The 72,089-nt window shown below is 36.9% G+C and overlaps 1 long non-coding RNA gene across 1 annotated transcript; it reads right to left on the bottom strand.

Annotated features, from left to right (window-relative positions):
- Window positions 1-18,921: 18,921 nt before the first annotated feature.
- Window positions 18,922-49,320, bottom strand: LOC110743287. The gene is made up of 3 exons (XR_002522096.2): window positions 45,739-49,320; window positions 25,797-25,879; window positions 18,922-24,537 (listed from the first exon to the last, which is right to left on the bottom strand). It is a non-coding gene; the product is annotated as an uncharacterized LOC110743287 (long non-coding RNA).
- Window positions 49,321-72,089: the final 22,769 nt, after the last annotated feature.

The raw sequence follows: 72,089 nt of genomic DNA, 5'->3' as shown, positions 1-72,089 counted from the left end.
TCTCTGAAGGAAATCAACCAGCTCCAGTCAGGGGCTTACGGACAGAGCTCTTATCTCCCTGGGACAGAGCACCTGGGGGTAGGGGTGGCTATGGTCTCAGGTTCAGCAGACTTAATCTTTCTTGCCTGCCGCCTACGAAGATAGAGGTTGATCCTGACAAGGGGGATTCTGCCAGCACAGCATACCAGCTTTGCAGCTGATCCTGACAAGGGGAATTTTCCCAGTACAGCACACCAGCTCTGTTAAGGGACAGGCTGCCTCCTCAAGTGGGTCCCTGACCCCATGCTTCCTGTTTGGGTAAGATCTCCCAACAAGTGTCGACAGACACCTCATACAAAAGAGCTCTGGCTAGCATCAGGCAGGTGCCCCTCTGGGATGAAGCTTTTGGAGGAAGAAGCAGACAGCACTCTTTGCTGTTCTGCAGACTTCACTGATGATACCAGGCAAAGAAGGTCTGGAGTGGGCCCGAAGCAAACTGCAGCAGACCTATAGAAGAGGGACCTGACTGTTAGAAGAAAAAGTAACAAACAGAAAGCAACAAAAACAATAACAACAACAAAAAAGACATCCCCCCCCACCAACAAACCCCATCCAAAGATCATCAGCCTCAAAGATCAAAGGTAGATAAATCCATGAAGATGAGGAAAAACCAATGCAAAAATTCTCAAAATTCCAAAAGCCAGAATGCCTCTTCTCCTCCAAATGATCACAACACTTCTCCAGCAAGGACACAGAATGGAACTAAAGCTGAGATGAATGAACTGACAGAAGTAGGCTTTAGAAAGTGAGTAGAATGAATTTTGCTGAGCTAAAGGATTATGTTCTAACCCAATGCAAAGAAGCTAAGAACCATGATAAAAGATTATAGGAGTTGTTAACTAGAATAACCAGTTTAGAGAGGAACATAAATTACCTGATGGAGCTGAAAAACACAGCACAAGAACTTCATCATGCAAACACAAGTATCAATAGCTGAATCGACCAAGCGGAAGAGAGAATATCAAAGCTTAAAGACTATCTTGCTGAAATAAGGCAAGCAGACAAGATTAGAGAAAAAAGAATAAAAAGGAACAAACAAAACCTCCAGGAACTATGGGACTGTGTAAAAATTCTGAAACTATGACTAATTGGAGTACCTGAAAGAGATGGGGAGAACGGAACCAGGTGGAAAGCCTACTGCAGATGTCATCCAGGAGACCTTCCCTAACCTAGCAAGACAGGCCAATATTCAAATTCAGGAAATCCAGAGAACCCCAATAAGATACTCCATAAAAACATCTACCCAAGACATATAATCATCAGATTCTCCAGGGTTGAAATGAAGGAGAAAATGTTAAGGGCACCCAGAGAAAAATGCGAGGTCACCTACAAAGGGAAGCCCATCAGACTAACAGTGGACCTCTCAGTGGAAACCCTATAAGCCAGAAGAGATAGGGGCTAATATTCAACATTCTTAAAGAAAAGAAATTCCAACCCAGAATTTTATATCTGGCCAAACTAAGCTTTATAGGTGAAAGAGAAATAAGATCTTTTTAAGACAAGCAAATGCTGAGGAATTTTGTCACCACCAGGCCTGCCTTGCAAGAGATCCTGAAAGAAGCACTAAATGTGGAAAGGACAAACCATTACCAACCACCACAAAAACACACTGAAATACACAGACCAATGACACTATGAAGCAACTACATTAACACGTCTGAAAAATTAACCAGCCAGCATCATCATGACAGGATCAAATTCACACATAACAATATTAACCTTAAATGTAAATGGGCTAAATGTCCCAATTAAAAGACACAGAATGGCAAACTGGATACAAAGACAAATCTCATTGGTGTGCTGTATTCAAGAGACACATCTCATGTGCAAAGACACACATAGACTCAAAGTAAAGGGATGGAGGAAAATTTACCAAGTAAATGGAAAGCAGAAAAAAGCAGGGTTTGCAATCCTAGTTTCTGACAAAATAGACTTTAAACCAACAAAGATCAAAAAAGACAAAGAAGCACAATCCATAATGTTAAAGGGTTCAATTCAACAAGAAGAGCTAGCTATCCATATGTATGCACCCAATACAGGAGCACCCAGATTTATAAAACAAGTTCTTAGATACCTACAAAGAGACTTAGGCCCCCACGCAGTAATAGTGGGAGATTTCAATACCCCACTGTCAGTATTAGATAGGTCATTGAGACAGAAGATTAACAAAGATATTCAGGAATTAAACTCAGCTCTAGACAAAGTGGACCTGATAAATATCTGTAGAACCTCTATCCAAAAACAACAGAATATACTTTATTTTTGGTGCCACATAGCACTTACTCTAAAATTGATCACACAATTGAAAGTAAAGCACTCCTCAGCAAATGCAAAAGAACTGAAATCATAACAGTCTCTGAGACTACAGTGCAATCAAATTAGAACTCAAGATTATTGGGAGGCCAAGACAGGTGGATCACTTAAGGTCAGGAGTTCGAGACCAGCCTGGCCAACATGGTGAAACCCATCTCTGCTAAAAATACAAAAATTAGCCAGGTGTGGTGGCTCATGCCTTTAGTCCCAGCTACTCAGGAGGCTGAGGCAGGAGAATCGCTTGAACCTGGGAGGCAGAGGTTGCAGTGAGTTGAGATCATGCCACTGCAGTTCATCCTGGACAAAAGAGCGAGACTCTGCCTCCAAAAAAAAAAACCTCAAGATTAAAAAGCCCACTCAAAACCACACAACTACATAGAAATTGAACAACCTACTCCTGAATGACTCCTGGGTAAATAATAAAATTAAGGCAGAAATAAAGAAGTTTTTTGAAACCAATGAGAATAAAGAGACAATTATCAGAATCTCTGGGATGAAGCTAAAGCAGTGTTAACAGAAAAATTTATAGCACTAAATGCCACATCAAATAGCTAGAAAGATCTCAAATCAACACAATAACATCACAACTAAAAGAACTAGTGAGCCAAGAGCAAATAAATCCCAGAGCTAGCAAAAATAGAAATGACCAAGCTCAGAAAGAAACTGAAGGAGATAGAGACTCAAACAAATCAACAAATCCAGGAGCTGTTTTATTGAAAAAAAAAAAAAATCAATATAATCAACCTCTAATAAAGAAAAAAAGAGGAAAGATTCAAATAAACACAATCAGAAATGATAAAGGGGATACAACCACTGACCCCACAGAAATGCAAACAACCATCAGAGAATACTATAAACACCTCTAATGCAAATAAACTAGAAAATCTAGAAGAAATGGTAAATTCCTAGACACACACACCCTCCCAAGACTGAATCGGGAAGAAGCTGAATCCCTGAATAGAACAATAACAAGTTCTGAAATTAAGGCAGTAATAAATAGCCTACCAACCAAAAAAAAAAAAAAGCCCAGGTCCAGGTAGATTTACAGCTGAATTCTACCAGAGGTACAAAAGGGGCTGGTACCATTTCTTCTGAAACAATTCCAAACAATTGAAAAGGAGGGATTCTTCTCTAACTCATTTTATGAGGTCAGCATCATCCTGATACCAAAACATGGCAGAGATACAACAAAGAAAGAAAATTTCAGGCCAATATCTCTTATGAACATCGATGCAAAAATGCTCAATAAAATATTGGCAAATCAAATCCAGCAGCATAACAATAAACTTATCCACCACGATCAAGTTGGCTTCATCCCTGGAATGCAAGGCTGGTTCAACATACACAAATCAATAAACACAATTCATTACATAAACAGAACTAAAGACAAAAAAACACATGGTTTTCTCAATAGATGCAGAAAAACCCTTTGATAAAATTCAACATCGTTTCATGTTAAAAACTCTCAATAAACTAGGTGTCGAAGGAATGCACCTTGAAATAATGAAAGCCATTTATGACAAACCCACAACAAATATCACGCTGAATTGGCAAAAGCTGAAAACATTCCCCTTGAAAACTGGCACAAAACAAGGATGCCCTGTCTCATCAATCTTAGTGGTTAGAACTCTCCACCATTGAGTTGGAAGTTCTGGCCAGAGCAATTAGGCAAGAGCAAGAAAGAAATGGTATTGAGATAGGAAGAGAGGAAGTCAAATTGTCTTTGTTTGCAGATGACATGGTCCTCTATCTAGAAAATTTCATTATTTCAACTCAAAAGCTTCTTAACCTGATAAGCAACTTTATTAAAGTCTCAAGATACAAAATCAATGTGCAGAAATCACAAGCATTCCTATACACCAACAACAGACAAGCAGAGACCCAAATCGTGAATGAACTCTCATTCACAATTGCCACAAAGAGAATAAAATACCTAGGAATACAACTAACAAGGGAAGTAAAGGACCTCTTCAAGGAGAACTACAAACCATTGATCAAGGAAGTCAGAGGACACAAGCAGATGGAAAAACATTCCATGCTCATGGATAAAAAGAATCAACATCGTGAAAATGGCCATACTGCCAAAGCAATTTATAGATCCAATGCTATTCCCACTAAAGTATCATTGATATTTTTAACAGAATTAATAAAAAAGCTATTTAAAACATCATATGGAACCAAAAAAGAGCTGGCATAGCCAAGATAATCCTAAGCAAAAAGAACAAAGCTGGAGGCATCACCCTACCTGACTTCAAACTATACTACAAGGCCATAGTAATCAAAACAGCATAGTACTGGTGTAAAAACAGGCACATGGACCAATGGAACAGAATAGGGAGCTTAGCAATAAAACTGCACATCTACAACAATATCAGTGTGATGTGGTTTGAGAAGAATGTTTATTCTGTTGATTTGAGGTGGAGAGTTCTGTAGATGTCTATTAGGTCTGCTTGGTCCAGAGCTGAGTTCAGGTCCTGAATGTCCTTGTTAATTTTCTGTCTCATTGATCTGTCTAATATTGACAGTGGGATGTTAAAGTTTCCCACTATTATTGTGTGGAAGTCTAAGTCTCTTTGTAGGTCTTTAAGAGCTTGCTTTATGAAACTGGGTGCTCCTATATTGGTGCATATATATTTAGGATAGTTAGCTCTTCTTATTGCATTGATACCTTTACCATTATGCAATGACCTTCTTGGTCTTTTTTGATATTTGTTGATTTAAAGTCTGTTTTATCAGAGACTAGGATTGCAACCGCTGCTTTTTTTTTTTTTTTCATTTGTTTTATAAATCTTTCTCCATCCCTTTATTTTGAGCCTACATGTGTCTTTGCATATGAAATGGGTCTCCTGAATACAAAACACTGATGGGTGTTGACTCTTTATCCAATTTGCCAGTCTGTGTCTTTTAATTGGGGCATTTTGCCTGTTTACATTTAAGGTTAATACTGTTATATGTGAATTTGATCCTGTCATTATGATGCTAGCTGGTTATTTTGCCCATTAGTTCATGAAGTTTCTTCATAGTATCGATGGTCTTTATATTTTGGTTTGTTTTTGCAGTGGCTGGTACAGGTTTTTCCTTTCCATATTTAGTGCTTCCTTCAGGAGCTCTTGTAAGGCAGGCCTGGTGCTGACAAAATCCCTCAGCATTTGCTTGTCTGTTAAGGATTTTATTTCTCCTTTGCTTATGAAGCTTAGTTTGGCTAGACATGAAATTCTGGGTTGAAAATTATTTTCTTTAAGAATGTTGAAGATTAGCCCTGACTCTCTTCTGGCTTGTAGGGTTTCTGCAGAGAGATCCACTGTTAGTCTGATGGGCTTCCCTTTGTGGATAACCTGAACTTTCTCTCTGGCTGCCCTTAACATTTTTTCCTTCATTTCAACCTTGGTGAATTTGATGATTATATGTCTCGGGGTTGCTCTTCTCAAGGAGTATATTTGTGGTGTCCTCTGTATTTCCTGAATTTGAATGTTTGTCTTGTTAGGTTGGTGAAGTTCTTTTGGATGATATCCTGAAGGGTGTTTACCAACTTGTTTCCATTCTCCCTATCACTTTCAGATATAGCAATCAAACATAGGTTTGTTCTTTTCACATAGTCCCTTATTTATTGGAGACTTTGTTCCTTTTCATTCTTTTTTCTCTCATCTTGTCTTCATGCTTTATTTCATTAAGTTGATCTTCAGCCTCTGATATCCTTTATTTTGCTTGATCAATTTGGCTATTGATACTTATGTATACTTCACGAAGTTGTCGTGCTGTGTTTTTCAGCTCCATCAGGTCATTTATGTTCTTCTCTAAATTGGTTATTCTAATTAGCAGCTTCTGTAACCTTTTATCAAGCTTCTTAGTTTCCTTGCATTAGGTTAGAACATGCTCCCTTAGCTTGGAGGAGTTTGTTATTACCCACTTTCTGAAGCCTACTTCTATTAATTTGTCAAACTCATTGTCCGTTCAGTTTTGTTCCCTTGCTGGCAAGGAGCTGTGATCCTTTGGAGGAGAAGAGGCATTCTGGTTTTTGGAATTTTCAGCATTTTTGCGCTGGTTTTTCCTCATCTGCATGTGTTTATACCTTTGGTCTTTGCTGTTGGTGAACTTTGCAGGGAGTTTTTGCATGGTCTTTTTTTTCTTTGTTTGTTTTGTTTTGTTTTGTTTTTTGATGTTGATGCTGTTCCTTTCTGTTTGTTCATTTTCCTTCTAACAGTTAGGCCTCTCTGTTGCAGGTCTGCTGGGGTTTGCTGGGGGTCCACTCCAGACCCTGTTTGCCTGGGTATCATCAGCAGAGGCTGCAGAGCAGCAGTGATTGCTGCCTGCCCCTTCCTCTGGAAGCTTGTCCCAGAGGGAGAACCCACCAGATACCAGCGAGTGCTCTCCTATATGAGGTATCTCCTAGTCAGGAGGCATGGGGGTCTGAGACCCACTTGAGGAGGCACTCTGTCCCTTAGAAGAGCTCGAGCACTGTGCTTGGAGATCTGCTGCTCTCTTCAGAGCCTGCAGGCAGGAACATTTAAGTCTGCTGAAGCTGTGCCTACAGCTGCCCCGTCCCCCAGGTACTCTGTCCATGGTAATGGGATTTTTATCTATAAGCCCCAATCGAGGCTGCTGCCTTTCTTTCAGAGATGCCCTGCCCAGAGAGGAGGAATCTGGAGGGGGAGTCTGGCTATAGAGGCTTTGCCAAACTGAGGTCAGGTTCATCTAGTTGGAACTTCCTGTTGGTTTTGTTTACACGGAGGGAAAACCGCCTATTCAAGCCTCAGTAATGACTGACGCCCCTCTCCCAACCAAGCTTCAGTGTCCCAGTTTGACTTCAGACTGCTGTGCTGGCAGCGAGAATTTCAAGCCAGTGGTTCCTAACTTGCTGGGCTCCATTGGAGTGGAATCTGCTGAGCTAGACCACTAGGCTCCATGGCTTCAGCCCCCTTTCCAGGGGAGTGAAAGGTTCTGTCTTGCTGGCCTTCCAGGCATCACTGGGGTACAAAAAAACATTCCTGCAGCTAGCTCAGTGTCTGCTCAAACAGCCTCCCAGTTTTGTGCTTGAAACCCAGGGACCTTGTGGTGTAGGCACCCAAGGGAATCCCCTGCTCTGTGGGTTGGGAAGACCATGGGAAAAGTATAGTATCTGGGCCAGATAGCACTGTCACTCAAGGCAAGGTCCCTCATGGCTTCCCTTGGCAAGGGGAAAGAGTTCCCTGACCTCTTGCATTTCCTGGGTGAGGTGAGGCCTCACCCTGTTTCTGCTTGCCATCTGTGGGCTGCACCCACTGTCTAACCAGTCCTAATGCAATGAACCGGTTACCTCAGTTGGAAATGCAGAAATCACCCGCCTTCTGCATTGGTCTTGCTGGGACGTGCAGACCTCAGCTGTTCCTCTTTACTCCTTTGTAATTGTTTGAAAACTTATTTATCAACATCATCACCATCCCTGGAACTTAGGGTAATATCTTTACCTCCCAAGCTCTGAAACTTTGTGGAGATCTGCCTTGGTAGGGGTTATTTTTTATTGGTTATGGGGATAACTAATCTGGGAATACATATCTTTCAGAGACATTAGACTAACTAATCTGGGAATATATGTCTTTCAGAGACATTAGACATTTCATCTTTAGAGAAATTTCATTTTATTTTATTTAAATATCTTTTTCCTCTACATTTTCTTTGTATCTTTTTCTGGAACATCTGTTGGTCAGGAGTTGAACTTCATAAAATAACTGTCTAATTGTTTTTCTTTAAGTTCTTTCTTTTATACTACTTGTTTAAAAGATTTCTCAACTTTTCTGAAACTTCAAGAGAATGTTTAGCTATCATATTTCTATTCAGAAAGACTCTTTCTTTTCTTTAATTGTCCTTTTTACGGTAATCTGTACTTTTTCACAGATCAATGTCTTCCTCTATCTCTCTGAGAATATTAATTATGTAAACACATTTTGAAGCTGACTCCTTTCCTGTGTTGCATCTATTTCTTTGCATTAATTGCTGTTTTGTTTTTTCATTTTCTAACATTTATGTTGAAGGCTTTCCTCAAATGTTTACTAATTCTTGACTGTCTATTCACATTTATGATTGGATTTATGATTAGATTGAAGCACTAAAAACTGGGGACCCTTGTGTTTGGGAAGAATTTGTTGACTCTTAGGCTTCCTTGCAGGGTAATTAGGCAGGACTTAGCTGTTTTGTTGGGGATGTCCAAATGTTACTATCTGTGTATCTTTTGTTTCAAACTGGACTGTTTCTCCAAGAATCATTCTCCAGTAACAGGCCTAGACAGTATAACCTGGCTTGACTGTGCAGTAGAAAGCATAAGTTCTAATGTGTAAAAGGTCCTTTGATTTTACCACTAAATTGGTCCTATTGTCAGCTATTCCTGACATCTACATCCTTGTTTTAAGACTCTAAGTTGTTTAGTTCTTCCAAAAACATTAAACCAAAGTGTAAAAAGTAAACCAAAGTCTGTGGATGGTTAGGGTTGGGAAAAAAATTGTAAGGTTTAATCTTTAAGTTAACTTTCAAAATACTCCTATTTGTCAGTCTTACCGTGATTTCCACATTCTGAAATATGTAGTCTCAAAATACTTGATTCTTGAGTCTTTCTCTGATATTGCTGTCTGCTTTTGACATCCTCACTTGTGGAGGTTTCAGTCTTTCCATTTCTGGGTTTTAGTTTTCTGCTGTTTTAATAATTAGAAGCTGTCATCCACCTGGCTTTCCTCTTCCAAAAATTTGTTGACTTAATTTGGCTATCATACACTTGCTTCTGTTCCTTCATCCTCCTGTGTTGTTCCTTCCTTTCTTTTCTTTTTTAAATGTCATTTTAGTGGGCTTTTAGTAAGGAGCAGAGAGTAATGCATACACTTAAAAATACAATATTTACCACAATTCTCCTTCAGTTTTTATCTGGAAAACTTCATAAGTTCAGTTCCAATAGAATATTTACTACTGACAAAGTGTTGACAAATACAATTAATTTGCAGCTGGTTTTTACATTTTGACTGTCTGAGTCATGAAATAAACAGTATCAAGCTATTTTAATAAAGTAAACAAATATTTTACTAAAATATACCAAAGTTTAGTTTTTCTCTATTTGAAAGGTAAAGTATTTATACTAAATTACTTTGTCTTTTGAGAAGGCTTGACTCTACTGAACATGAATTTGACTAGACAGGATGCAAGATTTATACCGACATTTATGAGATGCTCAGATTCTTGAATGTGAAATATAAAATGAGCCTCAATAGGGGTGTGAGACAAATATATTTAAACCAACTCACTTGTTTGCAAAAAGCTTATGGATTAAAAATAATTCTGGATGGCTATAATGCCAGCTAAATTAAGTTGTCATTGTCTCAGTTCTTAAACTATGAAGCATCCTATAAAAAGATATTCCAAATCAACACTGGAGCTTTCCTAAGTCATCTGATTGAAAATGGAAATAAAGACACAGTGTTTCTGGAGGCCTCTGTGGCACCAGATTACAGATAATAAGTACTCTGTAGGAAATGACTGCTAGTATAAAGTACATGCTCAGTAAAAATGGGTACAGTCCAGAGCAGATGATGACATTGGTAATTGCAGGCAGGCCAACCAAACTTTCTTCCATCTTTTAAAACACTGCACATAAATACCACTGGAACTCTCACTTGCAAAATAATTCAAAGTTTGGATGTGGAGGAATGAAAACACGTTCCCCATATCTTTGAAGGGAGTTCTCTTCCCTCAATTTGGCTCTTCTCCATCTCTCAGGAAGGAACTGGCCATGCAGAGTAAGTGAAAAGGCTATGCTATCTTGAGATTCTTTAAGGCTGTCTACACGTAGAGTTTTTAGTATGATTGCAGAGAACAATATAGAAATGAGAAAAGAAGAAATTATTAATTTGTAATTTTTTTAAATGGTAAATGGCAGTTTCCCATCATCAAAGTGATGGCTGCGTTAATAATTTTCCTACATAAATCAATTCATTTTTATATGCTGTAGGTCTATATTTTACTCCATTCTGTAAATCTGGCCTCCTACAATGGAAGCCATTGAAGATTTACGATAAGAATTTTCAGAAGAATGTCAGTATAATATCATTTCATCTAAACAATAATCTTGTGTCATAGATCCTAATTAGGGTATTTTAATAGGATTCCAATATATATCTTTTGGTGGAGTTAGACTTTTTATATCCAGGAAAGTATACACATATTATTTTATTTTCTTTGAAAGTAGATATCTGAAGTCTACTGGGAAAATAGAAAAAAGAATAAGAAATAGTTTTTTTTCCCAATAGACTTCAGCCAACACACATATCAACAAGAATCTTCAGATGACAGTGTTTAAAACTAGAAGTTAAAGAATTCCTCTGCTGCTAAATATAACTCATATCATCATTTAATAGGTTTTACCTGCATCAAATGCAGAATATGCATTTTTAAAAATCTTTTTAACAGTTAGTTTAATCCTAATGAATGTATTTTCTTTCATTTCATTTTAGGACTACTAAAAAAATCATCACACAGTTTGTCTATATCAAAACTAAAAACAGAATGGAAAATAATTTTAAGTAGGAAAAATATTTAAAACATGCTAGTTGAATACACACTTTAAATTTTTAAGTCTCCATAAAAATTTCTCGAAAAATTGCTAACTTTATAGCTAAATACATGAAGGATATCATTCAATCATTTTTACTAATCTTATATTTATGCAGTTTATTCTGAATTTTGTGGTATTCTGAAATTGAATAAATCTGAATTCATGGAAATATTTCATCAGCACTTCATATTACATCCTGAACATCATGATAACCTCATTTAATGGATTAAATCAGAATATTTCAGTGGTAAGAGTGGTCAAGAAAGTGCAGTCACTACCAACATCATTCACTTTGAGGATTAATGTCCTTTATATCATTCAAGGGAAGCTCAGGCCAAAGCCTTTTTGGAAAGTGCTATTGTTTATTTTTCTCTGGGGCACAAAATCAATGTTCTTTTTCTCCATTTCAGAACTGCTACATTAAAATGTCATGACATATGTGCTTAAAATGTAAAATCTATAAAAAAGAGAAAAATCCACTTAATATTGATGGTATTTTACCTTCACCCTTTCTTCATGTTACAAAAAAGTTGTCCTTTTTCTCTTATTCATGATCAAATTTATATGTCATTTATTTAGAAATGTGTATGAAGCATGCCCTGCTTTCCACCAGGTGGGGGTTGAGGTGGGCGATCCTTTAGCAGGGCAGTCTTCTTTCTAGGTTCTGAAAGTTGATTTTTCTTTCTCTACCTCCTGTAAAATCTTGCTTGAATTTATGCTTGACTATTTGCTTTTTAGCTCTCCAAATGCTTGTGGCCATCTGTGTAAAAGAATATTAAGTCTACATACTATTGCTATGTGTGTGTGTGTGCACGCACACATAATTTAGAGTGGTGTGTGAAGGCAAGTGCTAAAACAGACATTTTTATCCAGATTGTGATTAATTTGGAAGTGTTTTAAAGGAAGGGCCTAAGTTCATTTTGATCTTTATATGACAGGTTCCACAATGTCAAAAAAAAATTCAGAATAATTGGATAAAACCATCAGTTACTAACGAACCTTCAACTATGTTTAAAATGTTCAGATGTAGAGAAGCTGATATTAACTGAAAGACAGATACTAAATTGTCAGCTGATTCAAATAGATATAAAGTTTGTAAATAGCCACCCTGAAACTAATGTTTAATTTCTCTTTCTTTTTCAAGTGGTGCCAGTGAAATGAAATGAGGTAACTTGAAAAATATTTGCCCTTGCTCCTCCACGTGACACCCAGTGATTCAGAGCAATCTGTAGCTAGAGTGTCTTTTATATATTTTCAACATTTCTTTTGGTTTGGGAGGGGCAAGGCTGTTAGTTTAATTTCTGTGGGTTTAGTTCTTTCATTTAAGAGCACACAATGGCCTACTGGGAAGACATCATTAAATATCTGGGCTGGAACATGATATCTGAGGTATTCAGGTAAATTTTGGTTAACAAAACTCTCTAGGCTCCCAGGTCATGTATAGATTTTCAAAACGAGTCAGACATTTGGTAGATTTTTACCTGAAAATGTGTCTACAGGTTTAACTAAAAGATTTTTACTTGAAACTTGGATTTTTAGGCTAAGCTGTTTTTATTGCATCATCTTTTACGAGTCTATGGCTCTATTTATGCTATCTACAATTTGAGGGTTCAGAGCCATACTTTATCAAGGTTACTTTAACAAATTTACTAAGGGCTTCTGAGTCCCAGGAGCAGTTGGATACAGAGTAGTTCCAAGTTAAGTGAACCTGGGGTTGGCCTTAGCAATGGTGCCAACTGTCCCAGTTTTGTCAGTTAGAAGGATCAGCTGACCAAAAATAATTATCTATGATGAGATTATGTGGACTTTCTGTTTTCCCAGCTCGGGGAAGTCAGTCCTATCCCAATGACTCAGTAGGCCTTAGTATGCAATGATACTGTATCGTCACCCATTCACTTATTTGTTAGACACTATAGGATTGTGCGTAAAATTCCTGCTTTACTTTTAGACCAATAAGTCTCTACTAATTGTTAAATACCTGTTCATGTCCTTGATGCAATGAGTAGTGACTAAACTTGAAGAGTTTTTTTTATTAATGTATTGAGCAAAATAACCAGTTAAAATGAGGTCAGTGGCCGGCTTGCTAGGGGCAGGTAGAAAGGGGAAGAAATGAGTTTTGAGAGGAGCTCAGCATGGGAAGCTCAACATCTATTCCACTACAGGTTAAAAATACAGAGAAGATTAAAAAATATCTGTGGTTGAGGGTGGGTCTCTGTAAGCGCTGAAATACAAAATAGAATTGTATAGGAAATGGAAAAGAGGGGAGATTGAAAGCAATAGATATAAGCTAGTCATCAAGGAGTGCAGGCACACAATAAGAGAGGCAAGAAAGCAAAATGAAATAATGTTGCTAAGGGACTCAAAGGAAATAAGAAAAGTTCCTATAAATATATCCAAGAGAAAGAACAAAACGGGGAGAAAAACACTGTAAAGTGAAAATGGTGAGCAGGCTGACTCAAGGAATGACCACAAGCTTATCACATCTTTTATTCTTCTCAGTTGTCAGTAAAATCTGGAAAAAGAACAAACAGAAAAAGTAGAGTTCTTTCGTTGTTGTTGTTGAATGTGTATGGGAATGGGGGACACTATTAATGACAGTAATAGGCAAAGCCATTATTGTAGGAAAATAGCAAATGTGAAATAAAATTTTATGGTGTGCTCCTGCATGTTAAAAGTAAATGCTTCTGACAGTTTTGAAAGAATGGCGTAGAGTGTTATAATCACTAAAAGCTTCCAGTAGAAAAAATAACACTTAAGAGGAGAAAGGTAATGCAATTTCAGCTAATTCCCCTTTTTAGGAACAAGTAGAATGAAATCAGAGAATAGACGCATGATTAATTGCAATTTTCACCCCAGAATTTATGATGCAGTTGGAACCATCAATGAAGTAGGTTTTGCATCACAATTATAATTTTGTTTTGTTTTATCTCAAGGCTTGTTAAGAATTTTGAGGTTTTAGGTTTTGTTAGGGGTAGGGATGTTACAATCTATTTTGTAAACCTTGTTTTCTTGAGGTAGGAGGTATTTGTAAGTTCAAATAGTATTGTTAAGAAATATACAATTTGAGGTATACTGCAATTTAAAATACAAAGAAAGCATAATTCTGAGTATTATAATCCAGAGTTAAATTTGAGCTGAATGGATGTCCTTTGCACCATATTGGCTCTGAATATGTTCAGTTGCTTTTGTGGTTCACATGGAGAAGAGTTTCCAAGCATGTGGGGCCTCTACAATCACCTGAATATGTTTCAGTCCATCCTTAAGTAAGTCCTTTTGCTTCACTATCCTTTGGCCATATCTACTCCAGTGTTTCATCTTTCCCTTTAAGGCCAGCTTTCTCTTTCTGTGGTTGTAGAGTTAAATCAGTAGAATGTAAGACAGATATTTCTAAGTGCTTCAAATATCTCCTTGTATGGTATATGCTGTCAGTTCTTGGCACTAGAGGGGCTAATTTGTAATGGTACATTAATAAACTGAATCTGCAGGCTTTTCTGCATTCTGGAGATGCCTGTTCCATTACCAGAAACAGAAAGAGAGACAAGACCAACACAGATGGGGTTAATAATTATATCAGAAATAAACCTAACTGTAACACAGGTAGCTTCAAACCAGATAATTCAGAAATAGTTTGGATAATTACTAATTAGGTCGACTGATACTGGAATTTGAATTATTCATGAAACCTGAAAGCAGAGGATAATTCATTCCTGAATACCTCTAAAACTAATTGGAAAGTTGTTTATTATATTTTTCACTAGGTGATGTGCTGATATTTATTTCATGCTTTAGTTTTGCCAATTTTATTTTAGAAATATCTTCAAGTGACAAATAGAAATGATTAAGAATGATCTTCGTCCCTGAAAAATTAGCTCAAAGTTCAAGAAAAATCTATCTCTAGTTGGTTATTAAGATCAAATCTATGACTCTTATGAATAGCCTTTTCAAAATGTTAGGAAGATTCCTTTAGCAAGTATGTAACGAAAATGCACTTATTAGAGGAACTTTTCTTCTAATTTACTGTATAATATTGATTTTTGTTGTTCAAAATATGCTAATAGTTTATTTGATATTTATTATCTATTATGTTTATTCTTAGATTCATTTTTGTTTTTTGCAAATAGAAGGATATTCAGTATTAGCTCTCAGAATGATGCCTTATATCTATAAATTATATGCTTTTATGTCACCATTAAGCATAATTTGCTTGAGTAAACCTTTAAGAATAGAAAGAGGCAATCTTAGTGATTCTGAGTTTTCAGATGATAGAACCATTCGAACATTTATTGATTTAATCATCCGAGCATTATTTTTTGAGCAACTAACACATGGCATTGTCCCTTTGCCAGTCAATGGAAATATACAGTATTTCCTTTCATAAACCTAAAAGTCTGATGGGAATGTGTGGCAGAGATGGTGTTTACAAACTGTTCACCCAAACCTGATGTTCCCCTTGGCTTAGTGAAAATGAGTCACCAGGAGGTTGTTACCCAGCTAATACTGTGTTTCCTGGCAACCTTTGTATCTAGTTATATCCATAGGATTAGATTTTACCTATAGAATGTGAATCAAAGTAATACTTATTAGTCCCTGTTTGGTGTTTGTAAGTGGTAGGTTGCCATTTCTTTCCTTATATGCTAGAAGCACATGGTAGGGTCATACAAAGAAGGAGCTTACATGCCAACATCCTCACAGGAAAGAAAGCCATTCAACCACTCGAGAGACTGTTCTTGGACAGAGAAACTCTCTGTCATGGCAACTACAACTTAAGGACCATGATGACAATTTAACCACAAAAAAGCACCCCATACACTTCCATTTGTTATAATAAATGGCCAGACACACATATACACATACACACACACACACACACACACAAACAAACAAAAAACCAACCAAACAAATGAAAAACCCTCCTAAACTAACAATGAAAAATCCCTTTTTAAAATGTCCACAAACTGCTCGTTTGTCTCTTCTCCTGCAACCATTCAAGGGTTACCAAATGTACCTGGAAACCAGCGAGCCTTCTCTATTTCCATAATAATAAAATACTGGTGGGAATGTGTGGCAGAGATGGTGTTTACAAACTGTTCACCCAAACTAATGTTCCCCCTGGCTTAGTGAAAATGAGTCACCAGGAGGTTGTTACCCAGCTAATGCTGTGATTGGCTGTGAAAGCCAAAGATTGGCTTTCTTTCCAATCAGAAATGGTCTCTAAGTTCCTTCTTTATACTGTTTAAAGCTTACTTTCCTTTCTGACACCTTTGAGCCCCAGCTGAAGTGAGAGTGATAGTAAATGGGTTCTTTTGCTCAAGTTTATGAATAAACAGGCTTTGTTAGTTTTAGCCAAGACTTAGTTTTGTCTTTGACAAGATTGTTATACGAGTGATAAATAATCCTTTATTGTGTTAAAATACTGAAATTTGGGACTAGTTTGTCTCTGCAGCTAGTACTACCTTACTGATATAGGCTGTCAGGCAAGTAAATCTTAATTTTAAACCAATATTAATTTGAGTACAAATGTACCTGTGACAAGTAGGGCAGGAAGCTATGGGAACACATTGGAGTGCCACCAAATGAAAGTTTAGATGTGGAGGTGGGGGTAAGCGTCAGAAGAGGAAACTTGAAGGAAGTGACATTTCAACCAGGGTGTAAAAGAAAAGTGAGAGTTAGGCAGGCCAATAGGAAAGGATGGGGGAAAGCATTCTGGAAATTAGAAGCGGCATGTGCATAGAGCTTTTCCCCATCAAGGCACAGTGATGGGAGAAAGCACTGGGCATTTGCCCAACAGCAGTGTGAGGGAAGCTAAAGAACATACCATCACCGGCATTTTATATTATGCTATCTTGAATTTCTAAATGTCATTCTAATAACCAAAATAGCAGGTCGATTAGGGATTCAGGCGTGATGATAGGCAAGGAGACCCGGTAGAAGTCTGTGGCATGAATCCAGGGAAAACAATAAGAGCTTGAGGTAACATTATTTCAGCAAAGATAAAGAAAAATGATGGCATGTGTCAGCTATGGAGGAGACAGAATTGAAAACACATAATGCTTGAAGGTCAGGCAGGATTAAGGGAGTGGGTAGCTCCATGAATTAATTTAAAAAATTAAATATAAATTAAATAAATAAAAATATAAATTAATAAATATTAATTTCCTAGGGCATACCCAGGAAAAAAGAGGAGAGGAGATATATCATTTAGTTTCATATATCTCCATGGGGAAGCATCAGTAGGCCATCTAAGACATTCTGGTGGGATTTAAGAGAGATTTCTGTGGTAGAGATGTAAACAACACATTTTTTTGTAAATACATAACACTAAAGTTGTCATAGAACATGTACATAATAATTGAAGACATTAAAGCAAATAAGATTGCAGGAAGGGGCTAGGGAGGGTGACTAACAAAGAGGACCAAGGACCAAACCATTCCTGAGGGATGTTAAAAAAGAGATCTCTTTGCATTAGGATGGGAAGGATAAAACAAAAATAAAGGAAGGAAGCCATTAAAGAATAATTATCACTGAAATTGTGACAGAAGCATGTTTAAAAATAAGAAGGTTATCATTTTGTAGCAAAGTAAGTCAAAATTGAAATGTTTTAATTGGGTTTAGTAAAAACAGTTCAACATATATTTGTTTAGCATCTGTTGATGTCTACATCTTGGGGTACAGAGAGGAGGAAGGCAAAGTCCTTGTCCTAGGTTTTGTGGGTGCAAATTCTGGTGAGGAGCCAGACTTAACCAAATTACCAAATCATATGATTTTAGGGAAGGATGGGTACTTTGAGGAAGAGTAAAGCAGGACAAGTGAACATAGAGGGACACAGGGAAGGCCTCTGTAGGGAGGTCATATGTGAGCAGAGGTCTGAATGAGGTGAAGGAGAGATCACAGGAGATACTGAGATCATTTGCCAAGAACAATTTATGTGGAGGCTGGAAACAAAGTCAGAGTACAGCAAATTCAGGACTAAATGGGAAGTGAGCACTGCTTTTTAAAGACACTTGCCTGAGGAGGAAAGTGGAGGAAATAGACAGCAGGCAGAGGACGACTTAGAGAAGATTTAACTTTGTTTTGTTTTATAAATAAAATTAGAGAGTTGAATACCTTAAAATGCTTGGGGGAAAAGTCTAGCAGAGAGGGAGGGATTCATGGCACATAGTTAATGGAAAATGCTAACAATTTTGTTGGTGGTGAGTGGGAAGCTCAAACTCCAGCTTTATTTTTCTCCCTGAAGACAAAGAGAAAATAAGGATAAAATATCAGATGACTTGGGGAGTCACCTTAGGAAGCAAAAGAATGATTCATATGCGTTGTAAGCTTAATATCAACCTTTCTTCTTAATTGCATTGATTCCCTTAAGTCTTTCAGACCTTTCTACAATGGTTTTTCTAATCCTGCCTCAGTAGTCAAAGGTTGCTTTTTTTAAAAAAAATTTCTATGATCATCATGTTGGATCCATACAGAGCAACATGTGCTACTGCAGTTTAAAATGTTGTTAAAATTAACATTTTTCAGAGAATCGTGTTTTCGTAGAATTTATAAAAGATTAAGAAAATAGGAAACCATAAATAGTTTCTAACCTTGGTATGAAGTTAAGTATGTTTTTACTTTATAATGGAGTCTCATAAAATTAATCTTCTCAGACATTTGTAGACAACTTTTTGAAACTTTAATACCTTGATGTCCCTTCTTTTTCTTGTTCCTCCCTCTTGATTTTTGATCTCAAGATTCTTGTCATAATCAAGTTCCCATTCTATTCAAAATAGTCTTAGCTCTCTCTCTCTTTTTTTTTTTTTTTTTGAGACGGAGTCTTGCTCTGTCGCCCAGGCTGGGGTGCAGTGGCCGGATCTCAGCTCACTGCAAGCTCCGCCTCCCGGGTTCATGCCATTCTCCTGCCTCAGCCTCCCGAGTAGCTGGGACTACAGGCGCCCGCAACCTCGCCCGGCTAGTTTTTTGTATTTTTTAGTAGAGACGGGGTTTCACCGTGTTAGCCAGGATGGTCTCGATCTCCTGACCTCGTGATCCGCCTGTCTCGGCCTCCCAAAGTGCTGGAATTACTGGCTTGAGCCACCGCGCCGGCCATAGTCTTGTCTCTTTACATTTCCCACAACGGCCATGCTTTTATCGTAATCTCTAATAAGAAGATCCTCTCCACATTTTTATTCTTATTTCTGTTTAATCTTCAAAACCCGTTTTGGGTTTTCTTACTCTACATGCTCCACTAACATTTTGGGTAGACAATTTTTCTCTCCTTCTTAGTATCGTATATCTCTTACTATGTGTAATGAGTATTTTGGCATTTAACTATATTCTGTATTATTGTATGTGTAAATTTGGATTTCCCTGTAAGACATTTGTTTAAATGAGTTTGAGTTGTGTTTTATCACTTGAACCTAAAACTATTGTGTTTTATTACTTGGACCTAAAACAAATGAATAATAATGGACTTAAAAAATCTTCATGGTATGTATTACAATTGTACTCCTTTTTAAAATTAATTGTACCTAGTCAAAATGTAAGAATATTCATCAATTTCCATTTTCAGAACAGCACCCAATCAGTAATCATTTGTTCATCCAAAAGATATTTGCTGAATAACCACTAGGTGCCAGAATGAAAATCAAATTGATACAAAGTTGACTAATTCCTTTTCTCCACAGATCTTACAGTGTATCATATGACAGATATTAAACTAATGAATAAACAAATATATACGTTTGTATATATGTATATATAATTTTACATATATGTATAGATAATTTCAAATTTTCATATTGTCACGCATTAAATGTCATGAATAAAAGACTAGTATGACATAGGGTGCCATAAGAGAGATTAACATAGGCTGTTTTTTTATGAAGAGCAGGTTTGAAGAATATTTAAACCTTATCTAGTGGACTTGATAGATGATTTTCATGTGCAAATGTCATGTGAACTTTGGGAGTGTTTCATGGGCAAGGTGTGCAAACGAAGATCTCCAAATTAGCATTAACAATAAAGTCAGATTAAGCTCCTATTGTTCTGTGGGATTCAGTTGTCAAAACCTAAAAATAATAAGACATTGACTCTTGTATGAACGACAGATTTGTGTGTTTCATGAAATATGAGACAAAAATAGTTATTTTGTGTTTTATGCCAAGCTTCTTTATCCCTTTGCTTACTTTCAGGACACTGTACTTATGTTTTTATCCAAGAAATAGACACATAACTTGTAAAACAAGTTAACAAATAATCAAATATGATCAAAGCAAAAACACCTATAGACAGCATTTTGATGACTAAATAAATTTGAACCACTGCATAATTAAGACAGTGTGTTGGAACTAACACTTAGATTAAGAAATGAGAAAACAAGGTGCCAACATCCTCTCTGCCCATAACTCACTTCACTTATCTGGGCTTCAGCATCTCATCTGTAAAGTTAAATTTTTCTTTCTAGATTCTCTTAAATATTCTTCATAGCATTTAATTCACAAAACACTCATGTTAAGAAAGAGATGTTCTCTTAACATTGAGTGAGTATTTGGTCTTTTGGCAAAGGACAATGGTAACTTTGCAATGTAAATGAGTCAAAGCGATTTAAGAGTAAACAAATCCGAGTAGTTCTGCAGTACCAAGAAATTTCCATTTTAGGACCTTTGAAACAAAGAGCTTTCCTCATCTAAAGAGCCTTGAACTTGGCTGCACTCTAGTGTTTACAAGGTCACTTGATCAGTCCGAAGCCACATGAAAACTCTGAAATTCTCATAGGTATTTAGTTTCTATCATTCAAATAGCACTTCTCTTGGGCTGTTTAGCATTATAGCTTTGGCTATTTGTTTTACTTTTTTTTTGCTTGACAGTAAGTTCTCTTTGAATTCAAGAATATCTGCATTTGTATATATTGCTTTGTATTTTGTAGACTTTTGATAAGGATTTGTTGAATGTATGTGGACCTTAAAGTGAGTTTCTTTGAAAGAAAATAAAGAGAGAGAATTCAAAAGTGCTACATGGCAGAAGAGATGTTAATTTAAAAATAGTGAAAACACTCTAAATCTCAATATTATAGAGCGGTGGTAGAGCAAATTCCTTTAAAGCATCATTGCCACATTCCTTTCAATTGAATTCTTAAAACATTCAAACCTTACTGAAAAATCACATTTCTAAAAATACATAAATTGTATTACTATATCATATATATATATATATATATTTCCTACCCAAAGTGACAAAATAATATTGGGGGCATAACAATGATGACATGGAGGAATAAGAAGTTAGGTATCCTCTCTTAGGTATTCTTGTTATAAATATTTTTGATAACATTTTCCAGTTGTAAAGAGAGATTGATCCTCACCCCTACCCTTTCCCTGACTCCTCCATGAAATTTATTGGAAGGCTTCTGTACTCTTTTTTAAGAAATGTGCATTAAAATTTTTAAAAATCTCATTATTTCTTCTCATGGCAACCAAAAAAAAAAAATATTGTGTCTCTGTAATTGTTAGAGTGCAATGTTTATTGGTGGGCACAATGAAAAGACTCTCTGGCCTTATTATGATAATTTGTCTTGACAAAGCAAACATTACATTCCCTTGGAAAGTGCCTATAAAGTCCTGTGCGTGTTTGGTAAGCATTATCAAGTATTCCCTATGCTATTCTTTTGAATATGGATACCTTTATTTCTTTCGCAAGACAATAGTAATATCTGCTCTCACCCTCAAGTTCTGCCCCTTACTCCTCAGCTATGGCATCAAGGAAGGTGTTACAGGAAAGGGGTCCTGATCCATATCCCAAGAGAGGGTTCTTGGATCTCATGCAAGAAAGAACTCAGGGAGAGTCCACAGTGCAAAACAAAAGCAAGTTTATTAAGAAAGTAAAATGGTGAAATAACAGCTACTCCATAGACAGAGTAGGGCATTCCCGAAAGTAAGAGGAGTAATGCATCCACCCTAGGTACAATGCTTGTAAGTAGGATAAAAAAAATATAATGGGTGACAGACTGGGAGCATCGCCATCTTGGACAAGCACTATCATTCTAAAGTTCACCTTGATAAAAAACTGCCTAAATCCAAAGGGCATCAGATTCATGGCTAAGGTCAGCATGACCATAAACCACAAATGACATCTCCAACCAGAAACATTCCAAACCCCTGCCCAACCAGAGACATGCCAGCCCCGAGATAACCTCCCCTCCAGCTGGAGAGATGTCAGCCCCAAGATAACCTCCCCTGTGACAAGAGACATTCCAACCCTGCCATAAACTTCTCCCCCACATAGAAACATTTCAAACTCTCTCACCAATACATACTCTTAGTCTGTAAGAGACAGCGCTCCTAACTGAAATCGTCCAGAAGCCCCTCTCATATTTACTCTCCAAAATAAACCTGTCTTTGACTGTTGAGCTGCTTTTCGTGTTTCTTTCCTCTTTCTTTAACTCTTACAATGAGGAGATGTGCTCTGCTACAAGGGTTTGTGCTAAATGATTACTTTTCTTCATTACTATGTTTTGCAAGAATCAATATTATTATCTTTAAAGCAAAATTAGGAATGTCCTTGTTCTCAAGGTATCAGGATTTTGGAACACTCTAAAGTCTAGGTCTGTTTAGTAAACATTATCAACCTTTTCCCTTAACTGTAAACATTTAGAGGCTAGGAATGCCTTTCTGGGAATGCAGCCCAGCAAGTCCCAGCCTCATTTTCCTATCCTCACTCAAGATGGAGTTGCTCTGGTTTGAACACTGCTCTAGTTTGAAGGCCTCTGACAAAGGGAGTAGTGAGGTGGAAGTGAGAAGGCCATCGCAGCTCACACATGCTATTCATTCAGACAGGGAGCTTGCCCAGACCTCTTGCCTTTGCAGTCTCAGGTTTATTTGCTGTATACTACAGAGTGCATGTTCTGTGGCCTCTCAGTTGTCACATACCTTTACAAAAAAAGTTTTCCTGTTTATCCTCTCTGTGAATATAAATGACTGAGGTGGACACACTGTTGCCAAGTGTAAGCGTCTTTTTTTTACATAAATTTTGTTTTACAAATGCAAGGGTAGACACTGGTCAGATTGTGCAGTTTGCCTTTGGTGAAGTGAATGTTCAGGCTGTGACTCTAACCTGTTGTTGTTCTTGTCAGTGGCCTAAATTTAGTTATCTCTGTGAGGTTCTAAGACGTGTACTATCAAGATTCTCCCCAAGTCACAAGGTATGACTTGCTGTCAAAGTTGGCAGCAAGGATGTAGGGGCCAAAAAATAGGCCTTTATGTCACAGAAAAATGAGCTGAATTTCATGCTGCTATTTACTAACTAATTGTGTCATTTGAAATAACTTGGATAATGTCTCAGTGTCTCAGTTTATTTTTAAACTAAGAATGCATCCACAAAAGTGTCATGAGAGTTAAATGAAATAATGAGTGTAAAATGTTTGACATAGTGCCTGGTACTCAGTGAGTATATAATAAATAATAGTTATTATTAGGTGGCTGTTTTTCTTGCTGGAGCTCAGAACATGTTACCCCAAAATATGGAACTGAGGCAATTGAGTAAACAGCAGAAGCAGTTACTCTGACATTCTCCCACCTTTCTTCACTGAAGCATGGTCATCAAGAAATTCTGAAAGTAAGTTATAAGGTCCTCATTCTAGAGGAGTCCCACCCTATATCTGGAAGCCTAGAAGAATCAGAACAAATAGGCCCTGCTAAATTCCCCATAAGTCATTAACAATAGGTCATATCCCCTTTTTGTCCAGTTACTCTTCTACGTGATTGTTCATTCTTCATCAAATGTCCGCATAAAAATATACAGTATTTTATGCATCTTTGGGTCTTCATTTCTGAGGGATCCCATGTCACATAAAAATATGGTTAAATATATTTATTATTGCTTTTCTCTTGTTAATTTGTCTTTTGTTATAGGGATATCAGCTATGATCCTTTCAATGGGTGAGAAAAATATATTACTTTTTCTCCTGTAAATGTTTATGTAGGACATGTTCAGTGTCTAGTTGCAAAAATTTTTCAGACCATCATGTAACCCTTCTCATTTTTCTCTTTTTAAGTCCCCAAAATATGTAACCTACATATTTAGGACTGGCCTCATTTACTTTATGCATTTGAGAATCATCTATATGTATCTAGATTTTGTACATTGTTTCCCATTTCTCTTTGGGATGCTAGTTGAATAGGCACTATAAAGAGTTTCCCAAAAGAATAGGTGAAAATAGACAGGCTAAAATTATTAATTTAGATTCTTTCGTGTGAAATTCTGAAACTGAACATTTGCAGAAATAAAATCTTATAATCAATTAGTAACATTTTGAATATTGTATCTTCTTTTTACCCCTTTGCTTCCTTCTTCCCTGAACACATTTAATAGCAGATGGCTTTAAGATGTTTTTAGGCTATTGAACAGACTGGACTGCATTCTGTTCTTGGAGGGCTGTTACCCACATGTAGGTGGTTCATGAAACAGAAGAGTAGAGTAATACATTGTGGTAAAACAATTTTATATCAAGGGAAAAAACATGTCTTAATTTATTTGCATTCATTAAATTAACATTCTTCTAAGTAGACACGTTTCAGTTGAAGGATTGGGCTATAGAGCTTGCAAATGTGTTTCTTCCTGTGCATGTCCAGGCTTCTGTAGAAATGCTTCCATTTTGATGAAATAAGAAAAGAAAGAATTAGCAGTACTTGCATTCCTCGCAAACATTTCATAGACACTATGGCATACCCTTCTAGGCAGAAAGCTTAAACATATTATATACATCAAACTGACTGGTTTCACTAGGTTAAGGGGAAAAAGCAATTATTTAAAAGTCACAATTCTACATAAAATATTGCTTCAAGAAGTTCTTTGGCTTTGAAGTGGAGTCTGGACTTTTGCATCTTTATGAGGTCATATTTTTTCAGACTGAATTTTAAAATACATTTAATATATGTATGTACACATGTCAAGGCAGAGGGACGTTTTGTATATGAATTTAATTAAGCAATAGGCCACTTTGGGACTTGTTTTATAGAGCCATTTGTTTCATGTGAGTTCAACTGCCCAAGCTACCGTGCAATAATTGTCTCATAAAATTATTCTCTGGAGGGCCTTATTTCTACCATAATGTGCTTTTACTTAAAATTTAGTTTAACAGCCACATTTTTCCTTGTATATCAAGGAAACTCTATACAAGTAATAGCTATTGGAAAATATAGTGGTTAAAGAGCTCTTGGTTTTCTTTATTTACTATTGGGAATTGTTCTTTCAAAGAAGAAAAATGAGAAAAGAGGAGGAAAATGTGTATATTACATTAGTAATAATCTTTAAATTTGGTATTTGTTTCTACTTACCATTCAAGATACTCTCATTTAAATCCCTTTTACGTATTTTTGCCCTCAGCATGTTCATCTCCTGCATGTACTTGATCCCAGCCTATGCTCCTTAGAAACAATGGATCATCTACAGCAATATTTGCTGATATGTGCCAGAAGATGGGCTCTTCACTGGGACCACAATAATTAATTGAGACCTAATTCCAGTTTTTTTAGTAAGCTTTTAATTTGGAAAGAAAACTGACTGTCAATAAAGGTTTGTAAAGTATGTGTAATTTACTGTAGTGTATGCTGGATATATATTTTCAAACTATGAAATTCAATAATGTATCTTTTTTCATGTTTCTACAATTAAACTTAGTTTCTATCTTGAGCAAGACTCCCTTGGATCCTGACAAGAGCGGCCCTTGGCACTTTAGAAGAATTTGAATATAACCCTAGTACTTTAAAAGATCTTGAATATCTTAGGCACACGTATGTACCAGTTTTAAAGACATATAGGTTTTCCTATAAAATAGAATATAGTACTCAACACTTGCACTCCTGTAATCTTAAACATCTATTCTCCTGACTAATAATGTACTCACCCAGGGTAATATTTTTCTTCACCTCTTGCGAAAGGCAACTGTGTCCAAATGCTGTGAAGGTTGTGGGCTATGCCACTGTGACACTGGAGATAAAAGAAGTGCATCAGAGTGAGAGGAGGATCAGAGCACGGAAAGGGATTGGTAAGAGAAAAGATAGATGAGTTGATCTGCCAAATGCTTCTTCTCAAATCGCACAAATACAAAAGATTCCTGCAAAATATAGTACCATTTCCTGGTAGTGCAGAGCATCTATTTTCTGTCACTTTTTATGTTCCAATTTGCATTTCCAAGGTACTCACAAAAAACAGGTATTCTCAATATGTGACAGAGCTTGATCTGTTTTACAATGTTAAATGGTTCATGCTTTTCTTAAATTTGTATTTACCTAGATTTCAAAGTAAGCTTCATGTAGCATGACAGTGATGTTTTACTTTGGTAAATAGGTATTAAGTGCAAAATTGAGATGAATTATATTTTTATACAAGTGTTTAGTAAGACTTTAATTTTTTAAATTAAAAATTTTACAGTATGTATTTTTTATTCCTAATTGTTTTTAATAGTTAATTTTGAATATTTAAAAAATTTTTTGGGTAACAAAGATAAAATATATGTATTTTTATACTTCAATACACTCTGATTGAAAATACATTCAAATTTCATATACTTTGAATTCAATTACAGTTTGCTTTTTTTTTAATCATTTAAATCACTGAGAATGAGTACAAGTTGGGATTGTGATGGAAATAGAAAATATAAAAATAGAGTTCAAGGCTGGGCGTGGTGGCTCAAGTCTGTAATCCCAGCACTTTGGGAGGCTGAGACTGGCAGATCACAAGGTCAGGAGATCGAGACCATCCTGGCTAACACGGTGAAACCCCGTCTCTACTAAAAAAGTACAAAAAAACTAGTCGGGCGAGGTGGTGGGCGCCTGTAGCCCCAGCTACTCGGGAGGCTGAGGCAGGAGAATGGTGTAAACACGGGAGGTGGACTTTGCAGTGAGCTGAGATCCGGCCACTGCACTCCAGCCTGGGCGACAGAGCAAGACTCTGTCTCAAAAAAAAAAAAAAAAAGAAAAAGAAAATAGAGTTCAAAAAAATTTGCAAGCAGAAATTTAAAAAGGTATTTTAAAACATCCTGAAAGAAGTGATCGGCTTAAAATTTTAAAATCTGGCAGCAATAAAAGTAAGCAGGTAATCACCCATGATAATTCCTGTAAAATTAATTAACAGGTCAAAGAGACAACGGGATGGGAAGAAGTGACGCTAAGTGATGTTGAACAATTTACTTAAACTTGCTGTGACCCAGTTTTTTCATGTCTAAAATGAAGATAATACAAATGCCTATCTCATAGGGTTGTTGTAGGAATTAAGTGAGTTAACATATGTACAGTTATGACACGTAGTGAATATTCTAAAGTTTTAGCAACTATTAATATTTTGGGAAAAGTAGATATGCTGTGTAGAATAAAGGTAACAGAGGAGAAAAAACACAGATATGTAGGAGAGTTTCCATTTATTTTCTCTGTGTCTCTTATCTGGCATATTTTGGCTACACTTATGGGAAGGAGCTAATGGAATGGGAAATTTTGCCAAAACAGAATTGAATAACGGTTGGAGCAAGAGCCTGGAGGAAGCAGGGAAAGAAGCACGTAAAGCATGTATGAAAGAAGTACCTTGCAAAGAGGAGTAGTCCCACTTTTCCTTACCTGGGGATCAAGACGATGTAATAATCAGGAAGCAGATGAACTTACAGATGAACTACCTCACTCCCCTTTGTATTATGAGGCTGAAATTGAGTCAGGCACAGTCTAGCTTATGTCTTAATGAGAAGAGATAAGGAGAGAGGGAACTGGCCTGAGATATCTAAAAGGATTCATGTGTGATGTTCAAGGCTTGCAGTACCATCAATTCATATAATTGTCATAGTTTACACAGCTGGGTCTTCAGAAGTCTGAGTGGAGAAGGAGAGAATTCAACGTTTGGATTTTTTTAAGTGATCATGTTTTGGGAATTTGAACTAGAAACATAAATGTAAAAAAACAATTGAGGGTGCTGCAAGAGGGTCATTAAATAGGTACACATTTAAGTATGGAGATAGAGTTAGAAATAAGATAATAAACAGGTGTTTTTTTTTGTTTTGTTTTGTTTTTTTTTTTCAAATGGAGTCTCACTCTGTTGCCCAGGCTGGAGTGCAATGGTATGATCTTGGCTCAGTGCAACTTCTTCCTCCCGAGTTCAAGTGGTTCTTCTGACTCAGTCTCCTGAATAGCTGGGACTACAGGCACATGGCACCATGCCCGGCTAATTTTTGTATTTTTAGTAGAGATGGGATTTCACCATGTTAGCGAGGCTGGTCTCGAATTCGTGACCTCAAGTGATCCACCCGCTGTGACCTCCCAAAACGCTGGGATTACAGGCATGAGCCACTGTGCCCGGCCAGGGAATACGTTTTTAAAAAGGTCCTTAAGATATTTTAAGGTCAAAGAACATGTGCAGTAGAAGTGAGGACCAGAGACAACCAGCCACACTGGGAATGTTGAGTTGATGATTTTAGAGATGGCAGCTGCAGTTATGTTACTGCAGCAATTCTTCCAGACGCTACTCTTCAGATTTCAGAGGAAATCTGTGCAATGATGTCAGAGTTTCAGATAGAAACTCTGTCCCCGCCAAGTGAAAAAAAGCAAAACCGGTCATTAGTTATTTGTTCATTATACCGATTAATGATAAAAATCAGCTTTTATACTAGGTCACTTCATCTAGTGTAGGTTTAAAGAAAACTGATATGGCAGGCACATGGCAATGCTGCTAGTTCATAGACTATGTCGGAGATACCAGAACAGAAGGTTCAAGTTAACTAACAAAAGGAATCTTCTTCACTTGGTTTCAATCACCCATCCAGAGGTTGGGTGAAATGTTTTCCACCTGACCACATATCAACTCTCATTTGCAAATAAGCACTTTTATAAAAGAGGAAAAATTGAATGTAGGGCTTGACATCGTGAACTCTTAAAATAGACTGCTTTGGTAATAGAATTATCTATGCCTCAGTTCATAAAATAAATATACTAGGACCCACTTAATAGTATTGTAATGAGAATTAAATGAGTTAATATTTATAAATTCCTCAGCACAGTTTCAGTAACATGGTGAGACTCTATAAATAAAACTATCAGGCAAAAAAGTTTAATAATAATAGTTAAAAATTGTACAACAGGAAATATCAGTAGCAGAAATATTAGAGTAAATAAAGGTCCTACCTATAGTTCGCTAATCTCTCAAAGCCCATAATGACTCATGCGATACTTAACAGCACCCAAGAATATGACTCAAAGTTATATAAGGTATCAGAGAATCATTTTCTAAGCCTGTAAACCTGAAGCCCAAAATGATGCCTTCTGCCTATGGATTTATCTTATTGTCCCACTCTGGCCATGGTATCTTCAGTATTTGCTTGGCCAACACTGTCTGATAGAATCTGTAGAGCTTGCTGGACATCACTGGGTTTTCTCTACTGACCCCTTGTTACACTGGCTTAAAAATTACTTTCTTGACCCATACCCCTCCAGCTATGCTGCATTTCTCTGCTCCCCTTCACATCCAATTTTTTTGGAAGGCATTTTCTACAGAAGATACCATTGCTTCCTCATTGCCCAATTATTCATTAAGCCGTTGTAATTTTGCTTCCTCACCCATCACACCTCTTGTCATAGTCATCAACATTGTCATGCTGAATTTTTATCCTTTTCGTATGCAAGCTCTCTGCAGAACTGATGTAATATGCTATTTCTTCTTTATCAAGAACACTAGCTCCTCTTAATTTTCATCACACTCTTCTGGTTTTCATTCTTTCTCTTCAATCTCTTTTTCATTCTCGCTTCTTGGGTTCCTCCTTTACCCAAACCCTAAATATCCATGAAGCTCACAGTTCTCTTCTTCTGCCTTTTTGCTATACGCATTCCTTCTAGGTAACTTATATTTCCATAGATTTAAACATCTTATAAATTTCAAATTTATATCTCCAGCTCACACTAATGTTTTGGCCCTAGACAGTTTGCAGCTGACAGTTTGTGACTGTAGGATTAGACAGAAAATACTTGAGGTCAAAATATAAATATAAAATATGAAAAGTAAAGATGACCAAAATTAAAATCTAGAAGATAGGATAAGTTAAGTGAAGGGAAAGGTAAAGGAACAATTAGCCTTGGGGTATAGGAACAATTATTTATGTTATTTAAGATAAGTAATACAGTTAGATTATTTTGGTTATAAACTATAAACAGAGGAATAAATGATATTAGCATTTTGGGAAAAGTGGAGGGTGAGAGGTAATAGACATTGTTGTAAAGTTACCTCCTCATATAACTCAGTAGAAAGATAATGAATCAGGTCAAATTCATGAATCACAGGAGAACTAAAACCAATGACAATAAAAATGTACATTCTTAGCAGCAAAGCTAAACTTAGAGTGGGGAAGAGAAGAAAAGAACTAATCATTTTAATCATGAATCTTTTTGGATGATTTAATTTGTAACAATGTGTATGCATTAATTTAATAAAAATAATTTTAGTTTAAAAAATAAAACCAGGCTGGGCATGATGGTTCATGTCTGTAATACTGGCACTTTAGGGGGCCGAGGTGAGCAGATCACTTGAGGCCAGGAGTTTGAGACCAGTCTGGGCAACATGGCTAATATAGTATGGCTGTGTCCCCACCCAAATCTCATCTTGAATTGTGGTTCCCATAATCCCTATATGTCATGGGAGAGACCAGGTGGAGATAATTGAGTCATGGGGGCAGTTTCCCCCATCCTGTTTTTGTGATAGTGAGTTTTATAAGGGGCCTCCCTCTTCACTGGGCACTAATTTCTCTCTCTTGCCACTCTGTGAAGAGGTGCCTTCCTCCATGACTGTTAAGTTTCCTGAAGACTCCCTAGCCATGCGGAAGGGTGAGTCAATTAACTTTTGTTAGTAAGTTATCCAGTCTCGGGTATTTCTTCATAGCAGCATGAGAACAGACTACTACAGTAAATTGTTAGTAGTACTGTGAGTGAGGCACTGCTGTAAAGATGCCTGAAAATGTGGAAGCGACTTTGAAACTGGGTAATAGGAAAAGGTTGGAAGAGTCTGGAAGGCTCAGAAGAAGACAGGAAAATGGAAAAGTTTGGAACTTCCTGGAGACTTGTTGAATGGCTTTCACCAAAATGCTGATAGTGATATGGACAATAAAGTCCAGGCTGAGGAGGTCTCAGATGGAGATGGGGAACTTGTTGGGAACTGGAATAAAGGTAACTTTTGCTATGCAAAGAGACTGTTGGCCTTTTGCCCTACCCTAGAGATTTGTGGAATTTTGAAGTCGAGAGAAATGATTTAGGGTATCTGGTGGAAGAAATTTGTAAGCGGTAAACAGTTCAAGAGAAAGTAGAGCATAGAAGTTTGGAAAATTTGGAAACTGATTATGCCATAAAAAACAAAACCCCATTTTCTAGGGAGAAATCCAAGCTGGCTGCAGAAATTTGCATAAGTAACAAGGAGCTCAGTATTAACCCCTAAGACAATAGGGAAAATGTCTCCAGGGCATGTCAAAGACATTCAGTGCAGCCCCTCCCATAACAGACCCAGAGGCCTAGCGGGGGAAAAGTGGTTTCCTGGGCCAGGCCCAGGGCCCCCTGCTCTATGCAGTCGTGGGACATGGTGCTCCGCATCCCAGCTGCTTCAGCTCCAGCTGTGCCTAAAAAGGGCCAGCATATAGTTCAGACCACTGCTTCAGAGGATGCAAGCCCCAAGCCTTGGCGACTTACACACGTTATCGGGCCTGCAGTTGCACAGAAGTCAAGAATTAAAGTTTCCACCTGGATTTCAGAGGAGGTAAGAAGACGCCTAGATGTACAGGCAGAAGTTTGTTGCAGGAGCAGAACCCTCAAGAAGTACCTCTGCTAGGGCAGTGCAGAAGGGAAATGTGGGGTCAGAGTCCCCACAGAGTTCCCACTGGGACACTGCCCAGTGGAGCTATGAGAAGAGGGCTGCTGTCCTCCAAACCCCAGAATGGTAGATCCACCAACAGCTTGCCACGGGTGCCTGGAAAATCTGCAGACACTCAACACCAGCCCTGAAAGCTGCTGGGAGTGGGGCTGTACCATGCAAAGCCACAGGGGCAGAGCTGCCCGAGGCTGTGGGAATCCACCTCTTACTTCAGAGTGACCTGGATGTGAGACATGGATTCAAAAGAGATCATTTTAGAACTTTAAGATTTAATGATTGCCCTATTAAATTTCGGACTTGCATGGGGCCTGTAGGTCCTTTATTTGGCTTATTTCTCCCGTTTGAAACAAGTACATTTACCCAATGACTGTATCCCTATTGTAGCTAGGAAATAAGTAACTTGCTTTTGATTTTACAGGCTCATGGCTGGAAGTGACTTGTCTTGCCTCAGATGAGACTTTGGACTTAGAATTTTGAGGTAATGCTGTAATGAGTGAAGATTTTGGGGGACTGTTGGAAGATCATGATTGTGTTTTGAATTGTGAGGGGATGAGATTTGGGAGGGACCAGGGGTGGAATGATTTGGTTTGTCTGTGTCCCCACCCAACTGTCAATTTGAATTGTAGTTCCCATCCTCCCCACATGTCATGGGAGGGACCAGGTGGAGGTAACTGAATCACAGGAGTGGTTTCCCCCATCCTGTTCTTGTGATAGTGAGTTAGTTCTCGGGAGACCTGATGATTTCATAAGGGGCTTCCCCCTTCACTGGCACTGGTTTTTCTCTCCTGTTGACCTGTGAATAGGTGCCTTCTACCATAATTGTAAGTTTCCCAAAGCCTCTCCAGCTGTGTGGAACTGTGAGTCAATTAAACCTCTTTTCTTTATACATTACCCAGTCTCAGGTATTTCTTCACAGCAGTGTGAGAACACACTAATACACTAGCAAAACCCCATCTCTAAAAATCATACAAAAATTAGCTGAGAGGCTAGCACCTGTAGTCCCCGCTACCCAGGGAAGCTGAGGTAGAAGGATTTCTTGAGCTCGGGAGGTTGAGGCTGCAGTGAGTCATGATGGAGCCACTGCACTCCAGCCTAGGTGACAGAGTGAGATTCTGTCTCAAAAAGTCAATAAATAAATAATAAAAACAAAACCCAAAGTAAAGAGCTTTTGTGAGATTTTATTAAGGGGCTGCTTTTGATGTGAGTTGTCTTAGGTATCTCAATTTGCAATTCTGATACGGAGCTTGTATATTTGCATAACATGTACAAGCTATTTGATTTTTCTGGTTCTTACTTTCCATATATATATGTAGTTTTTTCTCTGGAATATTGTTGCGAGGTTCGGATATGCTTGTGTGAATAGTATAAAAGATATGCAAATAGAATACCTTCCTTTTCTTGTTCCTCATTCCTCTGAATTGTGAAGCTCATCATCTGTAGCTTCCTTTTATGGGCGTATGGATTTATTATTGAAAACACTAAAAGATTTCCTTTCACCGAGCATATCATGTGCTCCTCCTAGGAAATGTTAAGTATAGTGGTGCAATATATATTTCAGATTTAGATTTAGACTATACATACCAGACTATTACATTTTTAAAGAGTTATGCAGAATCCTTCTTTGTTTAAAATGGCTGATGTCTTAGAATATATTTGAAACAATTAAAAAAAATTATTTCTTCAGCAAATGTGGCTTGTGGCAGTGGCTATTAGGCTTGCCAGTTTTATTCTGGACGAGATGTCACTGTGAAAAAGAGAAGGCTTCAGGAGAAAATGATGCTTAGGTTATTCTTCTTTGCTAACCCTTCCCTCAACCATTTTTCATATTACCTTCAGTTTTGAGCAGTTTTACCTTGAGTCATGAGAGAGTGAAATTTCATTTTTCCCCCCCATGCCTCTGGGGGAAAACTGTGAGTACTCTGCTGCTTTTGTACTTTGGATTCCTGTCTATCAGAGATTTGTGAGAACAGATTTGAAAGACTTTGTTTTCTGTACTTCTAGTTCTGGTACTAGCTGTGCAGATATTTTTTAAATGTCATCAAAATATCTTTGTGCAGTATATAATTAAGATATAATTTGATTATCATTACCCTAAACAGGGAATGAGTTCTGTTTATATTTTATTAAACAGGTTAGTTGGTTAGGCACTTCCCTTAATGAAGACAGAAATAGATACGTCTGCTTTTATTAATAAATCTCTTCCCAAAATAAGAACTCCGAAAGAGAGATGTGCAGAGACTTAAACACAGTACTCACAAGTGAATTCAAACAGTTATCTTCTGTGGTCTCATCTATTTTATTTGCCCTCATGGCAATCCCTCTCAGGAATTTACCTGGAATCTTTTGTTTGAAGGATTTGAATACGTTAAATATTTAATGTTTATTCTTTTAAAGTGTGTAAGAAAGGACCCAAGGCTGATGTCTCAAAGAGCTTTGTAAATTTTGTGATTTAATCTTTGTGATCTCATGAATCTCTTCCAATGTCAGTTCCCTCATGTGCTCTAATTATATAGGGAGATGGCTAATAACCCCTACTTGTTAACAAGGTTTGATGTGGGATTTTCTTTTTGTCTTAGTCAGGTTGAGTTGCTATATAACAAAATGCCATAGACTGGATAGTTTAAGAACAGACATTTATTTTTTATAGTTGGAGGCTGGGAAGTCTAAGATCAAGCTGTTGACAGATTCAGGTTCTGTTGAGGGTCCCTTTCCTGGCTTGCAGACAACTACCTTGTCCTCATGACCTCACATAGCAGGGAGAAGAAGAAAGAGAGAGAAAGTCTGAGAGACAAGCTTACTTATCTTTTTTCTTCTCCTTATAAGGAAACTAATCCTATTGGGGTCCTTACCCTCATAACCTCATCTAAGTCTACTTCCCAAAGGCCCCACCTCAGATATCATCAGGTTGGGAGTTAGTGTTTTAACATATGAATTTCAGGAAAGGACAAAAACATTCAGTCCATAACATTCTGCCCCCGGATCCCCAAATTTCACGTCTTCTTGCACGTAAAATACATTAATCAAATTATCCCAACAGCTCCAACATTCTTAACTCATTCTAGTATTCATTCTATAGTCTAAAGTCCAAAGCCTTATTTAAATGTCATCTAAGTCCGGTATAAGTGAGACTTGAGATACAATTCACTCTGAGGTAAAATTTCTCTCCAGTTGTGAATCTGTGAGAACAGACAAGTTATGTGTTTCTGAAACACAATGGCGGGATAGGTGCAGAACTGATATTCCCATTCCAAAAGCAATAAATCAGAAGAAAGAGAGGAGAGATCCCAAGGAAGTTCCGAATCCAGTTAAATATTCTGTTTAATCTGTCATGAGTTCTACCTTCCACAGAACACTAGAATACAATTCGGCCAAGTATTTTGCCACTTTATAACCTGGATCTCCTTTCCTGCAGTCTCCAACAACCTTCCTAATTTCCATCTGAACCCTCACCAGAATTGCCCTTAATGCTCATATTTCTAGCGTGCACCTCAAAACCCTTTCAACTTCTATCCATTACTCAGTTCCATTACATTTTAAGGCTCAAGAATAATCCTCTTTAGTTCCATGCTCTGCCCTCCAGATTCACTGGGTTGGCAGTGTTGCCCCCAGTGTCAGTAGTATCCTTTAGCTCAGTGGAAGGCTGTCTATCTGGCTCTCTGAGACAATCCCCCCCACCCTCAGGTGGCTCTGCTGGGTGGCAGTTCCACCCTTTGAAACAATGTGAAAGCAGCTTTTCCCCTGAGCCCAAGCACTCTGGACCTGTGGCAGCAATAGTAGTCCTGATAATCTCTAAATCTCTTTCGGGCTCCTTCTTTCTTTTAACACATTTTAACGGTTTGCCTTTGTTCTGTCTTATTTTCTCTATTTTCTTTTATTATTTTTAACTGACCCTTAATAATTATACATATGTTTGGGGTATAATGTGATATATCCGTACTTGTATACAATGTGGAATGATCAAATCAGGGTAATTGGCACATCCATCACTTAAAACATTGATCAATTATTTGTGTTGGGAATATTCAACATCTGCTCTTCTAGCTATTTAAAAATATAAAATAAATCATTGTTAATTATAGTCACTCCAGAGTACTATAGAACACTAGAAATTATTCTGCTTATTTATTTTTTTTCTATTCCAGCTGGCAGTGTTTCTGATGGTATAATCTCATCTCTATTTCTGGCTTGTGTTATTGAGATGGCTGACTGGGTATGTGGTTCACACCCATGCTAATCTCCTTATCAAAAGAGAATACCCTTGGTATTCTCTTGCCAACCTGTTTTCTCAACTTTTGCAATAGGGACAGGCTGAGAATTTGTCAAATCTTTAAGCGCTGGTTTCCTCTTTACTTAACCTTCTTTAATTAATTCTTCTTGTCTTGCATTTTACCAAAATCAGTCAGGAGGAACAATGCCACTTTTTCAACACTTTGCTTAGAAATCTCCTCAGCTAAATATTCTGTTTCATCTCTCATGAGTTCTACCTTCCACAGAACACTAGAATAAAATTCAGCCAAGTATTTTGCCACTTTATAACAGGGATCTCCTTCCTGCAGTCTCCAATAACATGTTCCTCATTTCCATCTGAACCCTCACCAGAGTTGCCCTTAATGCTCATATTTCTAGCATGCACCTCAAAACCCTTTCAGCCTCTATCCATTACCCACTTCCAAAGTCTTTGTCACATGTTTTGGTATTTGTTACAATAGCATCTCACTTCTCAGTACCAAAATCTGATTAGTTATGGTTCTCCAGAGAAACACAAGCAAAAAATATTGAAGAGAGAAAAACAAGAGAGAGAGGAAGAAAGCGAGAGAGATTATAAGAAATTGACTGACATGATTATGAGGCTGAGAAGTCCCATGCTCTTCACTTGGCAAGTTGGAGACCCAGGAGAGCAGGTGGTATATTTCCCATCCAAGTCTGAAGACCCCCAGACCATGAGAACTAATGGTGTAGTTCCAGCTGAGCCTAAAGTCCTGAGAATGAGGAGAGCCAATGGTGTATATCCCAGTCCAAGGGGAAAAGACCAGTATCGCTGTTCAACAGTTAGGCAGAGAGAAAAAGAGCAAATTCTCCCTTTGGCTATCTTTTTGTTTTACACAGGCCTTTAAAAGATTAGATTATGCCCACCCACATTGAAGAGAGCAATCTGCTTTACTCAGTCTACTAATTAAAACGCTAATCTCATCTAGAAATACCCTCATAGAGACACCCAGAACTAATATTTAGCCAAATATCTGGGCCTCTCATGGCTCAATCAAGTTGATGCATAAAATTAGCCATTACACCTTTATATTTTATTAGATCAATAATTCCAAGTCTACCATTGACAATGTGGTTCTGCTTTTTATTTAGCACCTAGACTTTCAGAACTATTTGCTTCCAATTACTTTCCACCAGATAGGTCTTAATTAGAGGAAAGGAATTGTAAATTCAACCATATAAGCTTCTACACCAGCCTTGACTATAGCCTCTGTGAAATATTATTCCTGGTTTGAAAAAATTGATAATATACCAATAGCTGTAGAAAACCATGAATGTTTTAAGGTCCTTGTAAATACATCAACATAATAATAACTATTAAGCTTTCCAGAGCTATTTTAGGATAGTTGTAACATTTATTATCCTTCCTTTGAAAACATCAAGCTCTAAAACAACAGCATAATGGTTTTGCAAAGATTTATTTCTAAGATTAAATAATGAGGGCTCTTCTTTCCTTGAGCATGTTTGGAAATTTTCCTCTTAGAGAATCTAAATATATGCCCATATTAAAATATCACACAAGTTAAAGAAAGCCTACTTGCTACTAAAGCAAGATTGATAATTAAATCACTACCTTTGCGTCTAGCATCAAATAGAAGGCAGTGCTGTTTGATAATACATTTGTATCTTGAGTGACTTTTTCCCCCAAATCATGACATATGTGATGAAAAAGTTAAGAGTTCACCACTTCAAAAATTGATTTTGATAAAGTAATTACAATAAGGACACAGTTAATGTAATTGATATATTAATTAAAGGAACAAAGTTAAAAGTAGACCCCAAACAAACAAACAAAAAACAAAAACATGTGTATGTTGTAGGTATAGAAAAATTGAAATGCTTTAGATTTCCCAGATAAATAACAGACATTTAGGATGGATTATCATGCCAATCTTACACAATATGCAACATGATTATCTTTGTTTTATTATGCCACCTTTCTTTTGTGTTCACTCCTTCCTCTTTGACCTTGATGCTTTACTGTAAAGGAATTTAGCAACTGCTCCTATGTGACGGGAAAAATACCTGATTTGGCAAGTGTGTACTTTATGAAATGCGATATGGCATCAATCATCATTAACCCAAATATTCCCATCACATGCAGGGCCTGACCCCATCACATCTGGTTTCCTGTTTGAAAATCCTTCATTTTGTGGAGGTTTTTGCTGATAACAATGTTCAGAATGATCTCTAGGCAATGGAAACTGACAGAAGATGCATTATCTGTCACTCAGGAGGATGCCTTGACCATGGAAACAATCAAGTACAACTGTCTATTATTATTACTTTTTCCCCTGGGCTTTCTTTATTTCTTGGATTATTTTCCAGCTCAGCATCTGCTTTAAAAGCCTATTAAAAATCTCAAGAGAAAATATGAAGTAGAGAATTCCCGTGAAATTATTCTTGGTTGATGACAAATGCAATCATTTTTTCTTTGTTGCCCAAATAACATATTGAATCATTATATCTTAATTTTTCCAAAGAAGCATTTAAAAATAACTCACGTACCATGTGTGGTGTCTTAAGCAAACGATTTGTTATTAGCTATTACATGTCTGGACAGATTATAATTTTGTGGTTGGGAATCACTAATTGTATTCTTCTTCTGAAAAATCTTGGGTAATTAGTGATGTGATATCAGTAACTGGTGATGGCTACATGTCAGGTGCAACATATTTTATCATTCAAAATACACAAAGTTACTTTTACTTACAAAGTACTGATTCTAGGCTGCTGTACAAAGAAGCTGTGATATTTGAACACCACTTCCCCTTCATCAAGAACAAACAAAATAGCAACACAGAAAGCAGGAACAAAAAAGTCACTTCCCTTTTTGGCAATTAAAGATATTTCAGGCATATTTGAAAAGAAGGGGGAACTTGGAAGGGAAAGAGTTTAGTGACAGGAAGGAGGATCAAGTCGGTCGGTGACTATATAACTTTATCTCTGCTTGAGCAAGGAGGACCGTTTGAAAATTTAAATCACGGGGCAGGGAGTTAAATTGTTGTAGAAAGGCCAAGGGATTTTGAGGTATCAGGAGAATTGCAGGTGGAATACTTCTTAAAGAAAAATGTACATCTAGATTAGAGTGAAACTCCATGGCTGATAGGGACCAGCAGGTCACATAAGTTAAAGGGGACATAGACAAGCTTTGTTTGTACCATATAAACACATCAATAAAATTATAGCTACATGTAACCCGATGAATGAATCTCACGAACAAGATGTTAAGCAAAAGGAGTCAGACATGCAAGAGTACATTTTGTGTGATTCCATTTTCATAAAGTTCAAACAGACAGAACAAACCTATGGCATTAGAAATTAGGATAGCAGTTCCCTTGTGGGACTAGTGAATGGAAGGAGGCAAAAAAGCAGGCTTCTTGGGTGCTGGTAATGTTGTTTCTTGATCTGGGTTCTGGTTACACATACATAGGTTTAATTTATGATAATAAATAATATTCATTGAACTTATGATTTATGTCATCTTCTGTATGTATGTTATACTTCAATAAAAAAATTAAGAAATGGGTCTCAATAGTCTTAAAATTCACAAAAAATATTTGTCATCCCTTTTGTTTTTTTAGAAACTTGTAGCCTGAAGGTCTTTCTTATTCCAGCTTTAGATAGAGACATGAGTACGGGGAACTGGTTCTTAGCTATAAGGAAAATAATTGGGTACATATGATGATAAACAGTGACCGTGCTGAGTCATGGTATCAGAGAAATCATAAGAGGTGAGGACTGTGAGAACTGAAGAGTTTGCGAATCTCTGTTAAGGGAATTTGCTCTTATATTTCAGCAGCTGCGTGCATGTGAGTATGTGTGCTGAAGGTTCCCAGATTTTCTAGTTTTTTTAAAGTGGAGTCAGGAAACAATTTTATTTGAAAACTCCAAATTTTCTATTTTGGGGTAATATTTTTAAGCACTTTGAAATACAGGAAGCATATTTCCAGGCTAAATTTGGCCTCCAGTTTTATCTGTTTGGTATAGAAGTCTGGGTTGATTTCTGGGGATTTCTAGGTTATCTCTGGACAGGTAATAATTTAAGAAAGAAAAGAAAGGAACATACAGATAAAGAAAAGAATATACGTATACTTTTTGTTTATCCCCGTCTTAATAAGTTTTTGTTCATTTTAATTAACACTGAGAGCTTAGAAAATAGGGTATGGTGTATACATTCTGGCATCTCAAATGTAAGAAATGATAGAATCTATGGTTCTCTACATTTTCCAAGTTACTTGGAACATGTATCTTTGATTTTCCAAAACACTTATTTCTTGGTTGCTTACAGAGTGCCAGGCACTTTGCTAAGCATTCAGGGTGTATATTCACTTAATACTTAGAAACTTTGTAACAATTTGCAGGTGAGGAAACGGAAGCATGCCTAAATTTACAATGTTAGTGATAATTAGGATTCAAATCAGGCATACTTAATTTCAGAGCTTGAATTCTTAACCACTAATTAATCATGAATCTTATAACTATATGTAGTGATATGTAAATCAAGAATTTTTAATTCTATTTTATAGATGAGGAAACAGATGCTTTAAATCAGCAGTCCCCAACATTTTTGGTACAGGGACCAATTTCATGGAAGACAGTTTTTCCACGGATGGCAGGTTGCAATGATTCAAGCACATTACATTTATTGTGTACTTTATTTCTATTATTATATTGCAATATATAATGAAATAATTATACAACTCAACATGATGTAGAATCAGTGAGAGCCCTAAGCTTGATTTCCTGTAACTAGACAGTCCCATCTGGGGGTGATGAGAGACAATGACAGATCATCAGGCATTAGATTCTCATAAGGAGCACGCAAACTAAATCCCTCACATAACAGAGTTCACAATAGAGTTTGCCCTCCTACGATAATCTAATTCCCCACCCCTCATTTTGACAGGAGGTGGAGATGGGTGGTAAATGTGAGTGATGCGGAGTGGTTGTAAATACAGATGAAGCGTCACTTGCTTGTCTGCAGTTGAATTCCTGCTGTGGGTCCCCGTATCTAACAGTCCACAGATCAGTAGCAGTCCATGGCCCAGGGTTTGAGGACCCCTGTTTTAATGACTTGACAGAACTCACAGATCTGTTTACTAAGAGAGGATTGATACAGGCCTCATGTTCTTGCCCCTGTACTCTTTTCCCTTGTATCCTGAAAGTGATTCTGGGAGTTAATTTTATATTTGTGGAATTCTCTAACAATGGTTTCTTTCTGGTCACATAGAAGTTTAATTATCCTTTATTTGGAAATGATCTAAATAAAATCAACATAATCTTAGATGATAAGATAAATGTATCCCAAACAAGTACACTGATAACTGATATGCATAATGAATTAACCTTCTTGATGCATAGGATAACAACTACTGGTGCATCTCCTCTCAGTTAGTGAATTAGAAAGCCAGGCACCCATCCAAATATGCAGATGTTTAGCCTTGTGTAGTCAAAACCTCTGAATGACTGACACAATTTTCACTTTGAATTCCATTCTTTGGTGCCAGACAGTGGCAGAGTATCAGCCAAATAAATGCATGATTTTAAAAATAATTCTTTCAATCTTGACCAGTAGCAGCCCCAGTTGAGTGGAGAAAATATGTGTTTTGTGGTTTTACTTATTAATTTTATATTGTACTTATGTAAATTTTAATTAGCCTTTTTGACTTTCCTAGTTTTCTTCTATCGAACAGTGATTAAGGTTCACAATTTTGTATACTAGATGGAGTTTAAGTGATCTCAACAATCAAAACAGACCTTTTTAGGTTTGTCTGTTCTCTCTTTTCCTATTCAGACTGGTCAGGAAATCATGAAATATTTAATGTAACATTTGAAATCAAATAATTGTAGAATTGTCTCTTGAAATAGGCTGGAATCTATCAAGCATTTTATTTGTAGTCTGGCATCCTAAATGCTTACAGTAAAAATAGAGAGACAGCTTTATTGTATTTTTGTTAAATTCATTAGGCCTTCCCTTCGGTCTGTTAATTGCCCCCTCCTGTTGTGTGTTTTTAATGAAAAGAATCCATTTTTAACCAGCACCCGCCATTGTGGCCCTGACGTTACCATGGAAATGAAACAACTTGTTCTGAAATTGTCTGCTATACATATTTACAGCACATTAGATAACACCTGGGCATTAAAATCTTGCAATACAATAGGTTTTTATTTTTTAAGAACACCAGCAATACCATTTTTCCTTCACATAAGTTTTTTGCTGTTATAATGGGTGAGCATGCAAGCTGTAATTACCAGCACTGGTCTTAGGTTGGCAGCTGAATGAGATGTTTTTTCATTAAAAAATAAATAAATATATATACATATATATATATAGTATATACATACATATAACAAGTAGAAAAGTACTAGAATCTTGGCAATATAAAAATGGCAAACTTTTTAATAGTCTATTTTTATTAAATTATAAACATGCGTTATTCTCCTAGAAGGTGTCACAAATACGTATGGATAGTTGCATTTCTAGTCAATATTTATGCATGTATATTAGATATCAGATGCTGCAATACTAGCTGGGGATACAAAGGTGAATAAGGTCTCTTTCCTGACCTCGGGGAGCACATATTCTAGACTATCAAATGACATATCTTGAGTAAAAATATATAGTAAATATGTTCCAACTTTGATAAAGCCAGGAGCTGGAAAGCAATATCACATTTATAGTCCCATTAAAGGTATAAAGATAGAATGTTAATTACTACATTTTCCTTTTCTAATATAATATTTTAGGTACTTTTGTGCTATGGCCTTGGGTGGGTACATCAGGAGGATCAGATAAGCCATAATCCTTGCCATCTACACTGTCATGCATAACTCTCCAGGATACTTGGCAATACATACATGCCTTTCCTTTATCTTTCTATTGCATACAGCACAGCAATTCCAAACAATTATTTAATCCATCAAATTTATATTCATTTCCTACATTGTGATAGGCATTATTAATCAGTACTTTTCTAAGGTTGTCTGACTCTCAGAATTTTCACATCTTAACATCAAAATTTCTAGACATCTTTAACTGTTCGTGCCTTACTTATTTTGTCATTCTTCAGAAACAAATAACTTTTCTATACAAGGCTTATATTTTCTACCCATGGTCTTGACTCTCTTGTCTGTAACTCCTTTTAGGCCCAAGGCTCCATTTGGCCATGGTAAGATTGTTCCTCATATTGTCACAATAGAACTTGCAATAAGATTTAATGCAATCCCAAGGAAGTCTTTGTGATTCTGGTAAGACCGTGTCTTCACATCATTGACAATGACCAGAGTAAGATTTTAGGAAACCCCCACAAATCCATATGCACTTGGTAAGACTGTCACTCACTATCCTCATCACCTGCCCCACCTCTTCTCTTCTTAGCATTATACAATGTTTAAGAGACAAATCATAAGAAAGAGACTATAAATCAAGTTGACTTTCTGCATTCTGCAAGAAGCCATCAGGATTGATTTCATTATGTCTTACCTTGATCACAAACTCAGGTTCAAGCCTCCTGGGACATCCACCATGATTACAGCTCCACATGGCTGTGTGTTCCCTAATCTGAATCAATTTTTCTCCCTTCCCCATTTGCTCACACTCTTCACTGTACTCCCTACAAAATCTCCTGTATCTTTTTCTCTTAATATGTAATCACCTTTTGCTCTAAAATAAGCTCAGGTATCCTTTTAGATACAGCTCTTTGAATTGTGACAGCTTTTTCTTCTGTATTTCATGTACAGTGGATATAAGAGGTGGACTAGATGTCCTCTGTGTTTCTCATTGTTTTGCCCAGACCACCATCTGTCCCACTTTTTGTCGAAACCCCCAGATTATCTGACGAATATGACAACAGCTCTCTCTATGCTTCTTGAATATTCGTATTGCAAACTCCCAGTTATATCTTCTCATTCCCTGGAGATTTAGCAATTGGTTTCACTATGCATGTTATTTTTCTTAAACAATCATTTAGACCCCTCATCTAAAATCCTGGACCCTCAATTGCTTGATTGCCTTTAACCCCAATTATTATGCCCTCCTCGTATCCTCAACCATGCATCTCTATGTCATTCCCTGAACTTAGTCATTACCAATTTCCACAAAACCTCAATTTCAGGAATTCCACTCTCTGACCATCAAATACTTCTAGCTTCCTATTTCATAATACCTTACACATTTTTTTTTTAACTCTGTGCCACCTTTTTAACCCTGCAGGATAACCCTGAAAATCTTCTCTTCTTATCCAGATTACATTGCCTTGTTTTGCCATGACAGTTCCTTGAATTCATTTCAGCTCCCTTGCCTCTCTTGTTCTCCACATTGCCTGATAAAGTAAAATACCAACACTAGGTAAGCCCTTCTTTTAACCATACCTGCAACTTCGCAGCCAAACACAGCATGAGGGAAACACACAAAGGTACCGACTGGTTCATTTAAAAATCATAATCACAAACCTCCTGTGTTTCCTCAAGACAGCCTGGCTATCCTACTCCATTTCCCTAATCAGGTCACCCTCTTACTCTTTCAAAACATTATTTCACATCTCCTCTTTCCTATTTTCACATCTCTTTCATCTTTTTACTCTGCGTTAATGACTCTTTTCTTACAGCTTTGAGAATATAGAAGCAGTCAGAAGACAAATACCTCATCATTTCACCATGAAATCTGCTGGCTCTACACATCTGGACACATACTTGTTACTTGTCTACTTTTTATCATGGGTAAACTCTACATTTATGCATTGAATATCAGTCCTTCTGATTTACTCAGTAAAATTATTCTGCCATTCTCCCCTTTCTTTAAGTATTATTGCTGCTTAACAAATCGTCCTAAAACTTGTATCTTAACACAAGCATTTTCTTATCTAGTATGGGTCATTGGATCAGGTGTTCTCTGGCCCAGGGTCCCTCATCTGATGTATTCAGATCATGGCTGGAGCTAGAACCAATGGAGGAGGAGGTCAGGAGCAGCTAGGGAATGGCTAGTGTTTCTCTCACTAAACAGAGTCTCAAAACTTCTCTCTGTAGTATCTCTGCAGGGGTGGCTTGGGGCTTCCTCATAGCATAGTAGTTTCAGGGCAGTCAGAATGCTTACGAAGCAATTTAAGGGTTCAGAGGGAGTGTTCCAGCCATCCAGGAGTAAGTTTCATTTCCTTTTCTGTCCTAGCCACAGAACAGAAAGATGCTTCACAGAGCATCCATTCTGCTGATTGTAAGCTAGCCAAAAACTGCACAGATTTGAGGGGAAGGAACATCAACCACCCTTCTTGATGAGAAAAGTGTCAAGGTCCCATTGTAGAAAAACACATGGGATAGGAAATATTATTACAGTCACTTTTGGAAACTAAAATCTGCAATATAAGTTAATAAATATTTTTCTTGCTACTGAAGCATTTCTATTTGCATCCAAATGTACTACAAAAGCACTCATTAATAAAGAAAAAAATACTTCTTTTCAGCCCTATACCCTTGCCTGTATTATTCTTTTATTGTGATTTTTTTCAAAACAGTTTTCCATTCCTCATTTTCTATTTGTTCCTTCATTTGAATCAGCTTTCACCTCTACCCTCCACTAAAATACCCTTGACAAGGTCATTTATCTTTTAAGTCCAATCATTAATTCTCATTTCTCATTTTATTTCATGAGTTCAAAGTACTTAATACAATTGATAACTCCCTCCTGCTCTTGGAATACCTACCTTGTATGATTTCCGGTGCTCCCATTTTTCTAGCAGTCCTGTTCTTCTCCTTTGCTCACCTAATCTATACATGTTGGAATGCCCACGCTTCATTCCTCAACCTTCCTGAAGTCCTCACCTGCACTCAGCCCTGAGATTATCTCCTCTGGTCCCATGGCTCTAAAGTATATCCTTTGTGATGACCTTCCCAGTTTTCAGCTCCAGCCTCAAACTCTCCCTGCACTTGGGACATGTATGCCTGATTGTCTACTTGACATCTCTGCTTTGTTTTCTGACAGATATATCAAATTTAATATGTCCAAAATAGAATTCTGTCTTTGAAAATACATCCAAAATAGAATTCTGTCTTCTCACTTTCCCCACCGTCCCCCGCCAAACATACTCATTTCTCAGATTTTTTCATTTCAGAAAATGGCACCACCAGTTACCTAAGTGCTATGCCAGATGTCTAGGAATATTCCTTGAGTTCTATCTTTTCTTCACCCTCCATATCCTATTTATCCTCAATGCTTTTGGTTACACTTATAAAATATATCTAGACCGTCAAGTTCTCACTATCTTCCCTGCTGCCATCTTAGCAAATTAATGTTAACCTGACATTGATTTATTGGATTGGATGATAAATTTTGTTCATCTTCTTTTCCCCTATAATAAAAGTTTTTTAAACTTTGTTAATATTAAAACACGTGTTTTACTCATAATTCTTCATTGGCTTCTCAAGGCGTTGAGAATAAATAAAATGTCCTTATTATAAACCACAATTGTTCCTGCATGAACTGCTCCCTGTCCACTTTTCCACCTGCATTTTTTGTTTCTCTCACACTGGCTTATACCTTTCTAGCTCCAGTGGCCTTCTTGCTGTTCTTCGACCTAGGCAAACTAGAATCTTTCCTCTGGGTTTTTAAACCTAATGTTTCTTCCTCTTTGAGCATCTCTATCCATTTCCAGCCTTCTTCTGTAGTTAGTCTGCAGGCTAGCATTTCGGAACCACTAATAAGAGTCTAAAGTGTCGTCTTCTGATAAGGCCACATATCCCAGTTTTAATTTCCTCTCATCATTGTTTTCCTTATACTTCCCATTCCAACAAATGTTTTCCTTGAAGATAAAAAAGGCAAGAAAGTAGGAGATGACACTAATTTGCTTCCTGACATTTATTAACAGTAAGCTATTCACCAACATCAACAGAAAACATCTTCTGTTTTGTAGTAGAAATAAAATAAAAATTGTTTGACTTGTCATAATATAAAAATATTGTTAATATCATATAACAATTTCAAAAGCCTCAACTTTTGTAGGTTTTGCCTTTCTTTCTGATGTAACATATCATTTATATGCATGTATCTTACATATTTTATATATTACTCTCAAGAATCTAAGTTTGAATGTTTCTATATATTGCTACATCTGTTTCCTCAGATGTGTATTTTCTTTTTACCCCACCAGTATAATTTGGTTTTCATGGTTGGTTCTTTGTTCTTATATAACCACTAATTCTCTCTAACATTTTAGAAAATCTGGCCAAGAGTTCTATCTTATTTCTACCTATTTCTTTGATTTTTTATAAAATCTGTTTTGCTCGAATTTAGGGCAATGTTATAAACTATTTTTTTTTTTTCATACAAGAGCCCATTGATAGCATCAACATACTTAAAACACTTTATGTTGTAAATAGTTGTATATTTACTATATGTTAGTTGATAATATTCAAACATGCCTGTGAATTCATGGGTCCAATTGCTGCATGCTTATCATGGGTCTTTTAGAAATTGGGGTGTGAAGGAAATTGCTGATATTATAAAGATAACATATTAAAATTGTTGAAACTTGCCAATTTTCCTTGCTGCTTACAGGATCCCTGAAAATCATAAAAAAGAAAATGGAAATACCACTGTCTTTATGAGTGATATGGTACCTCTTATTTCCAATGAAAATGTTGCTAAAAGTTGGAAGGACAAAGAGAGCTGTGTTCAATTTTAAGTGGGTCTCCTAGCATTCGTCATCCTCTTTACTGGAATCTTAAAAATTGGTTTTCTTTGGCTAGCTACATGTAAGAAACAAGGTAAAGATAGGGCAACTTGTATGGCTTGTCAAGGGGCACGTCTTAAGCCAGCTTACTCACAGAACTACATGAAATAAAGGAAGTAGACAAGAGAGAGGCATGATTGGGCACAAATAGAGGAAGCCTGTCCTGGCCAAGTCTGCTTATTCCACAGAAGTGAGAATCACTGATTTCAAGAGAAGAAGCTTAATATGGGTTTGTAACTTTTAAAGCGTGATACCACTGCCTACCAATATTTATAGTCCATGAAATGTTCCAGGCAATAACTAACCAACTTAAAAAAATGTAGCTGCCATGTTTTCTGGCCAATACAATGCTCTTCTTTCTAGCTTCTTTCCACCCAGCTATGGTTTTATGACTCTTTTTCTGTCCAGTGAATTATTAATGACTGTCAGCTGAGTGGAAGTTCCCAGAATGCTTTTAAATTCTTGATAAAATGTAATCCATTCACCTAGAATGCCCCTTTACTTCTGTTCCTTGCCTCTTCCTCCCTGAATTGTAGATATAGTATTCACAATTCAGTACTTATCATGCAACTATAAGACCCCAAACCAATAGACATTAGAACAGCATAAAAATAGAAAGATTTTGGTTTCTTGTTGAAGTTGAAAAAAGGAATAAATGCCAGTCACTGTTAACCTTCAGACTTCCTGTAATGTGTGAATAATAAATCTCTGTTGGTTTAAACTACTGTTAGTTGAGTTTCTGTCCTTGGAGAACATACATGTAATGGATGTAGTCCTCCTCCCCTGGAGTGACTGGGTCAGGAGCAAGATAAGAAGGGGAAAGAAAAAGAAGAGTCTAGTCAACAGTTACTCTGCCCCTGTAGGAACTCTGCCCCATAATTTGGGAATCAAATTATAGCAGTGTCTTATTTTCCTAACCTAAATTTTTAAGATTGCAAATAAGTACTTCATCCCACAAAACACAGTATAATGTCTTGTAGTTTTCTCTCTCTTTATCTTCTTTCTTCTTTCTTTCCACCCTAGAAAAAAAATCTATTTGTAATAGATTGTGTATATCACGTGTTGTGATAGATTATCAAGATGATAGAAGTAGCTCCTGCCTAAGAGAATTTCCAGCTTAGTAGAAGAGACAAAGAAAAGAATAAACATACATATGATATGTGCTATAATATATGTATGAACAGGGAAATGTTGGAAAAGAGAGGAGCCATATATAACAAAGCCTGGGCAAGGCAGGATTTTCAGATATTTTTGGAAAAAGTTTTAAGGTTTAGGAAATTTCTTTAGGTCATATATACATAAGGGGGGTAGACTATTTTTGGTTTTATGTGTCTTTATGAATCTATAAAACTATAAGGATCTAAAGTTTAGAATCAAATCTATTTGACAGGATGGATGTTATACATAAACTTTGTTATATTTTCTGAAGCATTCTGGCCTTTTTTTCTATATACGTGTTTGAGTGCTAATAAATTCATATCATCCTGTATTATACTGTGTATATTGTATTGTAACATACCTTTTCACTAAACTCTCATTCATAGCCATAATTTTATGTCCAGAAATATATGTCTACATATTGTCATTCATAGTGACTATATAATATTCTATAATATGAATGTATGAACAATTTATTTGAAGAAACTTCATTTCTTACTTATTTGGGTTATTTACAATTACTTGAATAAAACATTCTTATACCTAAAAAGGTGCAATTTTATCCAATTATTTTACTATGGTTTAGGAAGAAAAGAGTTTGCAGTAGCAAAACCCTGTACCCTATTCTCTCTCTCAGGGATGTCCAGGAAGAAAGAATGACTGTGGTAATTCTACTATCAAACATGCAAACTACCTCTTGGTAAACATACGAATTACCAGTAAATCATATAATTTGTTTTTACTAGCAGAAGGATAATGGTAATTTCTTATCTATAAAGATTTTTCATGGGAAAAATATTGTGTTGAAGTTGCTTATTGTAAATGCAACTGGTATTTATAGATTTATGGTGGCTGGCTAGCTGAGGAAGGTCATGGATATCATGTAATTATGTGAGGTAGCCCAAATTGCTCCAGTGCTTCATCTATTAACCTGGAGCCAAATGATGTCTTATTGTGGTAGGAAAAAAGTCCTTTTTTATTGGAAGCTGCATCTTAGTGTTTCAGATCACATCAAGGAAAGAATTCTTCACCTGTGTTCCTTAAATCACTGGTGAAGTTTCATATTGGGTACAATCTATGATTTCTATAGTCAAATTTGACAATATGATTCTTTTTGTCACCACAGATAAATTCCAAAAGTAAAATTTCTATGTGAAGAGGAATGGATTGTTTTAGGAACCGTGGTACATATAACAGGCTTATTGAACAATCTGAAGTTTGTGGGATCAAACTGTCTTTTACTATGCTCTCTCAGATTTCCCTTTTCCATTCCTTAGAGACATCTTGACTAGTTCCTCAACTTCCTCATTATTTTCAGCTATTTTTTTTTAAGTCCAGTCAATTCAAGTCCAGTTTTTAAAAGTATAATTACATATCCAATTTATTGCACATTTCCTCTTATCCAAGTACCAGCTAGTTCTTCTCTTAGGGAACTTGAAGTAGGAATAAAACCAAGTCTTCTCCTAACATATCGATTCCAAATTTATTTTCTCTCATGCATCTCTTCTTTTTTATCTTATAGAATGGAAGCCAGAAAGAGAAAGACAGACAGAGAGAGAGAAAGAGAGAGAGAGAAAGAGAGAGAGAGAAAGAGAAAGGAAGGAAGGAAGGAAGGAAGGAAGGAAGGAAGGAAGGAAGGAAGGAGCCCTGGTTAGGTTATCTCTTGGCTAACATTGGCTAGCTATTGCTTCTCTTGTGTGGCAAGTTTCCATACGTTGCCTCTCTTGGGGTGCTCACGTGATCCCAATAGGAGATCTCGGTGTTCAGTTCCTCGACATGGGAGATGATATGATTTGACTCTGGGTCCCTACCCAAATGTCATCTCAAATTGAATACCCATAATCCCCACGTCTAGGGAGGGACCTTGTGTGAGGCGATTGGATCACGGAGGCAGTTTGCCCCATGATGTTCTCATGGTAGTGAGTTCTCAATAGATCTGATGGTTTTATAAGTGTCTGGCATTTCTCCTGCTTGCACTTCTCTCTCTCCTGCTGCTATGAGAAGTAGGTGCCTGTTTCCCCCTCCACAGTGATTGTAGGTTTCCTGAGGCCTCCCCAGACATGTGGAACTGTAAGTCAATTAAACCTCTTTATAAATTACCCAGTCTGAGGGAAGTTCTTTATAGCAGTGTAGAATGGACTAATACAGGAGACCTCCTTCCTGCTAACTTTTTCAAACATACTTCAGTTTCTCCTAATCGTCAATATAGCCTTTTGTTTTGGGATTCCCCCTGCCTGGTAACCTGCTTTCATGATTTGGGACAAACACAATATTTCAAACCTTGCTACTTTCTATAATGTCTACTTTCTCCACAACAAATTTACCAACGCTCTGTCCCTTCTTCCATCCAACTTTCTCAACTTCTTATTTCCTTTCCTACTTAAATACCCTGGTGTGCAGATCATTCAGTTTGCTTCATAAGAAAAGCTTCAACTAAGGATTAATATGCCAATTTCTTCAACTGATTCTCTCAGACCTTTCTTCTTTGGCTTTAGGGGAGAAGGAAGATCCAACTTCCTAACATTCAAGATACCTTTTGTTTCCCTGGTCTGGTAATATAGGAACTGACAAGAAAGTGGGTCTTGGATACACATTTACTTGTATGGAGAAAATAAATTTTACTTCCTAAAGTAATAGATCAAGTATCCATCACCTATTTTGACACTTATTGCCCTCAATTTTTTTGTATTGTTCTGTAGTCCAGACTGGAGTACAGTGGCGTGATCTCAACTCACTGCAACCTCCGACTCCTGGGTTCAAGCGATTCTCCTGGCTCAGCCTCCCAAGTTGCTGGGACTGTTGGCATGCACGATCACACCCAGCTAATTTTTGTATTTTTAGTAGAGACAGGGTTTCACTATGTTGGCCAGACTGGTCTCGAACTCCTGACCTCAAGTCATTGGCCCACCTCGGCCTCCCAGAGTTCTGGGATTACAGGTGTGAGCCACTGCACCTGACCTGGTTGCTGATAGTTTTTGCCTTACACATATTTTCAGTTTTTATGTAGTCTAAAATATCAAACGTTCTGTATTTTTTACCTTGAAATAAGTATTTAAAAGTCACTTCTCATTCTGATACATTTATGGTTCTCTATTTAAATATTTAACCCATTTTAAATGTATTTAGGAATAAAATGTGATTTGAGAACCTACCATACTTTTTTTTGATATTCTCAGTATCATTAATACTTAAACTCAGTTTCCTCACTAATATAATAAATTATGCTATACATTTGCTTTGTTTATTATTTAAATTTGATGTATCATATGATAAAGCTTCTTACATTATTTTTACTTAAAAATTTTATATTAATTTCCTGAGAGTCTCTATTTTATGATGAATGCTGTAATATCTTTTCCAATTTTTTAATTCCAAAGCCAATCTCTTATACCCTCACTCTCTACCTCTTTTTCTCTCTCTCTTACTAATTAACACCATCAGTCTGTTTTATTGATGTGTTCAAGGAATTAGCTCTTGGCACACGTTTCTTAATTTGTTAATTTTAAGTCTTTAATAGGTAATTTTTTTCTTTACTTTTCACATGATTATTTCATTTTTCTGTTTTAACAGCTTTGTTGAGGTATAACTGATATACCAAAAAATACATGTTTAATGTGTACCATTAATAAGTTTGAACATATGCATATACTCATGATACCATCACTACAATTAAGGTATTAAACATATCCATCACCTCCAAAAGTCCCAGTGTGTGTGCGTGTGTGTCTGTGTATGTGTTTGTGGTAAGAACAGTTAACATGAGATCTACCCTGTTAACAAATTTTTAAGTGCACTACACCATCCTGTTAACTATGGGTACTGTATTTTACAGAAGATCTCTAGAATTTATTCTACCCAGTTGAAAAGACTGGAATAATGCCCATGACCAACTCACCAGGTACCATATTCTTTTCCCATGGAGAGGAGTAGAGTGGAGGCAAGGAGCCAGGAGTGTTGAAATATAACACTTTCCCCTCAGGAAAACCAACAGGTGTCCTTTGAATTTCTCAAACTTCAACCCCAACTGCTTTGTCCCCTTTGAAGTCTATCTAACCATTGTAGGTGTAAAAGATATAGTTATTATAACTCAATCACACATTAGTATAATTTACTTTACTAGTTTCTTTCCAATATGGTCCCTGAGGATGCCCAGCAAGCACACTGTGGCCTCTCCATTAGTGTGCACCAGGAATTGGGCATCATTTCCAGCCTGGTTCTAAAATAATGCTCCTGCTCTAGCCCCTTGGACTTCCTTTTCTCCTGCTGTGTTCAGCAATCCTGACTCTTCTCTAAGGCTGGCACTCATGGGAAGGGAGGAGCTACCATGACCCTCCCATGTCATCATCTAGTTGGTTTCATACAAGAAAAGTTTTGGTAAAAAGAGGGTGGTGAGAACATGAGGGCAATGGGGGTGGAAAGAATTTCTGACATAAAAAAGGCATTGACAGGAAAAGTGGGGGAAAAAACCTGAAAGACAAAATGAGAGAGATTCTGCTGAGAATCCCTACTTAATAATTCTGGCTTAGTGCCAATTTTTATGATATTAAATTATTTTTATTTGAAATCCAAATATTTATATGAGAACGCTATGGAAACAGTTAGGAAGTATGAGTGATATAGACCATGTAAATATGCTTACCTCTAGATTTCAATTATTGTAGATAATGGATAGTCAACAGTTTTGAAATAACTGGATTAATGTAAAAATGTACATGAAGCAGATATATGGATTTTAAAAAACATAAGCAGGCTAGAAAAAGTCATGAGCCTATCTGACATTTTACCAGATAGAATTATGGGATAGATTTTTCCATATATGTCCTTCTTCTTATGCTATAATGTATTTGTGTACTATGGTATTACTGATGAGTGATAAAGTAAGGCATTTATATAAATAAGTTTAGTAAAAGAGGCAGAGAGAAATTTAGAGAAACTGCTTATTTTAACGACATTCGAGTTGAAAATGTTTCTTTTGTGTGTTGCAGCTCTTTCCCTACCCTATACAAATGCAGACTGCCCTACATTTGAAGCTGTTTCTTCCCATTGGAGGGAAGCTGGTACTTTTGTGAAAGCAGCCATTTCATTTTAGCTGGGCATTAGCTTGAGCCATCTGCTGTGTGGATTTTTCAGTGGTCCATAGCCATGACAGAGTGTTTGAAGTTTTGCTTCAGGATGTCTTTAAAAACATTTTGTTTCTGATCTCCCCATTTGTAGGTACCCTACTTCACTCATCATCCATAAACTGCTTGAACATCCTGTGCACATCCATGCTCCCCATCAATCCAACTCAGTAGATCAACAAATCAGTCCATATTTATGGGGCTCCAATTATGTGCAAGACATAGGAAGGTGGCTGTATTTTATCAAGTTTCAGTGCAGATTGGCTGGTTCTATTCCAGGTCCTCCTTGTTGGTAATTCTACCTTGCCATTTAATGATCAGTAGAGGTTTTAGATGTTGCTAATGAACTTTTCAGACAGGATGGTTCATTTAGAAGAGAATGTATAAAAATGGTAGAAAAGAAAACTTAATTGTGATGATTATTTATTCTGGAAAAAGCAGAAGGATATTTTAATGACAGAATTATCCAAACTATTATGCTATAGAAGTCAGCTACATTTTTCTTTCTTTCTTTTTTTTTTTTTTTTTTTTTTTGAGATTGGAGTCTTGCTCTATTGCCCAGGCTGGAATACAGTAGCACAATCTCGGCTCACTGCATCCTCCACCTGCCAGGTTCAAGCGATTTTCTGCCTCAGCCTCCCAAGTAGCTGGGATTAGAGGCATGCACCACCACCCTCAGCTAATCTTTGTATTTTTAGTAGAGACAAGGTTTCACCATGTTGGCCAGGCTGCTCCCCAACTCCTGACCTCAAGTGATCTGCCCGCCTCAGCCTCCCAAAGTGCTGGGATTACAGGTATGAGCCACCGTGCTTAGCTTGTTAGCTACATTTTTCTTAAACAAATAAATCCAGGAAGGTTTTGAGGGTGAATGTAGAGCTTGCAAATAGGTGACATAAGCTTGGCTTTGGGATTTTTAAATTGTGAAATATAAGTAAAACACGTTAGTTACCTTGTCTTTCAAATTTCCCCAAATTCTATCAAAACTAGAAAGTTATGATCAGACTCGTGATTTAAATATGCAAAAAGCAAAAATACATTATTATTTGAGATATAAATATGATAATTAATGCATTTATTATATTAAGTGGTTTAATATAAAGATATATTTTCTTAAAATTTTATGTGGGTTAATTTTCTGAAGCATTACAGACTGACCAACACATAAAATTATTTTTGGTTTTATTTATTCATGTTTAGGAGACAGAGTTTTGATCTGTCACTCAGGTTGGGATACAGTGGCATATTCAGCTTCCTGCAGTCCAGATCTCCTGGGCTCAAGCAATCCCCATGTTTTAACCTTCTGAGTAGCTAGGACTACAGGTGTGCACCACCATGACCAACGGTTTTTACATTTTTTTTGTAGAGACAAGATCTTGCTATGTTACCCAGGCTGGTCTCAAACTCTTGGCCTTAAGTGATATTCCTGCCTTGGCCTCCCAAAGTGCTAGGATTAAAGGCCTGCTTAAAGATATTTTGATAGCAAATATTTTCAAGTTGAAAACAGATTGAAACTTCATTTGTAAAATAGGGATATAATACCACTACCTCATTCGATTGGTTTGAACATCATATCAGATGACATAAGTGCTTAATGTGGCTCCTGGACAAAAATTTCGGGTATTGTCTTTACTGCTGTTATTTACCTCTTTTTTTTTTTTTTTTGAAAATCACTGATATGGTTTGGATTGTTTCCCCACCCAAATTTCACATCAAATTGGAATTCTCAGTGGAGAAAGGGCCTGGTAGGAGGTGATTGAATCAAGGGTTCGGACACCCCCCTTGCTGTTTTCATAATAGTGACTGAGTTGTCACCAGATCTGGTTGTTTAAATGTGTGCAGCACCTCCCATTTTGCTCTCTTACTCTTTCTCTGGCCATGTAAGACGTGCTTGCTTCCTCTTTGCCTTCCACCATTATTGTAAATTTCTTGAGATCTCCGCAGTCATGCTTACTATACAGTCTGTGGAACTGTAAGCCACTTAAAAGCCTCTTTTCTTTATAAACTGTCCAGTCTCAGGGAGTTCTTTTTTTTTCACTTTTTAAAAAATTTTATTTATTTATTTATTTATTTATTTATTTATTTATTTATTTTAATACATGTGCACAACGTGCAGGTTTGTTACATATGCATACATGTGCCATGTTGGTGTGCTGCACCCGTTAACTCGGGTAGTTCTTTATAGCAATTTGAGAATGGACTAATACAATCGCCATAAAAAACAACTAGCGCTTGTCTTGGTGACAGATCCTCCATGGCCACTACAAGCTTTCTAGGTGGTGAGCAGAGAGTGCAGCCACATGAGGAACCATCTGTAACATAAAGACATCTGCCAACTCTCTACTCAAAATTTGGTGAGGACCAATGACAATGTATAGATCAATTCAAGTTCCTTGGAAAGAAAGACCTGTGAAATAAGAGTACATTTATTTTCCCTTGGTGTTAGCAGGTAGCTGCCTCTTACCTACCCTATGTGGATATACCTATTGACACACAGATAGAGTAGATGGATTGCCTACTAACATGGAAGATTAAATGACAAGGTTAGAAACAAAAACCAAACACTATTGTCTCCTAATGCAGGTAATGGATTTTCAGTTCACCAGAGGAAAGAGATGGATGTATCAAGGTATAGAAAGCTTGAATTCCTCCTCGAAATTTCACATACCAAAAAATCTTAACAGTTATAAAATCTACCAGATAAAAATCATCTGGTAAGTGGATAATATACTTAAAAAGGAAAACAACTTGACAAATTAGAAGTCACTGAAGAGTACAATTACATTTGACTTTTAAGACATCTATTAGAAAATAAAATAATAAGGCAAAAATTGATAAAGAAAAATTACTTCAATTTCAGCTTGAACCCAGACTACATTCTTTTATAAGCTTTGAGACTGGCCTTTTAGCATAAAAATCAAAAGATACAAATACAACAAGTTAAGTAAAGCCAAAAGTGAATGATGTTTTGCAAATAATAAATAATATTTATTATAAAACGACTTGATAATTTTAAGATGAGAGTTACATAATGTCTGATGTTATTAGTGACAATAAAGATGATGGAGGGAACAGACTTTGCTGTGTGACTTTGAAGGGATAATTAAGCCTGGATTGTCTCAGTTTGTTATCTGTATTATAATAATAGTTTCTATCTCATAGATTTGTATGAGAATTTAGTTAGTTATTATATGTAAATCAACTATGGGTAACAGAGTGGGCACATGGTAAGTGTCAGTGTATGCTACTTATTATCACCATTGTCATTACTAGCATCTTTTTCACAGGTTAAGTCTTGTGGACTGGGCATCTTTTTACGGATTGATTTAAACCAAACGATAGGACACAGTGATGGAGGTGTATAAAGTGCTGCCCATAATTCTTCTTAGTAAAGGACCAGAACAACAACTTCATTACTAATAAAGCTGGGTTAGGAGATTCTGCTTAAATTTGCAACCAAAATCAGGATTCCTATTCTTTCCCCAACTGAATCCATTTTTCCACCTTAAACTCCAGGGTTCTGTCCTTTCTAGGCAGAGCCTGTCCTGATGGAAATAGAACTTGGAACAAAGAAGAGAGTTTGTATTGAGAGGTAGGCTGGATCAGAGAGTGCACCCAGAGAGGTTGATCTACACACCTGCTCAGGGGCTTTGTCCTAAAATGAGCCATTCCTCCTCTCTAGGGAAAGAGTGAATGAAAGAATGGGAGTGGAGAAAGTAACTAGATACATTTCCTCCAACACATTTCCTTCCTGGGGAGTGCAGTGTAAGTTTTCCCCATCCATCAGTGCATGGAAATGTGAAGAATTAGAGGGTAGAGTCATGTGTAACAATCTGAGCTCACACAGTTCAGATCCAACACCTATTTCTTTTTTTTTTTAAATAGATCAAATAAGACTTATATTTCTTTGCACTTGAGAATTTACTATCTAGAAAATGGGGCTTTGATAGACAGCACTTCTCTTCTATATTGCAGCAATAGTTTGGAGATTAAAGAGATGACTGCCTTGGAGATGCTCCAAGGACCTCACATAAAAGGGGCCATTATGTTCAAGTATCATGGACTAGATTATGGGCCTTGTAGAATGCTAACAATTTAAATAGCCAGTTTGCTTTTCTTTAGCAATGATTTCTTCTGATATTTTCCATTTTTAATCATGCAGAAGTCACCTCCAAATTCCCTTTGTTTTTTAGAAGCTTGTTTTCTCAAAAAAAGTTGATGCATCTTCCAAGATTAGAAAAATATAGTCTTTAAGACTTTCTTGACATTTATACCAAAATAGCAATGTAGCTGAAATCAAATGGGAACATTTAGAAAGCTAGAATGGTAATTGCAAAAAAGGGAGGGAGTGAAATGATTTTCACTGCTTTTGTTAAAAAGTTTGTACTTGTCATACTATGCCACATCTTATTTTTGAAATGCATCAAAAGTTGTCACCAGTTTGATCTCTCAGATGGTGTGGCTGCCAATTCCTTCCCCAGCACCCTGCCACTTGGCTTATTTCCAGTGATGCCATGTGTAGTTTTCCCTTTCCTCCTCCATTCTAAATAGAGAGGAAAACATGTCCATTATGGCATTAGCTTGCAAGCTGTAAAATTGGAATTAAAATTCAAGACATGAATGTCTTTAACTCAGAAGGCCAATTGCATTCACAATTCCTCAAGTTTCCATTTCAAAGAATATAACTTTATCTTTAAACATGATAGTCTCAAAGCTTATAAAAGAATGTAGTCTGGGTTCAGCTGAAATTGAAGTAATTTTTCTTTATCAATTTTTGGCTTGTTATTGTATTTTCTAATAGATGTCTTAAAAGTCAAATGTAATTGTACTCTTCAGTGACTTCTATTTGTCAAGTTGTTTTCCTCTTTAAATATATTATCCACTTACCAGATGATTTTTATCTGGTAGATTTTATAACTGTTAAGATTTTTTGGTATGTGAAATTTAGAGGAGGAATTCAAGCTTTCTATATACCTTGACAACCATCCCTCCAACCAAACCACCCAACTAGGAGACAATAGTGTTTGGTTTTTGTTTCTAACCTTGTCATTTAATCTTCCATGTTAGTAGGCAATCCATCTACTCTATCTGTGTGTCAATAGGTATATCCCCACAGTAAGAGGCCACTGCCAACACCAAGGGAAAATAAATGTACTCTTATTTCACAGGTCTTTCTTTCCAAGGAACTTGAATTGATCTATACATTGTCATTGGTCCTCACCAAATCTTGAGTAGAGAGTTGGCAGATGTCTTTATGTTACAGATGGTTCCTCATGTGGCTGCACTCTCTGCTCACCACCTAGAAAACTTGTAGTGGCCATGGAGGATCTGTCACCAAGACAGGTGCTAGTGTCTACAAACCTTAGGGGGTTCAGTGAGTGCAATATGCTCCATGGGAAGACATTTCCCCTAGGTTTTGTAATTCCTTTGTGACATCTGCATTTATTTAACTATAAGCATTAATAAATGGATTATTGCTCTTCATGGAAATAATTTCTGTTTATTCAAGACCTTCAGATGGGTAGAAAAGAGGTAGATGAAACCGCTTCTAACCTTTTCCTCTTTTATCTTTTATTTGTCTTCACTAAAAAAGGCAAGGTGGGTGAGAAAAGTAAGTGGACATCCAGTCTCGTGCACTATAGAATGTAGAATGGGAACTAAAATGCTAAAAGTTTAAATCGGAAAAAAGTTGAATTATTTTCCTTTTCAATGCTTTCAGTATATTAAGTCCAGTATAAATTTATAGATTATTTGCATTGGTCATAAGGGCAGTGAGTCATGTTACATAGTACATCTCTTTGGACATAAAGGTGTCAGAAATTCCTTCCACAGAAGCTGATCTAACAGGTTACTGTTACATGATCAACATATAACACAATCAACAATCATATTAATCAAGGTAGTATGATCAACAATCATATTACCCTAGCAGACTTATCCTAGACAGTTTATATCAGTGACTAGATGCTTCTACTGCCATTTGCTGAATATGTTGATAGACAGCTTGGCTTTAAATTTTTGAAAATGAACCTCCCTAGATGCCAGGCCAACTAGTCTACCCCTGAATGTTATAGGTAGGAGACTGGCTGTCTGTAGGTGTAAGTGAATTTCAGAAGCAGCGAAGTGGAAGGGACTCAAGGACTATACCAGCTTGCTGCTTGGAAATCCTCCAACATAATGTCAAAACAGTAGGGACTCTCTGAGCACCTGCCTAAGCTGCACTTAAAATTAATGATTGTTTGTGAGAACAGACAAGGAGGAAAATCTACTTCGTTCACAAGTTAGTAGTGTGGATTAGCTTCATTGGTATCTAATGGCTGACTGCCACTGAACTGATCTTTTTTTGTACTTTCTGGCTCCTTCCTCAGGATACCAGAAGCTCTTTGTTTAGCTAGTGCTTTATCTAATTCTGGCACAATCAATTCCACCTCATTCTCTCTCAGCACAATTGGCAGGACTATATTGTTTATAGGGAAGGTATTTTCCCTCTAATTTAATACCTGAAATCTTTTTATGTTCCTTCTATTTAAAAGAGTCTTCCTTTATCCATTTTCTTTTGTCTTCTCCTTTCTTTTTTTTCCTTCTTTAAGCTATATATTGTTTTATTTTGGGGGTTTATATTTCTACTTATTTTTTTAAAATAAAAAACCCCATTTTAATGTATTTCTCTCACTTTAAAATACACAAAGGAGCACTGATTTATGTATACGCAGATTTATGCATACAGTTCATCCATTGTTTAGCAATGAATGTCCACATTATATAATGAGGATGGTATATAGAATGTTTTATTAGTACAAATTAAAAGCTCCATAATAAGTACAAAGTTATTTATTATAAGGTCCCATAAACATGTTTTTATTATAAGTCCAATGGGGATCCAGCTCATCACTCCCTTCCTCATCATTGTGTTTGTTTTTGTGAATACCTGCATGGTAGAGAAGATAAGATAATTGTCCGTCTCAGTACCCTTCAGGACAATGGCACCCAAAAGTCTAGGCTTGCAGTCTACCGGTAAAAGGCTTTGAATGTATGTATCCTAAATATACCTTAATTTATAAATTATATATCTTCTTTCATATATGTAATATCCGATTATTGTTGTAATATAAATTACCTTATGAAAAATACATATAAACAGACATTTAAAAATCTACAGTAGAATGAATAGAAATAGAAATTCTGAATTTTTTTTCCACTCTAGTAGATTATATTTACAAATTCAGAGGAGTATAATTTGGAAGCAGGTGATTCCCATGTCAAATTGGCTATTAGAAGAGCCTGGGGAATTTTAAAAAACTGATCTTGCCAGTTTTCTTCCTTATACATAATCAATAAGATTCTCTAATTGAGATTAGAGGATACTGGTATGTGTATTTTGTAAATACTGTCCAAAAATTTTGATGATCTGCTATGTGTGGGAACCACCATTCCAGGGCAAATGCTTTTTAGAAGGGGCCGCAGTTTGGAGCATTACCATGAAACTCCAGCTGGGGGCAGAGTATAGGACTTCAGAATTCCCAAGAGCCATTTGATGTTAAGGAGATGTTATGGGTTGGATTGTGTTGCCCAAATAGATGTTGAAGTCCTAATCCTCAGTATCTGTAAATTTATCATCTCTCATTTATTGTAAGGTGATTACTATTCAAGTAAAATCTTGACCTAACTACAAAAATTCATAATCAGGACAACTGTATATTTTAGCAAATGCTCATAGTTGTTTCTGATACTAGTTCATTCTGCTTTGTAAGTTCCTGTTTTTGTTCCTTACCTTGTAGAAATTGTTATTATTATTATTATTTATTTATTTATTTTGAAACGAAGTCTCGCCCTGGTGCCAGACTGGAGTGCAGTGGTACAATTTCAGCTCAGTGTAACCTCTGTCTCCCGGGTTCAAGCGATTCTACTGTCTCAGCCTCCCGAGTAGCTGGGACTACAGAAATGTGCCACCACACCCAGCTAATTTTTGTATTTCTGTATTTTTAGTAGAAGCGGGGTTTCACCATGTTGGCCAGGATGTTCTGGATCTGTTGACCTCGTGATCTGCCCTCCTCGAGCTCCCAAAGTGCTGGGATTACAGCATTTTTCATCGAGATGTTAAATTGAGAAATGTGGACTAAAGCTTAATTTTATTAGAACTTTACATGATATAAAATATTGCAAAATAAATTTTATTGGATAAGGTGTACTTTAAACCACTGAAATGTACTTGTGAGAATGATGCAGGCAATGTACAATGTGACCTTTTTATGTTAGTGAAAACTAATTCTGTTCTAAAAATAGCTCCTCTCCTATTATCTTTTTTAAAGTAATATTTTTAGGTAAATAATGAACCATTAAACAAAAGATGCTAATAATTCAAATAAAAATAATGCTCAGATGGTTTTTGTCAGACACAGTTCAACATAAAGATTCTCCTTGGGGAGAGAAGCATGTTGGTCATTATGACTTCAGTTAGATGTTAGAATCATGAATTCTAGATTTGGGGGTAAAATTTACTTGGAGTGAAACTCATCTTATTTACCTCACCTGATATTACAGAGCTAAAGTTGCAGTACTATCCATCAGATACAAGAATATAGCTAGTACCCTTATAATGGTTACTGAAGTTAAACAGTTTGGATTGACTTTTTTTAAGGAATCTATATGATACATAATATTCAAAGTTGAACTACTTTGTATTAAATGCCTTAGATAAAACCTGAGATTTTCTAATTATCGATTATGCAAATTTTTGTATCATCAATTATGTTCAGCATTTTTCTTAGAGCCATGGAGTGCCTAGAAATGCATACCATAACCTGTAACAACTATCAGTGAATTATACTAACACTAGGAACTCTTTCAATTGTTTGCTGCTGCTTTGAAGTTTACAGAATATTACTTTCAAATAATTCAATTCAAAATAAATGGGTAATCTTGTATTTTCCCTGGTAATCTTAATGGTCCTTTAAGTCAGGGGTATTGAAGTTACTGAAATTTTTGGCTGTTGAGTATCTGAGTTACAGGTAGAAACTAAAATGGTAGAAGATGATATGTAGTTGACTTCTATTGTAGGCTCTAAGGTTATGGATTATTCAGGGGACTAACACTGTTGGAGATCTTACAAATGACATTGGACTCTATCAAGAGGAAGTATCCATTACAGAACATAAGGATCTATCATTGCTTAGGAAATACTGATGTCCTTTTCCTTTATTTATTTATTTTTTTTGCCAAAAGTGATCAAGTCTGTCTGTTTTGATTTATTCTGCATCTCTCAGCCCTCTCTTTCCACTGTTGATGCAGCATACAAGATCTTTTAATGAGCAATGAATTCCTTTTTTTTTTTTTTTTTTTTTTTGAGACGGAGTCTTGCTCTGTCACCCAGGCTGGAGATGAGCAATGAATTCTTAACCAAAAATTTCATTAGTGGTTGTTATCATTTTAATCTTAAGACACTCTGGTGACCTATGATTTCCTTGTCTGTCTTTTCTTGCTAATATCAGCTATCTTTAGATGAAATATATATTATTATGTTAGAATTCCATCAGGCTTGTAGCTTTTTAGTATAAACTCATTGATGTAGACCATCTCTATGCTTAAGGAAGCAAATTAATTTTATTGTTATCTTCTGTAATGAGAATGCACTGAAAAACATATTCTTCATCATTACAGGTTCTTAAAATATTTTAAATGAGTTATTTAGAAAACATAGTGCAGTTGTTCCTTGTTATCTGTGGGGCATTGGTTCCAGGACCCTAGTGATTACCAAAATCAGTGAATGCCCAAGTGCCTTCCATCAAATGGTGTAGTATTTGCATATAACCTACACACATCCTCCCTTGTACTTTAAATCACCTCTAGACTACTTATAATACCTAAAATATGTAAATACTATGTAAATTGTTGTTATACTGTATTTTTTATTTATATGATTTTTAGTATTGTATTTTAAAAATATTTTTAAATATTTTCAATCCATGGTTGGTTGAACATGAGGATACAGAAGGCTGCCTGAATAAGCAAAAACAATTTATCAGATATAGATTAGAATACAACTTTGTATTTAAGTGTGACATTTGTATATTTTATAATTTCAGTGGATTGCATTTATTGGAAGAAGAAATAATAGTCAAAGGAAGTTATTCAAATCTCCTCAAAGCCCTAAACTTTTTCACTAAATATGCTAGTCATCATACTGAGTGAGTAGAAGGGTAGAAAATAGTTATGTTGGTGCCAGTGAGAGGTGAAGCCGGCTAGACTTCTGGATGGGGTGGGGACTTGGAGAACTTTCCTGTCTAGCTAAAGGATTGTAAATGCACCAATCAGCACTCTGTGTCTAGCTAATCAGTGGGGACTCGGATAACTTTTCTGTCTAGCTAAAGGATTGTGAATGCACCAGTCAGTGCTTTGTGTGTAGCTAAAGGTTTGTAAACACAACAGTCAGCACTCTGTAAAAAGGCACCAATCAAGCGCTCTATATCTAACTAATTGGGTAGGGACCTGGAGAACTTTTCTGTCTAGCTAAAGGATTCTAAATGCACCAATCAGCACTTTGTCTAGCTAAAGGTTTGTAAACGCACCAATCGGCACTCTGTAAAAATGGACCAATCAGCACTCTGTAAAATGGACAATCAGCAGGATTTAGGCAGGGCCAAATAAGGGAATAAAAGCTGGCCACCTGCATCAACTAATGAGCAAAATAACCAGTTAATATCATAATGGCAGGATCAAGTTCACACATAACAATCTTAACCTTAAATGTAAATGGACTAAATGCTCCAATTAAAAGACACAGACAGCAAACTGGATAAGAGTCAAGACCATCAGTCTACTGCAATATTCAGGAGACCCATCTCACACGCAAGGGGCACTTTATAGGCTCAAAATAAAGGGATGGAGGAAGATTTACCAAGCAAATGGAGAACAAAGAAAGCAGGGGTTGCAATACCAGTCTCTGAAACAGACTAGAAACCATCAAAGATCAAAAGAGCCAAAGAGGCCATTACATAATGGTAAAGACAATTCAACAGGGAAAGAGCTAACTATCCTAAATATATATGCACCCAATACAGGAGCACCCAGATTCATAAAGCAAGTCATAGAGACTTACAAAAGAGAACAGAACGCCCATACAATAATAATGGGAGACTTCATCACTCCACCCTATCAACATTAGACAGATCAACGAGACAGAAAGTGAACAAGGATATCAGGGTGAACTCATCTCTGCGAAAAGACCTAATGAACGATCTATAGAACTGCCACCCCAAATCAACAGAATATACATTCTTCTCAGCACCACATCGCACGTACTCCCAAAATTGACCACACAATTTGGAAGTAAAAGCACTCCTCAGCAAATGTACAAGAACAAGAAATTATAACAAGCTGTCTCCTCCAGACCACAGTGCAATCAAACTAGAACTCAGGACTAAGAAACTTCAATCAAAACCGCTCAACTTCATGGAAACTGAACAACCTGCTCCTGAATGACTACACTGGGTACATAACAGAAATGAAGGCAAAATAAGATGTTCTTTGAAACCAATGAGAACAAAGATACAACATACCAAGTCTCTGGGACACGTTTAAAGCAATTAATGAAATTTATAGCACTGAATGCCCACAAGAGAAAGCAGGAAAGATCTAAAATTGACACTCCTAACATCACAATTAAAAAGAACTAGAGAAACAAGAACAAAACGCATTCAAAGCTAGCAGAGGCAAAAAGAAATAACTAAGATTAGAGCAAGAACTGAGGGAGATAGAACCACAAAAAGCCCTCAAAATCAATGAATCCAGGGTTGGTTTTTGAAAGATAACAAAATTGACAGACCGCTAGCAAGACTAATAAAGAAGAAAGAGAAGAATCAAATGGAGTACAATAGAAATGATAAAGGGATATCACCACCATTACAGAAATACAAACTACCATCAGACAATACTATAAGCCTCTAGCAAATAAACTAAGAAATCTAGAAGAAATGGATAATTTCCTGGACACTTACACTCTTCGAAGATAAACCAGGAAGAAGTTGAATCTAAGATAGATAATAGCAAGGCTCACAGAAGTGAGACAATAGTGTAAGCTACAGCAAAAGAACCAGGACAGATGGGTTAGCTGAATTCTACGAGAGGTAGGAGGAGCTGGTACCATTCCTTCTGAATCTATTCCAATCAATGAAAAAGAGAATCCTCCTAACTCTTGTAAGGCCAACATCATCTGATACCAAAGCCTGGCAGAGACATAACAAAAAAAAGAAATTTTAGACCAATATCCCTGATGAACATGATGCAAAATCCTCAATAAAATACTGGTAAACCCAGTTCAGCAACACATCAAAAAGCTTATCCACCATGATCAAATTGGGCCTTCATCCCTGTGATGCAAGGCTGGTTCAACATTCACCAAATCAATAAAACATAATCCAGCATATAAACAGAACCAAAGACAAGAACCACATGATTATCTCAATAGATGCAGAAAAGGCTTTGACAAAATTCAACAGCCTTCATGCTAAAAACGCTCAATAAATTCGGTATTGATGGAACGGCACCTCAAAATAATAAAATTGTTGCAAGAAACCCACAGCCAATATCATACTGAATGGGCAAAAAACTGGAAAAATTCCCTTTGGCTTGGCACAAGACAGGGATGCTCTCTCTCACCACTCCCTGACCAACGCATGGTGTTGGAAGTTCTGGCTAGGAGGCAATCAGGCAAGAGAAAGAAATCAAAGGTATTCAGTTCGGAAAGAAGAGTCAAATTTTCCCTCTTTGCAGATGACATGATTGTATATTTAAGAAAACCCCATCGTCTCAGCCCAAAATCTCCTTAAGCTGATAAGCAACTTCAACAAGAAATCCTCAGGATACAAAATTAATGTGCAAAAATCACAAGCATTCTTAAACACCAGTAACGAACAAGAGTGGAAATCAGGAATGAACTTCCATTCACAATTTAGCTTCAAGAGAATCAAATGCCTAGGAATCCAACCTACAAGGGATGTAAAGGACTGCTTCAAGGAGAACTGGCTCCTGCTCAGTGAAATAAAGAGGGCACAAACAAATGGAAGAACATGCCATGCTCATGGATGGGAAGAATCAATATTGTGTAGAAAATGGCCATACTGCCCAAGGTAATTTACAGATTCAATGCCATCTCCATTAAGCTACCAATGAGTTTCTTCACAGAATTGGAAAAACTGCTTTTAAGAGTTCATATGGAACAAAAAGAGCCCGCATCTCCAAGACAATCCTGAGTAAAGAACAAAGCTGGAGGCATCACTCACTACCTGACTGAAACTATGCCTAGGAAGACTACAGTAACAAAACAGCATGGTACTTTGGTATCAAAACAGAGACATAGACCAATGGAACAGAACAGAGTCCTCAGAAATAATACCACATCTACAGCCATCTGATCTTTGACAAACCTGAGAGAAACAGAAATGGGGAAAGGATTCCCTATTTAATAAATGATGCTAGAGAGAGAAAATTGGCTAGCCATAAGCAGAAAGCTGAAACTGGATCCTTTCCTTACTCCTTATGAAAAATTAATTCAAGATGGATTAGAGACTTAAATGTTAGACCTAATACCATAAAAACCCTAAGAGGAAAACCTAGGTAGTACTAAAATTTCAGGACATAGGCATGGGCAAAAGACTTCATGTCCTAAAACACCAAAAAACAACAGCAGCAAAGAAGCCAAAAGTGACAAATGGGATCTCATTAAACTAAAGAGCTTCTGCACAGCAAAAAGAAACTACCATCAAGTGAACAGGCAACCACCTACAGAATGGGAGAAAATTTTTGCAATCTACTCATCTGACAAAAGGGCTAATATCCAGAACCTACAAAGAACTCAAACACATTTACAAGAAAAAATAAACAACCCCACATCAAAATTGACGAAGGATATGAACAGACATTTCTCAAAAGGAACGATATACAATAATATTAACAGACACATGAAAAAATTGGCCATCAGAAATGCAAAATCAAAACCACAATGAGATACCATCTCACACCAGTTAGAATGGCAATCATTAAAAGTCAGGAAACAACAGGTGCTGGAGGGATGGTGGAAAATAGGAACACACTTTGTTGGTGGGATTGTAAGCTAGTTCAACCATTATGGGAAAACAGTATGGCGATTCCTCAGGATCTAGAACTAGATGGCCTGCCATGTGACCCAACCACCCATTACCTGGGTATATACCCAAAGGATTATAAATCATGCTGCTATAAAGACACATACACCGCGTATGTTTATTAGGGCACTATTCACAATAGCAAAGACTTGGAATCAACCCAAATGTCCATCAGTGACAGACTGGATTAAGAAAATGTGGCACATATACACCATGGAATACTATGCAGCGTATAAAAGGATGAGTTTGTGTCCTTTGTAGGGACATGGATGCAGCTGGAAACCATCATTCTAGCAAACTATCACAGAACAGAAAACCAAACACCGCATGTTCTCCTCATAGGTGGGAACTGAACAATGAGATTACTTGGACTCACAGGAACATACACACGAGGGGGCCTATCATGGGGAGGGAGGGAGGGAGGATTGCCTTAGGAGTTATACTTGATGTAAATGACAGTTGATGGGTGCTGACGAGAGTTGATAGGTGCAGCACAACAACATAGCACAAAGTATACATATGTAACAAACACCTGCGTTATGCACATGTACCCTAGAACTTGAAGTATAATAATAAAAATAAAAATAAAAATAAAACTAAGTATAAAAAAAAAGATAACAGATTAATACATACACACATTAAAACAAAGGGAAATAATAGCTTTCTAAATATTGAAAATTCATTCTAAAATAATTATGAGCTTCTAAGGTTAGTCATTCTATTATGGCTCAAAGAGTGTACAAAATAGACATGCTTTCTTGCTTTTTTTGGTCACATTCTAGTGGAAGAAAGACAATTAAAATGTGGAAACCAAAACTTTCTAAATAAATTGTAAATTATAATCGAAGGCCATTAAGAAAATAAATGTCATACTGTGATGGATGATAATGAAAAGAATGTTTTATTCTTCTTTATTAGGAAGTGACACTGACTTTAGACAAGGATAAGAAACACCTATCTTTGGCAGTGACATTTCAACAAAGATTGACTGATACAATGGAACTGGTTATGGAAAGAGAAGGGGAAAGCATTTCTCGTAGAAAGAGCATCATATTCAAAGAATTTAAGCTTGGAAAGAACTTGGAATGTTTCAGCTACAGAGAGAAACATGTAGCTGAAGTAGAAAAAACAAAGTGACATGCTAGGGGGTTGAAGACTGAAGATGGAATAGTGACTAGAATAGATAGGTTTGTCCTACAGACCATAGAGAAAGCTATGGCTTTAATGCTAAGTGCAATGCAAAGGCATTAAAGGGAAGTGATATTATCCAGTTTGTGTTTTAGGAACATCCTTCTGCACTGTGGAAAATAAATTTGAGAAGAATAAGAACAGAAGTATAGATTCCATTTAGAAGCATTTGCTGAAACTCAGGACGGAGACATCGGTAGTCTCTACTAGGGGGGTGTCACTGAAGATAAAGAAAAGAGCAGGCAATTGAGATATGTTTGAGAATCAGAATCATAAATAGAAATTGATGTGTAGGGTGTGGCACAAAGGGAGTGAAACCTGAAAAGAGGAACCAAGGGTGATTTAAACATTAGGCTGTCAAATGAAATTACAAAGTTGTGAGAATATTGAGGGATATGTTTTAAGAAGGGAAGACTAACAAACTCTATTGGAGGCCTGTTAGGTTTGAGATATAGAAGGTAAACAAAGAGATTAAATCTACAAATCTGATCTCAGTGAATGAGTTTGTTTAGAAATTGGAAATGAATACATTCATCTAAGGAGGACTCTAACAGAAAAAGAGAAGAAAGTCCAGGATCAAGGGCTTCCCATCATTAAGGAACAAGAGCTAGGAAATGAGGCTGAATCACAAAAGGAAGTGTAGGAAAATAAATTGCTGTAGAGAGTGGTGCCACGAAAGCCAGAAGAGATTATTTCAAGAAGAAAGTGATGCTCATCTCTGATGAAGGCTGCAGACAATGTAAGTGAGATAAAGAGAGTTTGGCAACATGAAAGTGATTTTGACTAGAGCTGTTTTGGTGCCACGTATCTTTTTTTTTTTTTTTTGAGACAATCTCGTTCTGTCGCTCAGGCTGGAGTGCAGTGGCACAATCTTGACTCACTGCAACCTCCACCTCCCGGGTACAAGTGATTCTCCTGCCTCAACCTCCTGAGTAGTTGGGATTATAGTTGCCCGCCACCATGCCCAACTAATTTTTGTATTTTTAGTAGAGACAGGGTTTCACCATGTTGGCCAGGCTGGTCTCGAACTCCTGACCTTAGGTTATCCGCCCTCCTCGGCCTCCCAAAGTGCTGGGATTACTGGCGTGAGCCACTGAGCCCGCTGGTGCCATGTATGTTTGTCATTCTGTGAAGTCAGCTCCAGTCATCTCCTTATTAAAAAGAAGAGCAAATACTAACCTCACATATGCATGTGTAATTGCCATGGGGAGCTACAGTTTTGCTTTTGCGTGAAAGAAAAATAGACTTTCCTTTATTTGAACACAGCTCTAATCCTAATTGACTCATCCTCTGTGCCTGAACAAACGTCTTTACATTCAAAAGTTTCATTTCATAAACTTGGATAAAAACAACTTGTGATAGTTTGACTAAATTTCTCTAAACTTATTAATGTTTTCCTAATTTGTTTACTAAAATATTTGAGCTTATTAGTAATACCATGCTGATACCTCTGATAGTTCTTAGGTGGGATGGCAAAGAGTCAAGAAATAACCAACACTTGGTTGGGTTATTTTTGTGTGTCCTATTGCTATTTACATAGTTGCAACTAGAAGCAGAATTTATCCCCGGTGATTCAGTTGAAGAGAGTTAAAATGAGCCCATTACTTGAAGGAAATACACATTAATGGTGAGACACGAAGAGATCTGCAACAATAAGAAAGTACTGCTACCCTTACAGTGGATGGGACAACAAAAAGAAGAGTGTTACTGGAGTCCACAGGGCTGGTACTGTGGAGGACTGCTCGGTGGAAACAGTGGTCCTGGAATATTGAGTTATTTCCAGAGACATTGCAATAAAGCAGAAGAAGAAGGAGCTAGGAAAGAAATAGCCCTTCTTGTCTCTTTTCTCCTCCTCTGATCTCTTGCCTGTAACTCTCATGACTAAATGTAAGCAGACACTAGCCAGGAAAGTGCGCTGCTGGTATAGACTGTGGAGATCAGCCACACAGGATTCAGAGCAAGAGGGAGAAAAGTAGAAAAAGGATTGGGAGAATTCTAGTTTCTGGTCCAACATGTTAGAAGCTTAGAATTCATCACCCCATCCTAACCATAAGTAAAATGCTGAACAAACTGAAAATCAACAGTTTTTCTTTGATCAATCAGGGAACTGAGATCACAGGAATAACTGTTGCCTGAAACATTAGAGAGACAGACAGATGGACATAGAGAATCACAACTTAGCAAAGCAGGAACCCATAAGCAGAAACGGCTATTGGAAATACTGCTGGTATTTACTAAGAAAACCTAAACTGTAACTGACAAATTGTTGAAGGCTTAATATAGGCAAATCTGAGAGTTAGAAACTGCAAAGGAGCCCCGTGTCAGGGAGACATGCCTACATTTTTGTGAATTCTAGTTTGCTTTACCAGGTTATCACAGTGAAGATCAGAGAAAAATCCTCTCAGGTTTCTAGGAGTAGGGATGCGGGGTGGTTGGGAGTGGAATTAGTCATTTGAAATATATGAGAATATTCTGTTCTTAACAAGGCTTGCCCTCAAAAGAAACGATTTTACCAGAACCTAACAGAACTGAGAGAAGGAAAACACTCAACTCTCACCTTCTCTAGCCTTCCACATAGGAGAGGAAATATCCCCAACTCTAGCCCCCTGTAGCCATGCTGTCCCATGGAGGAAGGAGGGATGCTAAAACAAAAACGTGAAGTGCACAGTCCAGGGACACGGGCTCATTAAGACTGAGTCCTAGTGATAATACTATACAATGCTTG

Source organism: Papio anubis, chromosome 3 (assembly GCF_008728515.1).
Source record: "Papio anubis isolate 15944 chromosome 3, Panubis1.0, whole genome shotgun sequence".
NCBI lineage: Eukaryota > Metazoa > Chordata > Mammalia > Primates > Cercopithecidae > Papio > Papio anubis.
This window is presented reverse-complemented; position numbering and strand designations above follow the sequence as displayed.